Below are 72089 nucleotides of genomic sequence, written 5' to 3' on the forward strand. Positions count from 1 at the left end.
AGAATGTGGGTGAGCACTAGAGAGTGAATGGGATAGGGAAGTGGTGTGGGAGCTTTCTTTTTTTAAGGATCAGAGGCATTTGCTTTTGTGACATGCTTGTAACCATTTCTTTGCTTTTTTTATATATTTTTAAAGCCTCTTCTGTTTGGTTCCGCTGCTTATTGTTCTCATGGTGTGGCACATCGAATTGACCAAGAATGAATGTGTTTGGTAATGCCCTTGATCTCTGCATTTAAACCTTTTGGTGAAGTCTCTGGTATGATGCTATTAAACTGGCTCAGCTGATGGCTAGTGCCATATTATGTATTGGTGTGTGTGGCAAAAAATAAATACTTAAATAAATGAGGCATAACTCAACCGACAATATTAATTGCTTAAGATTGCGGAGAGACAACTAGCGCACTGCAGCTAACTCCTTTTTGAATTTTTTCCATGAGAATCATATGCAAGCTACGGAATATCTAATTTCAACCATCGCTGCTCAGTATCACCGATGACTCAAAATCAGAGTTTGGTGAAAACACATGCCACTTTTGATCCGATACTGCTTTCCTGCTTCGCTTTCCATTAAAAACTAGGGTAAAAGTAGGAATGTTTTCGGTGTGTTCCTCATCTTCTCTTCCTTTTTTCCAATGGACAATTCTTTATTCGGTTAAGCAGGCATGACAAAACCCCCCTCCGTGCCCATATATGTGTGAACATGCTTAGGAAAGAACAGCAGCAGCAGCATAAAGGCTAGCTACACAGTCAAGACCCTGCTGCACCCGCAAGGCAAATGGAATAATGTCTAGTCCTGTTGGAGTAATGTGCACACAAGCCTCCTTAAAAAGAGGGAGTGGGATGGGCATGAGAGAGGAAAACATCCCTTTCACCCACTTTTTGTAAGCCATAGAAAAATGGGTGGCGGGGATCTCTCTCATTCACATGCGATGACCCAAGGCCCCATTTGTACCATGTGGAGCAAATGGGGGACACAGTGTGTATCAAAACCTAGGAGGTCTAGCCTAAGAACAATAATTTCTAGGGTTTGGGAAGAACCTGACAAGCCAGAATTATTCAATGGATTAGAAGACGAGTTTATTATTGCGAGCTTTATGATGCTTATCCCACTTTGGTTCATTGATGATTACACAACCAAAAGCACATAGCCAGAATATCCATGATTATGTCTTTACATCATGCACCAACAAGGCGGCTTTTCATTAGTTTTATCAAGAGAAGGGATTGAACTATGATTCACAGCAGCTCGTGTGGTCTTTTAAAGGCAACCTGCTTTTTCATCCCAAGATTGGTACACTCAAGTTGGATGATAATTTCTCAGTATGCATAGTTGATGCATATGGTACTCTGTGTGTTATGTGCTGTGCTTAAGTTTTGAAATCTTGCTTCATTACTCTCATGCCCCCACCTTCAGCCTCTCGAGAAAGTGGAGAATCGAACTTTCTACCCTCCCCCTTTTCAAGTAGGAAGGGTGGCCACTAGGGTAACCCTCCGATAGTTGTATCTTGTTTGTAGTTTGATAGGTCAGAAAGCGGTAGCTTAAGTAACTGGGTCATCTTCTTTCGTGATTTTGATACTTAAACGTGCATATATGTGGTTATTGTGAGTGCTTATGTCCTCTCAGTTGAGTGTGCCCTAAAGAAGAAAGTTGAAGATGTTGAGAGAAAGATACAGAATTTGACGTCTCGTCTCAAGATTCTCACTCTCAGGAAGAGATGACAGGATGAACAAAATCTTGAGCGGAGGAGGTTGAGAAACGCCCAAAGCAAGCAAAGTCATTTGCAAAGGCTCAAAAACGTATATAACCAAAGTAGAAAGATGAGCTAAATTCTTTGAGAAACTACAAATAAAATGCCTCTACTTTTACAACTACAAGTTTGCTACCTCACATCAGTAAATCCTTTCATTTATCCGTTTGTTTCGCGAAAAATGAATAATTTAAAAAACATTTTCGAAAAGATGATCACTTATATCGCTTGAAATAATTAGTCGATAAAATAAATTTTCATTATCAGCAACAATTCACATCAGAAAATATTTGTGGATTACGAAAACTATTTTCGTTTATTCATTTTGATAAGCGATACAAGTGGTCTTTGCGAAACGAACCGGGCCTTATTTATGAATTGGTTATTACTCTTTCCAAAATGCTCATGCCGGATATTCTCCTACATCAAAACGCTAATCAACCAACCACAACAACAGCCCCCTCCCTCACCCATCACAAACAGTCATGTGCCACGACTTAACCGATCGATGTTGAAGTATTTAAATATTAAAACACATTTTCATCTAACGACTTAACTTTTTAGTATAATTGACAGTGATCCCACAAAATTTTTACTATAGATCAAAACATAAGGTCTTGAGTTCAAATTTTTGCAAACTCCTTATTTGCCTCCCCTACTATTTATATCCATGCTTAGTTTTAGGTCAAAGTCCAGCCTACACCCGTAGGGAGTATTAGCATATTAAAATATTAAATCAAACTTTAATTTAATAGCTTAAGTTTTAGAATACTTAGTATAGATCCCACAAAATTTTACACTCGTTGCTTCTTCCATTGCCGAGGCCAAGGTTTGTTGCTTGCGACATCGTGAAGGGCTGCGAAGTCCCACCACAAAGACCGCGATCGTCCTTGCCCCTACTAGACCTTCTCTCTCTAGTCATCCTCAACTCTCCTCTCACACACACGAAGGTGCACTGCCACGCCTAGGCAGTCTCGACTAAGGTCGTTCATGGTGTTGCGACCTCGAAAGAGGCCACAAAGGCCATCGGCCGACTCATAGAGGTCGCCATAGTTGTCCATGGGCACATCGACTTTGATTAAGGTCTCCCATGCTTGCGTGACCTTCGATCGAGGTCGCCCATGCTGTCGCAACAACGATTCGAGGCCGCGAAGGCCACGGTGACCCTCACCAAGGCCATCGTTGCCGTCCAACGAGAGAGATAGGGAGTGTGACCGAGGGAGCTCGAGATTGTTGAGCAACGAAAGCGAGGGTTCAACCTAGGGGGAAAGACGAGAATTTGGATGTGTGTACGGTGTGAGACTAGGGTTTATGGGGCCTTCACATACGGGAGATTGTTCTAGGCATTTTGATAGAGTTGGAAGTGGAGCGAACTTGTAATTTTGAAAATAAAGGTATGTTCTTAGCATAAAAAGTGAATACTTGGGCATGTTTTTTGGTACTCTATTAATTATCCAAGCTGGGGATACTATCGGAAGCTGAGTGCATAGCTCAGCCTTTTGTACAGTGAATTGCATATTTTCTGTCTTGATCGTTGTTCTACTGGCTAGACAAATGGAGAAAAGTATCGGAAAAGTCTCAAACATATTGCATCGATACCAATACGTTCTAAACATTTTCAATAGGATCAATTCAATTCCAAACTTTTTCACATCGGTACCGGTTCAGTCCATGCAATTTAGGCATGATATTACCGACATGGACATCGGCCGTCCAATGTGGCGCAACTAGAGCTGGCGTGGACATTATTTTGTAATTTTGATTTTCTTTTTTTCTTCTTTTCTTTTTGCTTGCGGGTTGGCCACACAAGTCATGACTAGTGAAAGCTGCCCTTGCTTGGGCAAGGGTCGGCCTCCCTGAGTGGCACCTGGGCAAGGGCAAATGTCGGCAAGGTCGATCCTCGTCGACATTCGCCCTTGTCTAGGCGAGCCAAGCCCTTACCATCCATAGTTTGTGGCTGGCAATCGGCCACCGGCCGAAATAGAAGGGAAAGAAAAAGATAGGAAATAGAAAATTCAAAAAATTCAAAAAAAATGTATAAAAAAATGTGTCCGTTAGCACTAGCATGCCATGTAAGACCGTCGACATTCATGTTGATAATTTTTGGCCTAAATTGATGCCAATATGATAATATTGATGATTAAATTTGTTCAATTAAAAGATTTAAAACTAAATTGATGGCAATGCAATTGAGTTACAACTTTTTTTATACCTTTTCCTTGGACATATGTGATATCTAGGTACGTAGATGAATATCCGTCTACCTTTTCAGTGCTCACAAAAGAAATCACCGGTGTAGGGATAAAGTTAGTGGTGGGACAACCTTTTCTCTTTTTCCTTTTTTTTTTCGTGCTATCAAATGTCTCATCGATGCCCTAATGCATCAAGATGAAAATTCCACACACTTCTATCTTATTTAACCATATCCAACCATATCGCTCGATAACGGATCAATATAAACTCTTCATATGATTCATCTCTACCAAACAACATAAGCTTTTGGATTGGATTTTTTGATGGAGAACTATACCTTTTCGACTATGTGTGTTCACCCCTATCGATCAAATTTCATGTCTTGCTCTTAATTCGGCTTGGACGTGAAAAAGGGATATTTTAGTATGGCCATGCATCGCTTGACAACGGATTATATATATTCTTTATACTTATTTTTGTAATCTCCCTTTATATGAGAGTTTAAGTTTTTGGGTTGGATTTTTTCGATGCGAAATTTCAATTCCCCTGGTTGCCAAGCATATCAATTCAATCTCTCGAATGCAAGAGGACATACGAACAATAATGAGGATCGGTTCGAACCCACGACCTCCGTCAGGACGCGAAGTCGGACGAATCATTCGCTCGAAAAAAAGTTCAGACGATCGACGATCCCCGACCATCGAATTCCTATGATCAATAACAAGGACATCATTCCGAAGGGCAATTTTGGGCGGCACGTGCTGCTTCGATAGGACCACGACCCCTCCCCGGTTCCACGTGATGTTCGAAATTGGGAGTGGGGACGTGGAGTGGGAGACAAAGGGCGTGCACAAAGGTACGAACTCGAAAGCCTATGCAGTATTTGCCGCATTAGATTACTGCGATTGAGGCGATGTCGTGGCGATGGTGGCTTTGGAAATCTCGTATTTTGGTAAAAACGTGCCGGACCTTAAAGGCCGATATGAGCTTCGGTGCACGTGCGCCGGTCATGCTCGAATCTGTACATTAGCATGGTCTCCCTTCCCTCTCGATCTTTTATGCGTATTGCAAACCCAAGAAAAGAGTCTTTTGCCTTTTTTGCCTACGAATCTCTAACGATCATGCCGGACGCTTGGAACCCAAGAAAAAGAGGTTTGGGTTTGTGCCTTCTTGTTTGCACTTTACGAATAGAATTATCGACCACGTGATGAATCGGCAAAAAGTGGAGTCGGCAATCTCAAATACAATCGTAAAAAAAAAAAAACAACCGTCAAAATAGTGGAGTCGAGAAAACCATCAAGGTAGTAGAGTGGAAGAGATCGTCGATAACCGTTTACAAAATTCGTTGATGAATTCTGTCTGTAACCTCCGTCGATTGTAGGCTTCAAATAGCCACATCTCATCACTCTTCGAAGGTCCCCCCCTCCCCGCATAAATCAAGCAAATTTATCTTTATCTCTGCTTTCATGCTGTGTACTTTATTTTCCTTAGCTATAGCTTTCAGATTCACACCGTCGATTAATTTCCGGTGTCCACCTCTATCCTCGGTGTTGCGTCGTTGATTAAGTTCCGGCGTAATATCATTACATGTCCAAGCCCGGTCGTCGATTACTTTCCGGCGGGGTCTATCTACGTTTGGTTCTTTCGCCAAAAAAAAAATTGTACTTTCCAACCTTACAGTCGATTGAATTCTAGCACGGTTTGTGTTTGTACAATACTATAGAAATTCAAGTTGTCGATTCTCATGCTTGTCTGGAAATTTCCAGCCCCAGAGTTTTCACATGACCTGCTCTACAATAATTAAAATCGAAGAACGACTTTCAATGAAAGATATCTTGTCACGGGAGAAATTCTAGCGAAGCACTTTTATTTTGAAGATCGTGTCGACAAGTGTCTCGGAGATACTCATTGAATGTACTTGAGAGGGGGGCTTTTATAACGTGGCTCGTGAGTGCGATCCCTTGGAGGGCCATCGCAGCCCTGAGCGGTCAAACCCGAGTACTCCTCGGAGCGTTTGGTCCTGCTCATCGGATTTGAACCGATGACTTCTCGTTGCATAACTCCGTCCTCGAGAAAACAAAAAAAAAAAATTTCCTGGGCTTTTAGATCACACGACATTCCCACAACGCCACGTGTATGGCCCACAACCCTCCGCAGCCGAAAAAAACTTTTTAACTTCTAGTGCCATTCGCCTAGACGCATGGGCATGACCGTAATTTCGCGCGCGAAGCATTAGACGGGCAGGAGGACAGTTTTCAGCGCAACTTCGGCTTTCCAAAAGGCGGTTGAAGCGAAAAGGGGAGGAATGGAATTGATTATAAGCATAATAAATTCTATTAGTTAAAATGGCCTGCATTATTAAAGAGTTAATACTATCGAAAATCTCTATGCCCCATTTAGGCTAAAATACACTGTAAGTGTTCAAAACTTGTGTACAACATTCACTTTAATGTCAAAACATTCAAAACGACTAATTAAGTAGCAATTTTAAAAAAAAAAAATACTCACTTCATTATCAACTCCAATTTGAGCTGACGTGGCTCGTCGAAAATTCGATGTGGGCTATTTTTTTTATTAATATTCGAGTTGATGTAGCTCATTGAAGTTGACACCGAAGTGAGCGTTTTTAAAAAATTTGGCACTTAAGTAATCGCTTTAAAAGTTTCATGTTGAAGTGATCGTTTTTCAAAAAATTGACACTTAAATGATCATTTTGAAAGTTTTAACATTAAAGTGAATGCCATATATGACCAAAAAAAGTGAGCGTTGTACACAAATTTTGATAATTATAATATACTTAAACCCCCCATTTATGATATATTATTTTTTAATAAAAAAATTAAGACCGGTACATCCCTGCCACATTTTTCCCAAATTAATTTTGGTGTCTTAAAAATCTCAAACAAGTACAATCATGCCACATTTACCCTAATTTTGCAATAAGATAATGGTGGATTTATCATAATTGTATTGATTTGGGATTTTTTGCGACGCGAAAATTAATTTAGGATAAATGTGAAACGGACATTACTAGCTTAGAATTGCTAGTAGTCTTATCCCTGTTTATAGCGGCGCCGGGTGCTACTTATTGATGAAAATCATATTTTCCCGCATCTCCGAGTAGACAGAACTCCCTCCAAACATATCAATCATCGATAGGTTACAGATATGAAAATCACCCCGTATTTACTTGCACAGTCAATTTAAATTGTACAACAGCGATACTTCATGTAAGGCGAGGCAACTTTTTTTTTTTCCAGATCGGATATGGAAAGAAATACAATCATTATTCAACGTATCTATCGGGTAATGAAGTTATGGAAGAAGATACAATCCTTATTCGACTGCCTACAGGGCAATGAAATTGCTGTTCATTAAGGGGAAAAGAATCATGTTACGGTGCTCATTAGATGGGATCATTTACAAAATTTGGTAAGTAATCTGATTAGACATTCTTTTATTTAACAGTGGGGGGGAAACAGGGGATCTATGACATAATCTAGACATGGCTTATGGTCTTGTTATGGGAATTTTTTTAAGAAGCATCATTTGGGCGGTAGCCTTTTGTTTCGAGGGAAGGGAAAGCCATCTCATCACCTTCTCGTCCTCTGCTGGCTCTCCCCGCTACTTCTGTCCTGAACTTTGAGGCGACACTGCTTAGGTTAAAGAGCAAGAAACGCATCGGAGAGAGAGAGAGAGCGGCAGAGCTGTGTCGTCCTCGTCCTCGTCCTGTTACTCGGGAAGACCGCTCGAGCTCGAGACATGGAATTACACGGGGTGCCGGTCTCGTGAAAAGCCCGGTCAAAGCGAAACCACCGGTCCATGAGCCCGGTCAAACTCCGCCCCACCGCCGCCGCTGCCTCCGGCCGTCTTCCCTAGGAGCGCCGCCGCTTCATGATGGCTCAGACCGGCGTCGTGCGGTTCCACGGCAACCTGGACCCGGCAGCCCAAGAGTTCCGTCCGGCCAGAAACCCTAATCCTCCCTTCTTCGCCCCGCTCCCGCTCCCGCCGCCGCCGCCGCCGCCGCAGCAGCAGCAGCTCTACTACCCGCCGCCGGCCTACGAGGTCCAGGTGGTGCCCTTTCAGTACCACCACCAACAGCACCACGCCGCGCCGCCGCCTCCCGCCGCTTCCGTGGCCCCGCCGCTGCCGCCGCCCTCCCCGACGGCGACGCGGGCGCTGGCGCTCGGCCCGGTGCCGGGGGACGCGAGCGAGTCGTGGGTGCGGCGGGAATTGGAGGTGTTCGGGGACGTGAGGGCGGTGCAGATGGAGCGGGCCCGGCGCGATGGGGTCGTGACCGTCCACTTCTACGACCTGCGGCACGCGAAGCGGGCGCTGAGAGCCATCCGGGAGCAGCATATGCAGCGGCAGTGCCGCCTACGGGACCACTACGGCGCCCTGCCCGCCCCGGCGGCCGAAGAGCCCTGCTGCCTCGGCGGCGCGCCGGCCGGCCTCGCCGCTGGTCCCCCCGCGGTGTGGGCCCAGTTCGTGATCCCGGCCGTCCACGCCATCCCGGAGGGGCAGAACCAAGGCACCATCGTGGTCTTCAATTTGGACCCGGAAGTGTCCGCGGCAATCTTGAGAGAGCTCTTCGACCCATTTGGTATCCACCAAAGCATGTCTTAATACGACTGCAAATTTCCTCTTTGGCTTCTTGTGGTTTAAGGTCAAATCCGTCGGGCTTTGCATGAAATCCTCCGCCATGAGCGAGTTATTGTTCTTGGTGGGGCTGGTTCAGACGGGTTTTCTTTCTTTATTCGTGGGGGTAAAAAGTGGGGGCTTAAAGCTGAGACTCGAGCGTTTTCCTCCTCCTCCTCCTTTTCAATCTCCATTTCCTTCCCACTGATGCGTCTCTTTCTTGTTCCTTTTTCGTGCTTCTCCTGTGATTTTCCTCTCTCTCTCTCTCTCTCTCTCTCTCTCTCTCTCGTTTGAATGCTCGCGACCTCTCCATGATTCCGTGCAGGTCCGGTGAAGGAGCTGAGAGAGACTCCGTTCAAGAAGCACCAGCGGTTCGTGGAATTCTACGATGTCCGCGACGCCGCCAAGGCGCTGGCCCAGATGAACGGCAAGGAAATCCGCGGCAAGAACGTCGTCATCGAATTCAGCCGCCCCGGCGGCTACAACCGCAAGTTCCTGCTCGACGCCGCCAGTCCGAACCCTTTCGCTCACGATTCGTCGTACCTGTATAACTCCCCGGCGGCCACCTACCATGCCAAAATTCCCAATAATTCGCCTCCGCCGCCGCCCCCTCCTCCGCCTCTGCCGTTGCCGCGCCGCGCGGCCTCTCCCCTCGGGCTGCGAATCCTGCAACCGAGCAAGGCCGACAAGAAGCAACTATCGGGTCTCGGCGAAGCGAGCCCTAACGTGGCGAAGAGCTCGGTAGTCGAGGCGTCGATGAGCCGCTTGAGCTTGAGCGGCGGCGATGCTCATCGAAGCGAGAGAGTGGATGGTGAGTATTGCAACAAAGGGAGCGTTGTCACCGCTAGGAAGAGTGCCAAGAAGAGGCAGGGCAATAGCGTCAAGCAGCAGCAATCGCAGTCGTGTAGGAGCAGCAGCGGCAGCAGTAGTGGGAGGCCATGGAAGAGCAACAAGCAAGGAAGGCACAAGCTCGATTCGCGGTTCGTCATAAGCGAGGAGGGCGACGCGGCGGTGGCCGAGGCGAGTTCCGGCGACTCCAGGACCACCGTGATGATCAAGAACATACCCAACAAGTACAGGTGAAAAAGGGGGTCGTTCTCGTTCTCGCTCTCGCTCTTCTTGAACATCAGACATGCTATTTTTGTGATTAAATTCGTCTTCTTCCTCTTTATTTTATTATTTAAAATCTGCAATTGTTTAATGTCGGGGCACAGTCAGAAGCTGCTGTTGAACATGCTGGACAACCACTGTATTCACTGCAACGAGCAGGTTGGGGAAGACCACTGCGAGGACGACGATCGCCAGCCGCTGTCCGCATACGATTTCGTCTATCTCCCCATTGATTTCAAGTGATCATCTGAACACCAGAGTCGCAAAACCCATTTGTTCTTTTTATTTTTATTATTTTTTGGTTCCTATTTTTGAATTTTATTTGGGGCTTGAATGGCTGATGTTGGGATTTGATCTTCGGCGCATTTGGACAGCAACAAGTGCAATGTGGGGTACGGGTTCGTGAACATGACGACGCCGCAGGCGGCGAGGCGGCTCTACAAGGCCTTCCATCTCCGCCACTGGGAGGTCTTCAACTCCAGGAAAATCTGCGAAGTCACCTATGCAAGAATCCAGGTATGGCAGAATAACTCAGGAAGAAAGCCTTTATTTTTTGCTGGTATTTCGATCGCAATTAGCATGGAAAAATGAGAATTTGGGTTTTCTGGGGTGAAGGGTTTGGAGGCGTTAAAGGAGCACTTCAAGAACTCCAAGTTCCCGAGCGAGGCGGAGCACTACCTGCCGGTGGTGTTCTCGCCGCCGCGGGACGGGAGGCGACTGACGGAGCCGCTCCCCGTGGTGGGGCAGCCGCCGCCGCAGCAGCAGCAGCAGCGGCAGCGGCGCGAGGGGGATAACGAGAACGAGATGGAGGGGGGAGACGAAAGGGCGGGGATTGATGGGAATGACGTCTGCTGCAGCGAGGAGGGAGACGGCGGGTGCAGAGGGAGCGGCAGTCAAAGCTCAAACGGCGGCGATAATGGTGATGATGATGGTGACAAAGAGAAGAATTGAATGCCGGGTCGCGTCGTTTCCCCTCCTTCGGTTCGGTTTTCGCGCGGAGAGAGAGAGAGAGAGAGAGGGAGAGAGAGGAATGCACAGAGCGTGGGTGCACCGCCCAATGTGGGGTGGCCGTCGAGCCCTGCGCCAGTAGCCCACCGTCGCACAGCTCCTCCCCCTATGCCTCTCCCTCCCTCCCGCCCTTCCCTCACGCTCTCTATCTCTCTCTCTCTCTCTCTCTAGTTTAGTATGTGCATGGCTATTTTGGTGTTTTTTTTTTTTTTGTTCTGTAGAATCTGTGGTGACGTTTTCTTTATTTCGCCAGAAAATAATCTGTTTTTCTTCTTTTTGTAGCGTTTCTTTTTGACATTTTGATGGGTGTGAATTTTCTTCATTTGTTTAGAAATGTGAGAAAAGTTTTGCATTTTGGGGAAAAGATTCAAACTTTCCTTTTCCCTCCTCCTTTTGGGTTGTTTAAGATTGGGGGGTTAAGTGCATAATTAAGGCATAATTAAGGATATGTGCAGAGAGGTGTTATTAAACTCGAAACTGCTCTTACTCGAGGTCTCGAACTTCGCGCGTACTCGGAGTCGAGCTTGAATATCTCGGATCGATCAAGTCCCCGGTCGGACCTCAAATTTGGAGATACTTCTGATAACGGGGACGATTAAGACGGGACAATGTTTCGATTTCGAAAGGTTTTGAACTTTTGGAATAACTTGTTGTACACTCAAAAACTTATGATGGAGTCGAAGAGATCGACGTGAGATTGAGCTTGAGCTTGAGCTCGATTCGGCAAATTGGTGGCTTATGGTTATAATCGCCGAGCTTTTCCTCCTCCTTTGTAAACTACGGCTTCAATCACGTGAGGTTCGCGTGCTCCGATCATTCGATCAACTATGATGCATCGAAGAGGTTTTTAGGTTGTATATAATCATTTGCAATGATGTTTAATGGCTTGGACTTTTAGAAAATCGATCAAAGCATGCGCTCAATTGAAAAAATAACGGAGAAATGACTGTGTTCGTGCCTTTTTTTGCCATAGTGTTAATTTCTATTCGCGCGTTAATTACAAAGTGTATAATGTAAAATTTACCTGGATATGATTGATTAATAGAGTACATTATAACCGAGTTAGCGCGGCATCAGCATCATAACGATTCTCAGTGAAAATATTGGGGTAAGCTCCATTAAAACAACTTTTTTGAAGAAATAAATATATATGGCAGATCAACTAGAAGCTTTCCCACACCCCGACAAAGGGCGGCTGGCCTCGAGTCGTGAGGGATAGCGGCTAGGGCTCGTGAACCCTATCGGGCGACGGTGAGGGCTCGCCACCGCCGCAGGACGAGGGCCTTACTTGGAGCATAATCCCTCCTCCCCTCTCTAACCCCGGCCCCTTAGTCAAACATAATCTTCGGTGAAATACATGAGATGCCACACCGGACCTTCATCGATCGAAAATTAATCAGGGTACATTAATCACAATGAAATAATATAAGTCCGGTGTATAATTCAGTGGCTCGAATGCAAAAACGTACTAAAAATTCATTATCCACCGGTCGAATGTACATGTTAAATGCGGGGTTTCATTAGTCATCTATCTATGAAGGCGCAGATCGCAAAACAATGGCCGAGATGGTGCGGAGTAGGGCACCTAGATCGGTACACGTACATCCTAGTCACCCGTCTCGATAAAAGCACTTGGAAAATCGACATCAACGTTTATGTGGTTATGAAAACATAATCATTAGTTTTTCTCAAATATAACGTCGTCGATAAAAAAAATAAAAAAAGAAATTAAGACCGCACTTATTTCTCAAAAAATAATTGATTTATAAAATATATATGTGTTTTTAAATAACCGCATGAATCACTCACAAAATGAACGAATGAAAAATATTTCGTGGTCCACGTATATATTTAGACAAAAATTATCGGTAATTACTCGTTAACTAACTATTTCAATCGATACAAGTGTACAAATCATTAATTTTTGCAAAAATAAGCGGAGCCTAGTTATGATGAGTTTCTGAAAAGGGGTAAGTTATTTTCACCTATTAACCGATCGAATCCACTCTATTCTCGCTAAAGAAACGAAATTGCTGTTAATCATTACGATCGACATTTAAAGTGGTGAGCCCCGTATTTATCTATCTTTGGTATTCAACTCGGTCAAGTTGCCATAAGTAGGTGTATGTAACGTTCTCTTTTTTAAGTTAAATAGGCATTACCATGCAAGAAATTTCCAAGAAACTTAGTTCTTTTCCATGTTGTTGAGCACACTTATGGATGGATTGTCAATTGAAAATCCAGAATGTAGCAACTTCTTAAGACTTGTGAAATTTAACTTTCGTTGTCCTTACCATTGCCAAACATTTTTGTTGTCAGTTAGTCTTTTAAAATGGCATAGTAGGTCATGGGATGACAAAATGAAACGCCCAAAAAAAAAAAAAAAAAAGGCTCTTGGTCTAGATTTGCCTAAATAAAATCACAATTACATTCTCCAATATAAAATTTTAAAATATGCAACTTAATTTAATCAAACCAGTGAAATACAGAGAGTGGAAATAGCCTCAACCTTTCAAAAAGATTATAATGAGTTTTACTTCAAACAATCTCGTGGCCGCTCATTCCGGTTTCAACTTGCACCCCCATCCGGGTCCGCAGGCCCGATTTCCACTCGAGACGAGCTTTCTCGTCATAGAAAAAATAGAGTTCTCTAGTGCTAATTAGATGTGAGCCGGTTTCGGGGATCGGTTCGAGTTCTACCTGGAACCCATCTTGTCGGAATCGGTTCATCAGTTTTTGAAATCTAGAACTTACCATGCATGGCTTGAAACCCCAAATCCGCCTAGTTAATCGGTTTCAGAGTCTACCCACGAACCTCCCGGGAGCAGTTATGTGCTTATGGCCAGAATGTGACCGACGACATTCTTTCTTTGGCATAGTTCATGGGATCTGTAAGTATAAGTAGTGTTCTATCTAAAACTACAGCAACATGCTTGCGTTTTGCACCATCAAGAGCATTAGGTCCTCCCATGTCATTGACCCCCAGCCGAACAAAAAACAGGGTGTTGAATGGAATTATTCCACCGATCTGTTAATGGAAAAAATGATGTTTCCTTTTCTGTTTCCGGTCTGATTCCCGATTCTCCATATATATATTTTTTAAACATACACTATTTCGATGCGGTTTTCAGCTTCCCGACCAAATTCTACAAGAACCGATCTGATTCTCCAATTTTCGGTAAACAAATCACATGATACACGCTTCGAAACATATGAAATCAGGAATCGGACCAAATTTCATTTGGGGGGATGGGGGCATTGATTTTCGATTTTATCCTGGAACCACCACGCTTATTTCCGGTGCTATCTCCCAATTCAAGATGGTGAGAGAGAGAGAGAGAGAGAGGGAAGCTTTGCAACTTAGGAGCGGTCCAATTACACCTGGAGTGGTCCTGCTCGCTTGCAAAATCTTTGTTTCTAGTAAAAGCAGAAGAGGGAAAGGGAGCAGGATTTTGTCTCGACTCTTTGATTGAATGTGTGTGTAGCAAGTAGGTCAAAGCAGGTCGTGTCAGAAAGTGAGACAAACAAAAAACAAAATAAAATTTAATGCCGTGTTAGAGAGAAAACAGAACAGTACATGGACTCGCTCGCTTTGGCGTTTCGAAGCCGTCGTCAGCGTCATCTTGACACCAACCATACGAGGTTTGACCCGAGGCCGTGGACGGACGGGTCGGGTGGCGGGGGGAGCGGGAGCGCCAACCCCCGACCCGTGGCCACGTGGCGGGCATCCGGAGGTCCACTTGTCGAGACCCCGGGGCATCAGGTAAAAGGAGGTTGAGGAGGAGGAGGGGAAGTGGAAAGGTCACTGGGGGCTCTGGGGCTGACAAGAAAGGACGTGGTGCGTGGGTGATGAGCATGCAAAAAGCTGTGGCGGACAACTGTGAGGTGAGGGACAGCCACGAGAGAGAGAGAGAGAGAGACTGTTTTTAGAGAGAGAATAATGACATTTTCGTAAAGAGACACAAATAATTTCTAAACTTTATCTTATCATGCAAAAACATCTTTAAAGTTTTAATTCATTTTATATAACTTTCCATCTTTGGCTCGGTTTCTCACGTGTCGTTCTTAAATTTTTAATTGACTTAAAATATTATTCAATGTTCAATAAAATCTCTGAAATTTTAAATACTTTGATATATTTTATGGGTTACATTGAAGATTAATCAATTGTTCAAGAAAATATAAAAATAAATAAATGAGATTGCTCATTGAACCAAAGCTCGGAAGCTATTGGTTTGCCATTATTCCAACACTAAATTATAAGTGTCCACATAGAAATCGTTAATGAGATTCTTCTATATTTTCTATTAATTTTTTAAATTCGCCCTCCGATTTTCTCTCGAACAGAGCATCCAATGTCAAAATGATGCTCAGCCCTCAAACAATTAATAAGAAATTTGATGCTAAAGGAAAAAAACAAAATCCAAAGAGGAAAAACAATCATTTTCTACAAGGTGAAAGAGTGAAATTCTCGCTAATCTTTTATCTAAACAACTTTCATTCTAAAGTTCGTCACAAAAATCAAAAAGTTACATCTAATTTACATTATCTTGATCTAGACAATAATATAACTAGAAAATAGAGCCGAACTCATTATCACAAATTTGTTTTTACTTCTTACCACGGAGTAAGGGCCCACATAAAAACACTTTAGAAATTTCTTTTCTTTGCCGGAAGCTCATCTAGCAGAGAAATACGTTTGATAAAAATTTGATCGAAGTAGAAATCCGTTTAGTAAAAAAATTAATTTATGGTATAATTTTTCATTTATGGTAAGATTTTTCGCTTCTGATAGGATTTTTGGCCAATTTTGAAAAGTAAAAAATTTTAACTTCTTGACTCCGTAATCATTTCTTGGATCACATCCGCCTCCGCTAACCATCGTTGTTGCTACCGCCGCCGCCGACCACGGCCGTTGTGGCCGATGGCCACCAACGCAAGCCGCCCACCACCGCCCACCCACCTCAATTGCCCACCGCGGCCACCGAGCACCGTCGCCGCCACCGCCGGCTAATCGCCGTAGCGGCCATCGTCGACCACCACCGCCGCCCCCGACCACCGCCATTGCCGTCGCCGCCGTCGAAGATTTTGTTAACAATGTTTCAAAAGTAGAAATTTTCAACTATTACCAAACAAATTTTTCTCATCAGAAGTTAATCTAGAGCAGAAGTAGAAAAATCAATTTCTACTTTTAAGAAGAAGTAGAGAAATCAACTTCTGATTAGAAGTCAATTTTTCGTAGAGAAGTGTTACCATGCGCGCCCTAAATCTCCACAAACACAACGCTCAAATAATTTCCCAATAAACACATCTTTTTGAAATTGAGATCCACACCATCTTTTAACAGATCTAAGTTGGAATTTAGAAATTACCTGCACGCATAATGATTTGCGGAGGCAGATGAGATGAGATAGAGGGGGAAGATTAGCTGTGGACAACAGAGTCTAGACAGAGACTTGGGGGGGGGCGTTAGGTGTCCTGCCTAGGCAAGAATAGGTTTGGTAGGCCTTTTCTTCTTATGTTGGACATTTAAAGTCCCCCCCGCCCCTGTTAACGATTCAGCTCGGGTTTCGTACGGGGACTGCTGCCGGGGTCAGGACAACCCCGATGCATGTTTTCCCCCGATCACGGTGGGTCCCAATCTCACAGTTCAGGTTGGGCCCCAGCGGTCAAGACCTTCGGGTCAAAACGTTCCCCCCTCCCCGACCCACCCACGGCGGCCGCAAGCAAGCAAGGGGGGCCGCCACGTCAGCAGTCCCGTCTGACCTGGCAACTCCCGGTTTCTCCTGTCTTCGGTGGATTTCTGTTCACTCGTCCCTATCCAGTTACAGAAATTAAAATCGCCGATATCTAATATTTTTACCGTGCCACGACAAATTTGCTATTCCGAAACATTCCTTTGTTACTTTCTTAATGAGAAATTACACTAAACACGACTCATACTTTTGAGTTAAGTTAATCTTGCCCACAAGAATAACGAGATAAAAGACATATTTTTAGGTGAAACGACATTTTTTTTCCCTATCCGTCGTGTTACGTTGTGTCGGGTTGGGATCAATCATAAGCATACCCAATAAGGGAGGCATTGCTCTCAGGTAGAACTTGAAGCTTGACAGGTAGGGAACGTGTCGGGTGGAGAATTTATACGGTTTCGGGTTTGGTTTCAAGTTCCAAAATTTGGATAACCTATTCCGACGTGCGGGTTTCGGATGGAACTTGAAACCTGTAACGAGTCTTTATATATTTGTTGATATATATTTTCACACGATCATACGGTATTCCAGCGTCCAATGATAATTGTGTAATATGGAACCATTATTCTAGGCTACCATTTCCAATAATATTTATGATTACGAACTTTTACTTTATTACTATCATATTTATTCGTGTTTCTATATATGAGTTGTGGTCAGTGGATTGTAGAAGCAAATAACGGTCATTAAAGGTGGTAATTTATTACAATAATTCAATAAAAAAATACAGATGGAATCCGAGAAGTCTCTATAATCGACCATAGAACTTGTGATATGGCAAGTTCTGTATCTTCATGGTAAGTTCTAGGTTCAAAAAAAAAAAAAATGAGGAACATGTTCTGATGGGTAGATTCCAGATGTTATGTGAAATCCGCATGGAACTTAAAATCGTTTGCCCTTACAATTTGGGAATTTCGAAAATAGCTGTGCTAACTAAATATGGTGGGAGATAGCTCAAGGAAATTTAGAACATAAGAGAAATGTTGCATCAAGTAAGCGTGATACTTTGTAAAATTTTGATGAAGTGAATACAGAGTTCATGTCCCTGGTATGGACTTTCGAGTGCACCTTTGGTCGTTGGGACTAGATTAAAATAAAGATGATATTGATTGAATCTTGACCATTCTTCGAGTTCCCGTGGACATCCAAACCGTCTAAACATCACCAATGTGCAAAATCACCCTTGAGCATACATGATTTTCGCGATGTCAATTGCGAATGGAGGCTCTTCAGCTATGTTGGAAGAGCTTCACCTCCAACTCCATGACCGCCTCTGGCACTTCCTCCATATACGTCACTGACCTGAAGATCACTGTACGCGAGCTCAAGCAGCAAAAACGCGTGCTTCTTGTTCGATTCAAACGCCATTCGCGAACAGCCTTCGCATGTCGAGGCTGAGGTGCAGCCTCAAATAAGCCTAGATTTGTAATCCTTTAACGTTGTCAATGTTGGAAATATGTGATAAATCGAAGGGTGAATGAATGAGAAATTGATGCTCAAAAAACATCTTTGAGTTGGAAGTGGGAAAATGGAAGACACTAATCCCACATTGAAAATAAAGAAGGCTTTAGAATGCTTTATAGACAGTTACTTTCTTTTGGAGTGGTAACTATCATAGCATAAGCACTATGCCTCGTGCGCAGGCACAAGGGGTGCAAATGCCAAGCTTAGACGAAAGCTCGACGAGCTGAAACTTGGGTGCGAGCGCGTGATAAGCTCAAGTCCGCCAACCGTTGTATAGTGCGAGCGCATGATAAGCCCAATGCCAACCCTCAAGTATGCCAACACAGGCTTGGCTTGTGTGCTCCAGTGTGATGGTTTGTTGATAGAGCCTGAGACAACGAAGTTTGTGTTGGCTTAGCACTAGAATGCCGATGCCTCACTTTTTTTTTTTGCTAAATAGAAGACATCCTATCCGGATATATCTCACCCTAGATGAGATTTTTTTTTATCTAATGTAAATCTTGATTATATTCAGACATATTACCTCAAATATCGAGTTTACCATAAGTTATCCGATTTAGAGTTATATTCGATCGAATCAAAGTAGCCTAAGATATTGAAAAGCTAGAACAAGAGACTATGTGGCAAATGACTAATAAGGCAATGAGATGCCAATGTGGTGGAGACACTCAGCCCTAATAACCCCAAATAACCTGCAAATTTTTGGGCTGTAGCTACATTCGAACTTCTCACAAAATGAATACTAATTTAACATAGAAAAATTGCGAAGCGACGGGTTCTCTATCCTGCGGGGATGGAGCGACACAAGTTTTGCCTTGTCCTATTTAATTTTGTTTTCCACCCTAGTAGGAGTAATTTGAAAGATTCCCGAGGATAAAAATAGAGATATCTCCTACGAACTTCTTATCTTCATGCATAAGGATACTGAATTATATCAAGATTTAGTCTTCGATTCATATCTCGTCGACCAGTCCTTCCCAATTCACATCGACCTAGAACCTTTCGCCGACTTTAATGCTATTGGATGCGTTTTAAAAGATTGCTTTTTTGTGCTAAGGAATATCTTCTTTTGAATAACTAATGTCCAATGTTCGAGCATTGTTATTCGTTATCACGTGTATTCGTTATCACGTGTATAAATATTAAACCACCCATCCGGGTGGCGCCGCTGGTTCGTGCACTTTTCCTCTCGCAAAAGGTCGAATGTTCAAACCTCAGGGGCGTTGCGGGGTGACTTAACCGGTGGCACGTGTGTGGTGGCTAGCACATGTTGCCCCTGGGGTTTACCTCCTCCTTGCCGGTCGTTTGGGGTTACTTGGGTCACAATATATATATATATATATATATATATATATATATATATTAAGAAGAACAGGATTATATAAGTGGATATATGACGTCACGTTAAAGGCTCAAGCGATAATTTCTTCCTCTTTTTTCTTGTTTCTGTATTATCTCCGTGACAAGGGGGATTCGTTGTCCTTTCCCCGTGCGCACCGGTTGCGTCAAGGTCAATGCTTTTTATTTTTTGGGGTCGTCGGTTGGCGCATTTTTATCGTATTTATCAAAAAACATGTTTTTTTTTTCTTTTTTTCTTTGACCGGGCGGTCAAAGATTGGGGCCCGCACAGTGGAAAACTCGTGTGCTCTTTTCGAGTGGATCAAGGCCACACGGTTGGCCACTTGGGACCATTTCCTATATATATGTATATCTCTCCCTTCAAAAATTAAAGGCGAAAATCAGCGTGACTCCGTTTCGGTTCGAGAATAGCTAACGATTTGAAAAATGTTTTTTCAACATATTTCTTAAAAAGACTTTGCCGAGAATCAATAATTATTCGTAGCTTTTACCTTAATACCAAATAAAAGTTTAAATATTTTCGTAACTTTTCATTTATAATGAAAGCATCTTTCGTGAGCTTATTTTTTCAAGCTTCGTTTGCTTCACGTGGAAATACCTTGTGATGAAAAAGACAATACTATTATGGAGGGCTATTAGGGACCTTAACCACTTAGCACGTTGCTATAGCCAGAATCTTCGAAAAAGGCTCGCAAACTCCCCCATAGGTAGGGTTATTAGGGAAACATGTAGGGAGGCGGGAGAATGAACGGAAAATGCTTTCATCATCCACAAAAATGTTTAGTGGTAATAAAAAGATCTTTCATCGACCGATTGTTTTAAGCGATACAGACGATTATTTTTAAGAATATTGTTTCTTGAATCATTATTTTTCCGTGAAGCACACAGGAAGTTTAAAGGACTAAAGTTTGAAGAATACTTTTCGCGAAATAAAACGGATTAATTCCTTCGTTTTTGTTGTACGCTGCTCTCCACTCTATGGATCACTGTCCCGAGTGTTGGCCCATTCTGTGTGCGTTGGTGGGCCTGCCAGAACTAGGGCTCGAGAGAGACGCAAGACGACGTCGCGTGAGCCGTGAAGGTGGTGAGCTTCACAAGGAAGACGAGGCAGAACATCTGAAGATCCATGAAATCTTGCAGTGGCTGAAGAAAACATGGGAGAACTGAAGCTGTTTATTCATAGGATTTGGTCCAAACAGCAGAGCTACCTAAGAGCGAGAACCATCAAAACACACGTTATTACTCAAGTCATGGAACAGGAAGTAGCAGGAAGCGCTGCGGATGACGATGATGGTATCAGGGCTAATCACTGAGCGCGGACTTGATGGGATAAGAGGCGTCCATGGCGATGCCGCACAAGCCCTCTTCCTCGTCGACCCCGCGCCGCATTCGGACGTAGCCTCCCTCGCCCCAATTGGTGCCCCACGAGTTCTTCACGGTCCAGTACTTCGTCCCGTCCCTGGAGCTTCCGTATCCCACCACCGCCACCCCGTGATTCAGCTCCGTTCCGCAGTTCCCGTCGAACACTCCCTGCACGCACACAGCACGCATGCATCAGTCTCCTCTCTTCTCCAGTGTCTCGATCTGTTTCCAAGTTTGGTTTGGGAGATTACCTGGGAATAGAATTGGAAATCTAGGCTGCCGGCGTCGATGGACACCGCTACCGGTTGGTTGGCCACCGCTTTCATCAGAGCCTCCTCATCATTTTTCGGCACCTTCTCATGCCCATCAATCTTGACTACAGGAGCATTCCTCTGTGATTTGAAGAACGAGAAGGCAGTGGTTAGTGTCGTTAGTCAATTCAAAATTCTGGTATCGACAGTTAGCCAGTTACCTTGGGGAGATTGCAATAGCCATCTTTGGCTGTGTAAGGATAGTTCATTTCCGTGGTTATGCCTCTGTTCCGCTTGATGAAGTCGAAGGCGTAGTCCATGAGTCCCCCCTCGCAACCGTGGTTTTTCTTGCTGCAGTCGACGAGCTCTTGCTCCGACAACGACACGAGCTCCTTCGTCTCGATCTGGTTAATACCTTCTACAGCCGCCACACTCGAGAATGCCCAGCAACTACCTGAAGATATTTTGGACAAACCTTAGCTCAGTCCATCTCAATGAACCTGTACGTAAGGTTTCTAGACGTAACGAAAGGATTTCCTATTCCATGCATACCGACATTGCGATTATATATAGACTATATCCAACATTATCGAGTCTCTTATCTGCTCATAGACTATATTTACTGATGCAGAAGTAGCTGCTGAAGACTTCCTGATGAGTTTACAGTTTACACCGTTCAATAGACAGGCCATAATTTGTGTTAATTTCCATGCTAAACCTAGTCAAATTAAGACCTTAATATATGATACTAACCACATCCTCCTTGATTCTTGACACCGGTAACAGCTCCCAGTGCCCTCCAATCAATCGAAAGGGGAACGTTCCTGGTCTTCTCGTGCATGAACCGGCTGGCCCTTGGCGGTTCCTCGTGGTGGAACATGCTGTCGTTAACCACCTTCGAGCCACCGTACGAGCTGATGAACTCTTGGTTGGTCATATCGGCGAACTCATTCAGCTTCATCTTGTAAGGCCTGTCCATTTGGTTGGCCTCGTGGACGTACTTCGCGTTGTCTTTGAACGTGTCGAAGCGCTTCCGTCGGTCCTCGAGGTCACGGGAGCCAGTGTGGTGGCTCCTCCACCTCTGGTACAAGTCCCAGAGGCTCTGCTGAGAGGCCAAGTCCTTCTCGCTGAACTCGAAGCTCTCGACCAGCCCGACGAGCACAAGAGCTATGGCTAGAGGCACCATGACAAATTTGGTGACACCCATTTTTTCTTCAAACCGTGACACACTTTCGAAGTGTGGCACGTGATGAGTTTGAGAAGATGCCCGAGCATGTCCATTTATAATGTTTTGGTGCCTAGCATATCCCAAAGTTCAAATTACATGTATGAGTATCATATATGTAAGTCTTAAAATTTATCACAAAGATGCAATTGCACTCTAAAAATTGTAAAAAGTGCAATCAAGTCATTTCGTTGATTCCGTCCAACTTAGCCGACAGAAATTGCCGACGTTGCTATTTTTTAATATTCTCTATTCTACGTAGCGATGTCGTGGCTAAAACATTAAACATAAGGACAAAACAACATTGTTTTTGTCTAAATCTGATATTGGAATAAAGATATCAAAAGTGTCATAACTTTCATATGATGCTCACTTAAGTGCTATAACTTTTTTTTTTTTCCGATTACTTAAGTATCTTAACTTTTAACAAACATTCACTTGAGTGCCATAACTCTCAATCGATCACTTAAGTGCCATATTTTTTCTTTACATGTTCACCCAAGAGTAGAAAATTTGACGTGACATAGCACTTGTGGCGTACGTTTTAAAAAGTTATGGCATTTAAGTGATCAATTGAAAACTTCCCATGGGCACTTAAATGATTAGAAAAAAGGTTACAACATTCAAGTGAGCGTTGTACATAAGTTATAACATTAAAATGATCGAAAAAAAAGTTGTGGCACTCAAGTGAACACCATATGAAAATTATGGCACTTGTGGTGTTCTTATCCCTATGATGTTTTATACACATTTTATTTAAATTAAATAAAAAAAGCTAAATTGAAAAAAGAAGAAGAAGAGAGAGTTGGAATCGGTGAGAGCCGATTCCAACTCTCTTCGACAGTACACGAGGGTTGCTGGCCTCACCTAGTTATGGCTGTGGACCACCATTGGCGGTCAACCCTCTCAAGTAGCATCTCTTGCCTTTGGTCGACGAGGGTTGTTGGCCCTTGGTTGGGGACCGGCGACCCCCCGACCATTCCTCCACCATCATTGGCCCTTCACATCAATGGTGGGGCGGCGGTGGCGACAACGAGGGTTTTGGAGCCCTCCTGCTTAGTTTCAAATTTAACTTTTATGTATTTATTTTTTGGTTTAATCATTTTTATTTAATTAAAATAAAATTTGTATAAAAAATCAGATTTGAACCAAAACAACATTGTTTTGGCCACATTATCCCTGCATAGGAGAGAGAAAATATTAAAAAAAGCGACGTTAGTATTTCTCATGACCGCACCGATTTAATTAGTTTTCGGACCTGATTTCACTTTTTACAAGTTTTAGGACTCAATTATATTTTTGGGACAAGCTTTAGGATTTCCGGTGCACATATCCCTACATGCATTAGACATAATATTTTCGTTTATGCATAGCTTGTATGTATTTCTACTTACCTGGGCAGTCTTGAAATAAGCAAATTTGGAGGCTACTTTTGAGAGCAGCTGCTTTGATCACATTCATTTCTGTTAAAGAACTGTTAGCTTTTTCAGACATCATATGTCACTCCCTACTATATCTGGGCTGGTGTTTGAACTTACTTGCCGCAGCTCTGCATGCTTTCGCATATGCCCACGTTATCTTCTTTAACTAACTGATCATGTATGGACACGATTTAGTTTCCTTTGAGGAAACGCCTTTTCGGCTTTGACGTGCGAAAGTGTTCGATGAAATGCTAAGAATTTTTTGTCTTTCATGATAACTGAAAACTTTTCTCCAGAGGTTGTTTGCTTTGGGTGGTCAGGTTTGGATGTTTCTTTAACGAGAAAACTAATCTTTGGCGCATTCAACTCGGCCAAACATTTCTACAGGCGCGTTTGGCGTAGTGTTTTTGAAAGGGTTTTGGGCCTCCAAAGGTTATTGAACCATTACATGCTTAGCATGTAGGAGCTTCTTAAGAAGGTAAAAAAGAAAGAAAAAGAAACGCACTTTGATGATTCTAAAACAACTCCATGTACTATGCATATCTAAATAGAGCCTCCTTCAATAAATTTTGGATGGTTTTATGCCCCCATTCAATGGGGCGGGAATATTCCAAGTTTGTTATATGGTGGTCAATTCAGTTTTAAACCCTTTAATTGTGTTAATTTACGCTTCAATCCTTTGACAATTTGCTAATAGAGTCCTTACAGCCTAAGAAAAATCAATAAAAAGTTCACAATATTAAAAAAACATTATCCACATCAGAGTTGACCATGCTACATAGGACGACCGGTGTTCATATTGGCGATTTTCAGCCAAAATTGACTAGAATGACTATATAATCAAATTATGAAAAGATTTAGGATTAAATCAGCACGATCGAAAGGCTTAGAATTGAATTAACCATCGTACAATAGGTTTAGAACTTTTTACTTGATTTTGTTCGATGTGGTGTGAACGAAACGTCCTCCTCCTCCCCACCGCCCTTCTCACAGTGCACCCTCAATAATTATTTTCATCATCGCGAGAAAAAAACATGAAAAAATCTTGAATTCTTCGTGCATGAGCTCAATCTGGATAACATCACAAGTTACAACCTGATCATTCTTCTAAATTATTGTTTATTTGTTTTCCAAAATTTGTTTCTATTACTGTTTGCAAACAACTTGTAGTTTTTTTTATAAATATAATGCTCTAATATCATTTCATTGTCAAATTACAAACTATTGTGTTATATATAGTTCTTTTAATGATTGTCTAATATCATCCATTTCGGAATAAGGACATTGAGTGTGTGTATTTATAATAGGTTATATCACTAATTACCGTTAGTTATTTTTTGTTCGTGAAATATGCATATCATGAAATTGTTCTAGAGATAGGTTCTTCCATTAATTAATAATAATTAATTTATCGATTTTTCATTCATTTATCTGCAAGAGATAAGCCATTATTCCTTTAGTGATGATTTCCTATTGATTACATAATCACATTTAATTATCAAATATATGTGCCCGTGTTATATAAAAGTTAATGATTCTCTAACATTATATATTGATGCAATATGCGTTTTCAGTCATAGAGATGCCTTTTAACTGATTAATTTTTTCAATAAATCATTTGTGTTAATTGGTAAATAATAATCGAACTTCTACGTGGATTTTTCAAAATGAAAATTATGGACACAACCGATATATGCATAAGAATTAGAGATGTAAAATTGGGTATCCAATAAAATATGCATAATTATCTATCTATGAATTATTCGCTAAATAATGAGTAATATAAAATTTGAACATTTAATTTTTCACTTTAATTTAATATGTAGTTTTTCTTTTTAACTTATATCTTTCTTTTTATAGCTCGGATGCATGAAATCCATTAACATATACAAAAACAATTATCTTAGAATATTTATTAGCAAAATACGAGTGATTGTGATATATTTTATCATGTCTATGATTTTTTTTATCCTACTATATATGGATATCACATAATAGAACAAATATGTTGTGACATCCCCGATTTTAACGGTTAGTAAATCGTATAGACTTTTGACTAACCATTTAAAATTTAGAAAACATGACAAGTAAGCAAGAATGAGACAAGCTGGGGCGAGGACCGCCGACCCCTGCCGGGCCTAGCCGGCGGTGCTAGGGCACACGCCTAGCCAGGGTGAGCGCGCCGGACCGGCGTGGTGGTGGGCGGTTCGGTATGGACCGCCCACGGCCGTCCACTTGGTCGGCGTCGACCGTCCGATTGCCTCACCGAGGTTCCGTCTCCGTCCCGATACTTAGTAGTAAAAAATCATTAGTTAAAAAGTAAGTCAATGCACAAGTCAACCCATAGGTCAATTGATAAGTCAATATTTAAGTTAATGCAAAGTCAATTAGATAAGGACAAGATTAGTATCACTTTCATGTAGACATGGCCACGAGCCGTAAACCGCCGATTCCGGTTCATGAATCGGCGATTCCGGTCCGTGGCCATCCTCACCCTTGAAGGGCGGTCCATTCTAGTTCGAAATCCTCCGTTCCCGGCCAGTTCTGGTTCCAAATTTTAAATTATAATTAAATTGTATATTGTAATCAAATTTGGGGGGAAAAAGGGAGAGAGGGAAGGGGCTTGAACTTAATGAATTATCATTAATCGTCTGCATATCTTCTTGGGGATAGAATAATCAAAACCCATGTAGTTCTTTTATCTTTGATAACCTCGACTTACCTCATCATCAATCGTCTCTACCCGTTGTGGTACCCGTGGCAATGGTATCTCCACTATTATCATTAAAGAATTGATCCTCTCGATCCAGCTCTTGTTGTCGAAATTTAGCTTTTATCCAATCATCGACACAATCTTGAGCCTCCACAATAGATTTAGTCTTAACAGTTAATAATTATTTAGCACTAAATCCTTTTCGTGAAGAAGGAGTTGCTAATATCTGTCTTGCGATGAAAGCGATAATTGAGAATTGGGTTGAATGAGTCTTTAACCACTCCAGAATTTTGAAATCTGCGCTATGTTCGGAATCATGGAACTCAAAAGCAATGGTTAAATAGTTTGCTAATTCGAAAATATTACTTGTTGCTCTCTTTTATCTTTTTTACCTACTAATGAGCAAATTATACCATCTACTAAGTCTACCACTCCCCTCCCTTTGTGAGGTACTAGTTTGAGAAGATCCACTATCACCTAAAACATATATACTACAAAATTTATTATATAATGCTACTATAGCGTCTTTAACCTCTACTTGTATAGTTTTAATATTTACCGTTTCATTCAAATATAAACAATAATAATAATAATAATCTTTTAGATAATCATACAAACCATCTAATTTAGTACGTGGATCGAAAATAATAGCAACCAAATAAATAATAGGAATGCGGGCATAATAATGCGGCCGTTTTGCTTTCATTGCTATAAGAGTCGGAGCTAAATGAATATCTTTTTCATATTCATAAAAAACACCAGCAATATTAACACACTTTATTAAAAATAAATGTTTAGTAGGATAATAAACACCAGATAAAGTATAAGTTGTATCATTAAAAAATTTCAAAAAATCTAAATTTTTTTTGCAAACAACCAAATCTTGTGGGAGTAAACTAATTTCGGAAGTATTATTCGAAATAAAAGCATATAATAAATCTTTATAAGCAAAAGATTGATGAAGCAACTCGTAGATAGAAGTTTAACGAGTCGGAACATTTTTTGGAAATCTTTTTGGTTTTTGTCCATGTGATTTACAAAATCTGCCCAATTCTTTCATAATTTAGAGACGACTCCATAAAAATTTAATTGTTCTTTATTGGGGTGAGAAAAGTCTCAAGAGTTCGTAAACCATCTTATACACATAAATTTAAAACGTGGCAAACACATCTAATGTGAAAAAATTATCAGCCAAAAGAAGGTTTATAAATATTTTCTAACTCGGAATGGGAGCGGTATTTTACGCCGCATTGTCAAAACCAACTGAAAGAACTTTATTAATCAAATTATATTCTTCTAAACCTTGCCTAATTATTCTATAAATATTATTGGCGGTATGCCTTTCATCAAACACTTGAAATGCAAGTACTCTTTTTGAATGTTTCAAATCGTCACCTATCCAATGATATGTGATATCCATAAAAGAATGAATTTGTTAAGGATCATTCCAAATATCGCTACTTATATGCACACGTTCATTGAAATCCGTAAAAAGGCTTTACAAAGCCTTTTTTTTTTATTTATAAATCCTAAAAAGTTTGTGTTTAAGAGTTGTTGTCGGAACAGGTTTTGCTTGCGGAGTGCATGCAGTATTTGTCAAAAAAATTCAAACCAAAAATTTCACTAGTAGTAAATGGTAAATGTTCAATGGCAACATATTGAGCTAATGTTTCTTTATAAAGTTCATCACCGTAATGAAATAAAAGAGAAGTGTTAGGATTGGCGTATTCGAAAATTTGTTGTTGCCCGGTGTCGATCCTCGCTTGAATTGCATATTTTTATGTTAAATGCCGATGATATGTTCCATAGCTGTCTCCTTTATTAAAATTGTATGATTTCGTACAATATTTACCGTTTATCTTGTACTTGTCTTTGCCTACATGTACCTTGTCGAAGTGTTACAATAAGTTGGATATACTATCCCAGGCCTGCGGTTTCGAATCCTTTACTATCGATGCTTCTTCGATGCCGGTAGGAGAATGAAGAGTTTCTTGCGTTGGGATGTGCTCGGCGTTAGGAATATAATTGATATTATCATCAATGTCTACCCAACATGTAAACTTACGATGATCATATTGATTATGAGGGTGAGAAAAATCGGATTCCCTCCATCCCCATCGGCATCAGGCTCTTTCCCCTATCACTAGCTCCACTTACACTTGCTATTTTTGTTAGAGAATTGAGAGCAAAACCGATTCGGAAAATTGACGGAATTGAACCGGGATTGAGAGAATTTGAGAAAATTCAGAGAATTGAGAGAATTTAAGAGAATTGAGAGAAAAAATGAAAAAGAGTGAATGGTATTTATAGAAAATTTAAGAAGGAAAAAAAAAGGAGTCAATGCACAATTTTGGTCAACTGAGGGGTAAGTCAATCCGAATTTTTTTAAGTCAATGTAAAGTCAATTAGATTATTCCATGGACAAGATTCCCAATCCGCCCGTGCCATGTCTACTTTTATGCATTAAATGAGGTTCATTAACTAAGCATTCAAATGGACCAATTGAGTAATGTTAAGTGGCTATTCTAGGGACCTAGAATAATTAGCCTCAATAAATGGACTCATAAGAGGCAAGCACATTAATGAAACTTGGGAAATAAGTTAGAAAATCAAATGTCATGAATGTTCTAAAGGATAAGATTAATGTCATTTTCAAGCATTAAATGTAGAGATAATGATCAATCATAACCATACAAGTGGACCAATTGAGTTAGAATAAGTAGCTACCCTAAAACCTAAGATAACTAGCTTAAATAAGTGGACCAATGAGGAGTAGGCTCATTAATGAAACTTGAGAAAGAAGTTAGGAAAAAGTCAAGATGAATTAAATGCATTTCACATTAGCAAACTTGGAGAGCAAGCTAGAAAATTACTATAAATAGAGGTGGGTTCTCTTCAATTTTTTCACAAGCCATTCCCTTTTTCCTTTTCTCTTCCTCTCTAGCTCTCACATCTCTCTCTCTCTCTCTCTCTCTCTCCCTCTCTCTCTCTCTCTCTCTGTCGTCGCCCATCTGTCCTTTCCTCACGTGTTCTTACTTATTTGGCTACGATCTTACTCGTCTTTGTGTGTTCTCGGATAGTTTCTACATCACTAAGGTAGGGGAATTACTAGTTTTGGCATAGGGATGTTAGTTTAATGTTTGATTAAAGTGGATGAATAGTTATTCTTTATGAATGAAATGAAATGCATGCCGGAATTGATGTATAAAACTTACTAAAGATAAATTAAGAAATCACATCATTTTCGTGTGTATATTTATTGCATGCGGTATAGGAATTTTTTAGAATGTGTGGATGGTGTGATAATCCTAATAAAAGATAATGATGAGATCATGCTAGTGCAATTATGTGATTGCCATTAAAAGACATCCACGTGCTTCCGTTAGCTCAAGAAGCTACGGGGTAGGGGCTCGAGGGCAAACAACGTATTTTTCAAGAGGCCATTGCTAGCGACAATAGAAAAGCAAGTGCCGTCATCTGCCAAAATTTTACTTGAGGTGATGGCGTGGACGCCATTTATCATTATCAAGTGATTAACCTCATGTACCGTTGGACACGTAAAGTACCGACGTTGCCCAGTACTGGAAGTTTCGATATAACCTCGAGAAAAAGGATGCCTATGAAAGTGAAAAGAAAAGAATGCATTTTGCATGTATTATCTAGTGTCTTGCGTGATGATTGATGTTAAGCAAGATTGCTATAAGGATTGAAAGGGTCGAGGAAATTACAACCCGAAAGTGAAGAAAAAAAAAGCATATGGTATATACTAAGTGCGTGCTTAATATTATGACTGATGTTGTGCTTAATGAATTTGAGTAATGGGTCACATGATAACTTTATGGTTCACGACATCGGGTGTTATAACTTCTACTCTATCTTGAAACTAGCGCTTTTCCTACTAGGTTGTGTGCTCATCCCTTCATTTTTTAGGGAATTAAGCATGGCTCGGTTGGTTTCGCGCATCGGCATGGTTATCAGGGTGGACATTCAAGAGAGGGATCTAGAGTGCGTAGGTTCTAATGTTGTATTTACTAGAATAAAGTCTATTGTATGGCTTAACGTGGGTAGAGTAGAATGAGTCTTGGTCCAGTTGGTAGCTTGGTTTCTGAATGACAATGACATGCTAGTTGGACTCATCTAGGATTTTGACGGACCTCCGGGGTTTCCAAGGAGGATAGTCGCTTGCACATGAGTGAGTTACCATAGAGTTCCAGCTCGAATAATGTAATAGTTAGTGTGTCGTGAAGTTTTTGGGTCAAGTTGTTTAGTCAGAAGTTTAACTATGTGTGTTTATTGGTGGAAGGAGTTGTGAGTCGACCTTTTGTCCTTTTCCCCATAATCTCGACTAGGTGAGATCATGTGGGGGAAGTATGTAACATTTTAATAGATGTTATCTAGTAAATAAAGAGGGTTGTTAGACTCTAATGAAGAAGTTCATATCCCGATGTTTTGGTTATTCCTTATCCGCACGCACAAGATTGGTAGGGAAAGTTTCATCACGTAGGACATCGAAATAAATAAATTGCATTGGACAAGTTTAAAGAGGATGATCATGGGTTGTCACATATTTACACCCAAACAAAGTACAAAGACATAAAAATTAGAGATTTGCCAAAGTGATCAATGACAAACAAATCGTGGGGTAAAGTTCACGTGCGAACGTGTCACATGGTTCAACCTCTTGCGGGCTTTATCCAATTTTATAGATTATGTAGGTTAGGAGTAAGAATTTCATTTGACGAGGTTCTTGTGTTTTTGTTGCAATCATAGAAATACTCTGAATTTAATCATAGATGTATAGCAAAATCAATTAAGGGGGTGTTTGTTTCATAAAAAATTTATGCTGAAGGAAGTGATTTATTTGAAATTCATTTTCGAAGCAAGTGATCGATTTTACCCTATTTGGGTGTGAGCATAAAAATGAGAGGGACGCAATTTTTCAATGTTCGGATTTTACTTCTGAACTTATTTTCTTTGGTGTTAGATTATGTAATGCTATGAATTCACAAGTGTGGGCACAAAGAACATCGGGTGAACGGTAAAAGATTGATGGGTTTCAAAGGAAAGTATAGAAAAAGCTGTAAAGATAGTAATCATAAACATGAACATAAATGAAAATATTCCATTTCTTCATTCTCTTTCTCTGGTTTCGTATTCATTGTTGGAAAGAAGTGAAGTAAGTAGAATCTACTGTGACATTTTAACACGTACTCTTCATGTCTCTACTTCATAGCCATTAAATAGTTTTAAGGGGGAAAATCATAGATTGAAAGAACAGATTTGCTCATTAATAGATGAGAAACAGAGAAAAAGAATTATGAGAGAGAGAGAGAGAGAGAGAGAGAGAGAGAGAGAGAGAGAGAGGGGTTGACGTTTCCCTTGTTAAAGAAGAAGTTGACCATGTAACGGTTTTTCTTGGTGGCCGTGAAATCACCCATGTTCTCTGTTGGTTTGGGTGCGTGGTAACACTTCAGTTGATTTCCTCAGATGTTTTCCTTCTTCATTAACTTTGATCAAAATTGTTTGTTATGGTTGAAATTCTACTTTCTATTAACAAAATTTTTGAAAACCGGTGGGGGGGGCGGGCGAAAGGGGGGGGGGGGGGGGGGGGGGGGGGGGGGGGGGGGGGGGGGGGGGGGGGGGGGGGAGAAAAAAAAAAAGGATTTTAGGTGGAGAAGTAAATTTGCAAAAATTGGGGAAAAAAAATAAAAAAAAAAAAAGTTAAAGATCTTGAGAAGCTCTAAGCTTGTTGTTTTTTTGAACGCTTTCCTCTTTTTAGTCGAGATAATTTTTTCCTAGTTGTAGGAAGTTCTTGTTTGGTGCTATTTTTCCAGTTTAACATTTTTCCCTGGTTGTTTGGTGGTTTTTGTCAATTTTACTAAGGAGGGGGGGGGGGGGAGAGAGAGAGAGAGAGAGAGAGAGAGAGAGAGAGAGAGAGAGAGAGAGAGAGAGAGAGAAATGAAGTGTTGAAGAGTTTTTCGAATTTTAGTGCAAATGTTTTTTTTTTTTTAATTGGGAATGCTCACACATTTGTATGCTTACGCAAAATTGGGAAAGATTTCAAGTTTTCCTTTTTTGTGAACAAGAGGAGCTTATTTGAGAAAGGGATAATGACTCAAATGGTTTCCGAACTTATGGTTTATGTGCAATGTGATTTTTGAACTTTTGAATAATTTAATGTGGTTCCTACACTTTAGCCTAATGTACAATATCATCCCATAACTTTTAATATGTTTAATGTGGTACTTGAACTTTTGATAAATATTCAAACTAGTCCCTATACTAAATGAAAATAACCAATGTTATTTTTTCATTAATTTAAGTTCAAGGACACCGTGGAACATGTTAATATAGTCCATGGATTGGTTTGAACATGAGCAATAAGTTCGGGGACTACATTCAATAAATTAAAAGTTCAAAAACGGCATTGCCCATTAGACTTGATTTTAGAGCCACATTGAATAATTAAAATTTTAGGAATCACATTGCATATCGGATCATAGTTCAAGGACCATTTATGTCATTTTTCCTTCCAAATCGATGAAATTTAATTTGATGGAGGGACACTTTGTCTAGTAATCAAGCATATCTATTTGACGGAGATGCTAAATGTGTTGGGGGTATTATATGAAATAAATATCCTGTTTTTTTTTTTGGTCGAAAAATATATATCATGTTGATTATTAGCGGATGAAATGAATCCTTCAAATATAATGAAAATGAATCCACATGCCCTAATCTTTAACATTGATCCGAACGTGCCGCATGTGATAAGTTTTTGTACAATATATGTTTAGGAGATCCATTAGGATCCGTGTGCTTCAAATTCATTCTATGCTCCAAATACTCCAATTTGGATAGTTGTCGAACTCCATTTGCTCTTTTCGCTGGATGGATCTTCAATTTGCATACGAACAAAACTACTAAAAACCAAACCAAATCATCGGGTGTTAACCTTGTCTTCTTGTCATATTTTAATGAAACAGTCGTCTTGTCGTCTTATGTGCACTTTCACATAGATTCTTATTCCTCAAGCAAGTGCCGAAACAAGAAATGAGTGTTCAGGTTGATATCTTGTATTTTGTTATCCAAGAGATTATGATGGGTTAAGCCCCGGGGGGGGAGGGGGGGCGGGGGGGGGGGGGGGGGGGGGGGGGGGGGGGGGGGGGGGGGGGGGGGGGGGGGGTGTTTTAAAAGAAATTAAAGAAAAATTAAAAATAAAAATAAAAATTTTTTTTTTTTTAATTTTTTTATTTTTTTTTAAAAAATTTTTAAAAAAAAAAAAAATTTTAAAAAAAAAAAAAAAAAAAAAAAAAAAAAAAAAAAAAAAAAAATAAAAATTTTTAAAAAAAATAAAAAAAAAATTTAATTTACGAGGGGGAAGAGGGGTGGGGAAAAAAACCAAACAAAAAAAAAAAAATATTTAATTTTTTTTTAATTTTTTTTAAATTTTTTAAAAAAAAAAAAAAAAAAAAAAAAAAAAAAAAAAAAAAAAAAAAAAAAAAAGCTCGAAAGGATTTGCAATGACAAGGAAAACATACAGATTCTTATTGTTAGTCGATGGATTCGAGCAAAACCACCATATGCAAGAACCGAAGAAACAACCGGATGCAGCCACCTTAAATCAATAATACAATGTCCGATTCAAACCAGCTCACGAGAGAAGTATGTTCACCGTGAGACAAATGCACAATGGCTGTTTTCCTAGTAAGTTCCATAAGTTAGTAATATAAATTCAGTGGACATACGGAATCCTAATGCAGTATCGGACGGAAGCCGGCTTGCAATAATTGTTGAAAGGCGTGAACACAACACATGAGCCCGAGGATTTTACTAGGGTTTTAGTTGATGGGACGGGAAACGGCCTTCCCCCCATGGGCCGATAATTTTGACAAGTTGTTGGTTTTGCTTGGAGTAGGAGGTAGCATAGGAGATGAGTTGATGACACCGCCGACGATCCTCGTTCTAATCAGTGTCATCAATCAGTATGGAGGTGCTGGGGTTAACGATGCATTCAAGAATGCGACGGTGGATGAGGTATGTTTGATCGAGTAAACAAGCTCGATACACTTCTCCAATCTGCTAACGTAGCTGTTTTGTGACAGCATTTATCGTGTAAAGCATATTCTTTGGTTCAAGCAAAGTTCGCAAAATGTCAATTTGTTACCGAGAGCAATTGGCTTATTGCAGTAGCAGTTGTATCCTTGACATTTTAGTGCGAGATTAGCGATCGGATGTACAATTCAGCTACTTATTAGATGTAAAATTCAAGCTTTTACCGACAACTCGGTTGCTTATTACATGGATAGCACGCGCTTTGCTTTCTATGTCGCAATGGGAGTGGGTGCATCGGCTTTTATCGGTATGTGACTTACCTAAAATGTAAATCCCCAGTGAGGGATCTTCAAATCGGTTTTTCCAAATACGTAATGTCTAGAAATAGTAAAGTGTATGCATAGTGAAGTCATGGCAATGTACGGATAACTCAAATTTGATTCGTCACCGAGAGGATGTCTCAATGCACATGTTTCCTTCTCTTTGGTAGAGGGAATATGTTGGACAAGGACCGCGGAGAGACAAACTTCTCGCATCCGAGTCGAGTACCCGAAATCAATCCTAAGATAGGAAGTCGGTTTTTTCGACGGGAAAGACGCCTCTTCCGGGTCATTTCGAGCATTGTCAACCATATCTTCCGATGCACATGTTAAGATGTCATAGCCCAGAAAGTAATTCCGACTTCTATTTTGTATGCATATTCTCCGACTCTTCTCCTTATAGCATGAATCTCACTCTCCCTTCCAAACTCTTCGGCTGATCCCAAACTCCCCGGTCCAATTCTCGACGTTTGTTTTCACGATTTTGGTTGCCTTCAAACTTTCATGGCGACTAGCCCTCATGGCTCTCCCATTTTCTCCGATGTTCGTAATGCCCGGTATCGGATTCAGGAAGCAACTAATGAACCTGGGGATGGAAATGAAAGAGTCCTATGCCGTTGCCGGCAGCATTGCCGGACAAGCGATCTCGTCCATCCGGACAATATATTCTTATGCCGGGAGCATCAGACGCTAGTTTGGTTCAGCCGTCCGCTGCAGATTACTCGGGAGCTTGGTATATAGCAAGGGTTTGTGAAGGGCTTGATGTTTGGGAGCATGGGAGTAATTTTCGTAGCTTGGGCACTCCAGGCTTGGGTCGGTAGTTAGCTTGTCACCGAGAGAGGAGAAAGGGCGGCCCCATTTTCGTCACCGGAATTTGCATCATCATGGGAGGATTGTGAGTTTCTTCTCATCCGATAGTGTATTTGCTCATGCTATGATGAGTTTAGCATTCTCTTTGCGTTGCCATTCAATGAAGCTCGGTTTTTTTAATCTCACAAGTCACAACTCGTCGCTTGTAAAACTCGAGTCATTCATGAACATTCTCCCTAACCTCTCTTCTATCGCCGATGCGTTGGGGTCAAATCTTCAAAATGATAAATCGGGTTCCGCATATCAACTCCGAGGAGAAGAAGGGAAGAGCAATAGCCAATTTTAGAGGAGACATAGAATTTAAAGGTTTCAGCTACCCGTCCAGGCCGATAGTTTAGTCCTAGACGGATTTCATCTAAGAATACGAGCCGGCATGACGGTAGGCTTGGTTGGGGCAGCGGTTCGGGCAAGTCCACTGTGATCTCTTTGCTTGAGAGAGTTCTATGATTTGATTAGAGGAGACCTTCCCCTTGATGGATGCAACATAAAGAATCTTCAGCTCAAGTGGTTGAGGTCCCAAATTGGTTTGGTTAATAAAGAGCCCGTTCTCTTTTCGCTACATCGATCGGTGAAAACATTATTTTCGGCAAAGAAGGGGCGGCAATGGAAGCAATCACAGAGGTGGCTAAGGCTGCTAATGCTCATGATTTCATTTTGAAATTGCCGGATGGGTATGATACTCAGGTGCTACAAAACTATTGCCTTCTAAATTTCCTCTCAATTTTTGTCTTGATGAATCGCAGATACTCTGGGAATGTTAAGGACTCACCGAGGTTTTTCTTTGTGCTTTCGGGTTGGACAATTTAGAGTGTTGTTGTCCGGCGGACAAAAGCAACGGAGTGCAATCGCAATAGCTCTCATTAGAGACCCGAAAATCCTTCTACTTAACGAAGCCTCGAGTGCATCGGATACGCAATCGAAAAGCATAGTACAGGAAGCCATGGACCAAACTTTGGTCGGGAGGATGACGATCATAGTCTCTCATCACCTCTCGACCATCTTGTAGGGCTGATCCGATAGCGGTCGTTCAGTCGGGAAAGGTCGTAGAGTCGGGTTCTCATGATGACCCGATCAATATGAATAATGGCGAAGGGGGGGCCCTACAGCAGAAGATGGTGCAGCTACAAGAAGTGGCAACTGAAAATGAAGCGCCTTCTAGTCCATTCTTTCAGACGGAGAATGCATATAGCCCTAAAAAAGGCGGGCCGAGCCGGGAAATAGCTGCCCCCTCCTTCCAAATGGATTCATGGGAGGATTTCAATGGTAGGGACTCGGCGAACATCCTCATCTTCGGTCTTCTCACCGGCGTTTGCTCGAGAGGAACGCGCCTGAGTGGTGACAAGCAATACAAGGATGTCAGGGGCCGACGTTGGAGGTTATCCATGCTTTTTGTTTGGGAAGCGTTGTCTCCATTTACTTCTTGGGAGAAAATGAAACCGGATCTATTGCTTCTCTTTTGGCCTGTTCTAATAGCCCGTTCTTCAACATCACAACTTTGCTATCGTGGGTGAGCGCTTAACTAGGGGTGCGCAATGCTCGAAAGTCCCCACATTTGTTATCGGTTGGTTCGATAGAACAAGGATTGGTGATTCCGAGATTGTGTGTTTGATGCAGCCTCTTATCATGGGTTCCTTATAATCGAGGAGCGTGTTGATGAAGAGATTGTAAAAGGAAAGTGGACAAGACGACTATTATTGCCTTCTCCTCTCGTGGCCGCATCCTCCATTTTTGTCGGGACATGCTCAAAGGTCCAAGAAAAGAAAGCATCGAGGTTTGGTCACCTCGAAGCACCTGTACAGCTGCCAATTCCTGATGATCGCCTCCATAACTTTGACGTATTGGTATGGAAGCTAATGATCCAAGGTTTGGTCACCTCGAAGCACCCGTTCCAAGTTTTCTTCACATTAATGAGCATCGGCCATAAAATCGCAAACGCAGGTAGCATGACTTCCGATTTGGCAAAAGGCGGGGATGCCGTCAGATCGGTCTTTGGATCCGAGATCGGGAAAGCAAGATCGAGCTGGAAAACCCCGAAGGAATCGGGATGAGCAAGCTGATCAGAGGGCATATAGAATTGAAGAACATATGCTTCTCTTATCCAACTAAGCCCCGGGCGACCATTTTCAAGGGTCTATGCCTCGAAATCGAAGCCGGGAAAAGAGTGGCACTCGTTGGGGGGAGGGGGGGGGGAAAACCCAAAAAAAAAAATTAAAAAAAATATGCTTGGGGAAAATGTATTAATAGATGGGGAAGAGCTATAAGTTTAGAGAACCGAGGTCTCACATAGCTCTGGTAAGTCAAGATCCGATTTTTTTGAAGTATTCATGAGAATATCATCTTTGGCAACGAGGATGCCACCGAGGTTGATGTCAAGAAGGCGGCTGCTCTTGCCAATGCTCATGAATTCATAAGGTAAATATAAAAGTCATAAATAGTATGGCTCAAAAGCCGATTGTTTTAAAATTGTTGTTTCTTGTTTGGCGAGTACAACACCTTCTGTGGGGCTAGGGGAGTTCGGCTATCCAGGGGGCAGAAGCAGAGGACCACGCTCGCTCGAGTGATACTAAAGAACCCAGCAATCCTCCCGTTGGATGAGGCGATCGACCCCTGCTTGAGATCTAGTCCAGGAATCATTGGAGAAGATGATGGTCGGTTGGGTGCTACCAACGCCACGATAGGCTCGGACTTGATAGCCATGATCAAGGATGGGAGGGTTGCGGAATGAGGCTCGCATGGGGATTTAGTTGCCGGGGCGCGTGGAGGGGCTTATTACTCTCTGATAGAAGCTCAGGGGCGTCAATCAACATAATGCAAGGAAAAAAAGCATTTTGCAATAAGATGCTGCAAAATTGTATATCCTATAGTCATACATGACCTCTCGAATGTGGTCGGTGAAACAGCTTTCGGCGTTAGTATATTGAGCTAAATTCTACAAACAAAAAGATCTTGTTTTTTAAAAAAATTTTTTTTTATAGATTTTCTCCGAGAAAACCCGAAAAAACATTCATGTTTCTTTTTCGAATTCACAATCTAGACAGTTAGTATGGCTTACTATGTTAGGATTCTGTAAGTATAGTCTATAGCTCCTCTTTAAAAGGACCGAACAAGCTACATGTTTCTTACACATGATATGAACCTTGTCTAGAAGCTATTTTCTGAGATTTACTGCGTGATCTCTTACAAAATTATATAGATTCATGTCCGGATGACAAAATTAGAAGGACGCTAAAAAACAGCCGTGAGTTTTACAATTTCCTTCCTAGTTTTCTGTCCGGAACCTTTTCTCAAACATGTTGTTCTGCATCATGATGAACTTGCTCTTGTGAAACCGATGTGATCTTCCAATGGTAAGAATGCTTGTCGCCATGAAACAGCAAGCAATGGCCACGGTCGTCATGGACTCCACAACAAAAGTTCTACGCGAACAGGCAAGATAATCACAATTTGCATCCATGCATAAAAGGGTCATCTTGGACTGATTCGGCGTAATATATAATGTTTCAAGATTGGGCGATTGGATGCGTCTGGAGAGATCCACACAGGCATTGTCAATTAGCGTTGATTCCATTGCCATTCACGAAAGCGTTGTGCGTGAAATATTATATTGCACCAAACCACAAATGGTAAGAACTGTTCGGCCGTTCCTTGTGACTTCAACCTCTAGGAGGGATGCGATCGGGTAACTCCAAACTTTTGGCCTCTACTTTGTTTTGAAATTCTATTTTCACAAATCGCGAACATGATCAAGCAACCATAAAGTTGAGGCCGACATATAAAGCGGCCATAAATTAGTCAACCACGAAGGGATCTTGAAAGAGATGAGTGCCGAGTTAGATAGACTAAATTCAAGAACATCGCTTACAATACAATATAGATCATAATCCTTACATTACGTTCTTCCTTTCTTCCATCAAATGAATATCTGCAACAAAAGATTTTGATTAGAAATTAATTTTTTCGCTCAATTTGTTTTATGATTGGCAGTCACTTTGGGTCCACATACTATTCCTGTGTATGGCACGGGTACTCAAAAGCTGAAAATTGGTAAAGAAAGGGGACATCACTGACCGCTCATTGGTTGGATCGGTTCCTTAAGAAGGAACCTTAAAGACCAAGGCAGTTGAAGTCTTAACCGAGGTTATTCATCAAGTACTCAGCTAAGAGAACTGATCGGCCCTTGTTTGAAATCTATGATCGTCTTGGCCAAAGTCAATGTAGAACTTGAGTGGGGAAAACCGCTCAAATTTGAAGTTTACAAGAAAAGGGAAATAATTCACAACAGTGCAATTCGTACCAAACTCTGAATCTTCACCTCTATTTGATATCTCAAATTGAGTAGGCACAGGATGTTTAATTGCTTGATTGCCATGTTGCTCAATGTATTTGGATAAGATTAAGCTTCGCAAGCATCTATAAAATGAAAACCATACATTAGTGATAAGATATACATTCCTCAAACAAGCTACTAAGATTAATGTCTCTAATGTAAATGTGATTTATCAATACTAAAATCTAGTCGGAACTTGTTTTATAATTAATGGATTGCCCATAACTCGTTTTATATGGCCTACACCAAGCTTGAATCGTTTTATAATTTGTGGATGGGGGTTTCCACTACCTTTGCTTATCCAAACTCGTTGGGGTTCGTTCGGCGGGCGTGCTCCTACTAACTCGACACCGATCTTAAGCCTCCTTTCATAGCAATAATATAAGGAGAAAATGCTAAAATGTCTCGAGATGGGTTAGGCATGGTAGAATTTAAATCTTGAATAAATGGGTTAGGGGTTAATTGGTCATTTGGTTGGCCATTAACCCAACTCACCACCTTTTTGCGGTGACATAAGTTTTCGGGGGGTTTGGTGTGTATGTCCCCACCATGATTATTATGGAGAAAGAAATCAGGATGAAGGTGGATTTGGAAATTATTAAGATGTCCGATGCTAGGTCTTAATTAAGTAGAAGAAGACCTAAAAATGAGGGGAAGATTGTTGAATGCGTGTGGTTGTGTTGAAATTCTCCATAAAAATTAATGTAATGTGTGTTTATATCTTGATGACCCGCCTCTTGGTTTGTTTTAGTGAAAGTTAGCCCAATTGAATATGTTTGCTGACTTGTCCTGCGTTCTCCGGTGAATGTTCGGGGCCGTTTACATAATTTTGACACCACATATCCTATAATATGATTGTATTTATGGTTATTAAGTCCAGTAGGACAAATTAATTAGTAATGTTATAAGTTATAATTGTTGGAAACTATAATTATGATTGCTGGATTCTTTGTGGTTATTGTTAATTACTTAATTGCTCTATTATGATTATACTTTGTAATTTTTATTAGTGCTACTCTTCTTTTTTAAGTGGCCTTCTCCAACATTCTTCCCAATCATTTCGATGACATTAGCTCTTAGTCTCATTAACATCTCATCATTTGTCTCTAGTTTTGTAGTTGTCAATGTTATAATGACTCCCTTACTTGGCCAATGGAGAGTGCATCCACAATACCTTTCTTGGCTATGTTATACCCATTTGCCTTCTAATTATTACCATACGGTACCAATGCATTTAGACTTTTGATAATTTGACTCTAATTTAGTATTAGGTTCGTGCACGCAACGAATAAGTGTAAACGAGAGAATCGGCTGGTTTTTCTTGGTTCTCCTTAAACTAGGTGATAATTTCACTATATTGAGACTTTAGTTTTATTGCGTGAGAGTTTTACGTATTATTCGGATCCACGTTCTTCTTGGTCATTTGGTTCGGCTTACCACTCCCCCCATTTTATGCCACGTCCATAAATTTTGTGGGCGTTATGGTGTAGTAATGCGATCCCCACCATGATTACGTATGGAGAAAGAAATCAAGGATGAAGGTTGACATTGGACATTCAAATTAAGATGTCCTAATGCAGAAAGATACTTAAATTAAGTAGAAGAAGACCTAAAAATGAGTTTGCGTGAGGGGAAGATTGTTGAAATGCATGTGTGAGTTGTGTTAGAAAGTCTCACATCAAAAAATTAATGTAATGTGTAGCAGTTAATATATCTTGAATGACCCGTACCTCATTGGATTTAGCTTTTAAGTGAAAGTTAGCCCAATTGAATATGTTGACAGGCTCGGACTTGGACTCCCTCTTGGCGATATCCCCGAGTGAATGTATCGGGTTTCTGCTACCCGTTTCCAACAATAATTTTGAACACCAACAAATATCCTATATTATGATTGATATTTATGGTTAATTAAAGTCACAAGTAGAGAACAAATTAATTAGTAATGTTATAAGTTATAATATGTTGAGAAACTATAATTATGAATTGCATGAAGCATTACAATATTCGTGGTATATTGTTAACTACTTAATTGAACTCTATATATGATTATACTTTGCTAATTTTTTATTGGTGCATACTCTTCTTAATTTTCTAAGTGGCCAATTCCTCACCCAACATTCTTCACCAATCATTTCGATGACATTAGCTCTTAAGTCATACATTAACATCATCATACATTATGTCCCTCTAGTTATTGCTAGTTGTCAAATGTTATAATGACTCACACCCTTACTTGGCCAATGGAGAAGTGCATCCCCAAAATACCCATTCTCTTGGCCTATGTTATCAACTCATTTGCCTTCTAATTATTACCATACGACCACACAATGCAATTTAGACTTTATGATAATTAATGACTCTAATTCTAGTATTAGGATTCGGTGCACAACCGCAACGAAGTAAAGTGTAAAAACGAGAAAGAGAAATCGAGACATGAGATTTTATCTTGGTTCATCCTTAAACTAGGGCTACGTCTAGCAGATAATTTCACTATAATTGGGACATCGTACTTCTCATTACGTTACTTAATTGCAAGTGAAAAAGAGTATATATAACAGTAATTATTCGTAGGATCCACGTTCTTTCTTATCGTTAGGGAGTATGAACCACACCCTAATATTTAGCTACTAATAGAGAGGCCATATGAAGCAAGTTCATTGAAACACTTGCTCCTTCATATATTAAATCATTTAATGGTCCAATCATGGAAGAAGGGCATATGAAAGGACCCCAACCCCATTTCATTAACATTCACCCACAACTTTTCTTTCAACTTTCATTTTCAAAAAGACCCCACACTTGTGTTATTAACATTTATATCTCGATCTTTCGAGTTGGACGAGGAGATTTAAAGACTTTGCTTTATCGAACCGTTTCGCGATAAGTGAAACTCTACGTGCTAAGCTATAATAACCTACTTAGTACATTGACTTGGTTGTTTAGTGATTGTTAATTTTTAGTTTGAACCTTGATGTCAAGTGTGAGAAAGATATAATGATTCTGTGATGAATCGTTGTGCTTGACACATGAATCAATGAATTTCTATATGTTGAAGTCGTGATTAATCAACTTGATTGAAATTGGGTAGTATAAAAGTAAAAATGGTGAGAACAAATTAAAAAGTGATAGTTTTGAAATTCAACTAAAAAATCATTACTAGCTAAGTGTTGTTGATTAATAGAGTTGCCCATTAGTTGAGGTGTTGGTGATTATGTTGTCAAAATTCATGTTGTCGATTGTTTGATTGTCAATGTTCATGTGATTTTCATATTGTCTATTGTTTGGTTGTCGATGTTTGCGTTGTCGATTCTTGATTGTTACTATTGTTTGTATGGAAATCGAAAGGGTAAGTATATTATTAATCATGATACCATGCAATTATCATGTCTCATGTGCAAAACTTATATAATTTGAATATAATAAGTAAATTTCGTCATCCGTATGTAATTTGCGATGATGCAACGGGAGATTCGGGATTCCCCCGTTGTGTGATCTAGAGATGTCTCGGGGAGTGTTTCAGGATGTCTTAGAGTGGAGATGCCCCATGTATTGGGATGACTTGGCAGGAGGTGCCTTGGGAGTTTCGGGATGCCCATACTATGTGATCTTGGATGCCCCAAGAGTTTCGGAAAGAGAAATAATAAAGAAATAATGTATGTTCATGTGTTTATGTGACACTAGGCCTAGGTTATACTAGTGCATCATGATGTGTGTGATGTGTGATGGCATCCACCGACCGACGATGAGGTAAACATGTGATATTATTGTCGGTACATATTTCTATGGTAGATTTTGTAAATTATGCATGCACCAACATACTTGACTATAATGTGATACTTTGTTTGCATACCAAGTTGAGTGGTGACCGGGTTTCCTAACTTAAACTTAGAGGCTTTTATTTATCGAGCTTCGACTCACCCCTTATTTTTTTAGATTTGTAGGATGGATCACTTTGAGTTTCCATGTACTTGGAATGAGAATGCCAAGATGAGCTTGTACCCGAATTGGCTATAGTGCATACTAGGTGCAATTCCACCGTGAGGGTCGACAGGGAATTGTTGAACCACTTAGGGGTATCAATGGTATCCATGGTTCCCCTGATTTCGATTTTCGATGAGTGGGGTTATCGATTTATAGTGAGTAATGGTGATATGTTACCCTAACCCTTTCCCAGGTGTTATATATTATGTGCTAGGAGGCACCGACATTCTTCGGAGGTTTTTCTGTTATGTCGTGTCGTGTCCGACACTCCAACACTCTCCAACACTTTTCAACATGCAACCGATAAGTGATCGGCGCTCTAGACAAGCTAGTGACACACGAGTCCAATATCCCGACACGTAATTTCGACACTCATGGGGTTAATTTTAAGTATTTTTAATAAATTAGGGGTCAAAAATATATACACTTGAGTCATATATACCCGGTCACCCCAAACTTAATATACCAAGCCATCTCAAGAAAAAACCTAATCATGAATTCCTAACAGATTTATCATGTATACAACGTATCCCAACGTGTCATAATTCTCTATTTTTTGAGAAATAACGTGTCGGTATGTAGTGTTGTGTCGCATGTCGGTGTCGGTGCTACTTAGATTGTGTGTTTTATTTGAAATCTATGTTGTGAAACATATATTTAATATTGTAAAGCTGGATATGCATATTAGTAAACTTGTGCATTATTTACCGGGGATGTTTGAAAAATTTACATGCGTAAGCATAATTATAAATGTAAACGGAAAAGACACGTGTGGCGCGTGACATTCTTGGGCGTTACAGTAACTCTCGTTATTGCTACTTAGTTTCCTTGTTTTAATTTATTCATATAGAATTGGACAGTTTCGATGGTATGAATCTATTAAATCAATATTCCTATGTTGATATTGTAATCACTAATTTATTGCTATGTTTATTTGATTACATAAACCGTACTATGTAATACCTATATCAACTCTACATTACAGAAGTAATAACTATTTCAATACAGCTTATACTAAATGAGCGGCAAAAGGGAAAAATAGACAAAGATCCGATCTTCGAAAATCCTTATTTATCTCGCAAATATATGCGAAATTTTCATATCGTTAAGAGCTTGTCATTTCACTTTGTGCATTAATCTCATGAATTGATTTTGCAGCACGATTTTGTTTGAAGTGAGACTTCCCACGTCTCTTACGTTAGAGATTTCAATAGATTCCACATACTTGCAAGTTCTCTTCGCCCAATCATTTTAATTTATTGAGTCGGACTTTTTATCATGTCGGCATCTAAAATGGAAAAAAGGTCGCATCGTAATTGCCAGCTAAAGATAATATGGACCCATTTTCAGGATAACTCGAACTGGACCGGTCGATGGGGATGGGGTTCGTCGTCTTTAACTCCGAGGGAATAATGATGTATCGATATTTTGCTAGAACGAAAGCACATTAGTCTTCATCCGGCATGTTCCCATCTTAGCGCATATGCTTTTGGATCCGATGAACACGATCGATCTCAACGTCAAATGATGTGAAAATCGCGAATTCTACGCTACCGAACGACCTAGATCGAGTGGGCTCACATGTACGGAACACATGTAAACCTTTTTTTTCCTCCAAAATATCATGACTTATCATTGTCCTTTTCTTTTTTCTTTTTTCCTTCCTTCCTTTTTGTGGCATTTATCCCTTTTTTTCCGTCTTGATAGTTGCTATAGTATACACGGTTTCAGCATCTTCCTCTCCGCCCCCACCTTGGTGGACTGGCACCAACTGGAGTGGGCGCTACATTTTGTCCAAGAGTTGGAAAAAAGTGCATCTCTTTCTCTTTCTCTTGTTCTCGACATCACCGCGTGTCCTTATTATCCTTTTCTAAATTGGGCTGACCGGCTACTCGGCCCGCCGTCCGTCACCATGGCCACAAGCCCCCTCACCCTCTTTCTCCGCACGGTGCCTTTGAACAAAAGGTAGGTCGCCGGCAAGTCAGTTCAAATACACTACGTGAAGCATAAGTTTACGATGTAGGAGCCGAAATTTCGACGATTTATCCTAGGCACGGGATGCTATCATACGATCATATCCGACGATAGCTATCCCTAGATGACGTGGAGTTTGCCTTCCTCACCATTTCCTCCCTAAGTTGAAAGAAAGTATTTTTCTTCCTTTCATCTCTAGGAATACCCCCAACTTTTACGTCTCGGAGTTCGGACAAAACAGTTTAAGAACTTTACTCAGGTCCACCTCAGCTTCTTTCTCCGTTGCATTTTCTTATCATTTTCTCAGTCTTGTCATTGTTGAAATTGTCAAAATGCCAGGACTTAAAAAAAAAAAAAATGAACAGAACCTCTTCATCCTTGTAGGCCCCTTTGGTAGATAGTTAACTTAGTTTGCTCCCTGAGACAATCGTTTACTACGTAACGTTAGATGATCGACAATTGATCTTTATACAGTGCTATTTTCACCTTCATGTTAGTTTTTTTTTTTCTCTCTCTCTTCAATTTGGTCTGTCTTTTTTTTTTTTTTTTTGTGAACAAAATATAGAGAGTTGAGCTCGAAGAAATTATACATTACTGCAACATCAAGAAAAAATTGTTAACTTACCAATTTATCATCCATGTGTGTGCGACTTCATGGGTTTTCCTAAGTACATCGATTGTCAAGCTTGATTTTTGGACTTTAGCTCAATATTCAGTGTGATTCTTCAACTTTTAATTTATTCAACGTGATACATGAACTTTAGCTCATTATGCAATGTGGTCGTTGAACTTTTAGTACATATTTAATTTAGACACTAAATTATAAGAAAATGTTTCAATATTGTGATAGCATTGAAATATTTTTATATAATTCAAAGATTACATTGAACATGTACCAAAAGTTCAGGAATCGCATTGAACAAATTAAAAATTGAAGAACCAAATTGTTCATTGAGTTAAAATTCAGAAACTATTTATGACAGTATGATAGTTCGACTGGAATTGCTAAAGTCCTCGTCGACCTATTCTGCTAAATCCACGTCTAGCCCAATTTTTTGACGACCATGTTCATACATATAAAACAATTAAGGAGTATGACTTGATCTATAGGACGGACCCCAAATTCAACATCATCTTCCTAAATTCAACGCCTTATCATCCGGAGCGCACCCGGCAGGGCAGCCCAACCCAGATGACCCGCTCAGTCCTTTTGACAACCTCGGACGTATCGTACCAACCACCATGTCCCCCTGCTATTCCTTCTGTCATCTTCCGAAGCGTCAATTTCATGTGTCCTCCACCCCAATGATAATTACTAATGATATATTTTTCTTATTTCTCTTGGTTTGACAATCTTAGGGTATTTTTGGTCTAATTTCGACATACTAAATTAATTAGTTGGGTACTCATCAAGAAAAAAAAAATCTCAAATATCCTATTGGTCGCAAGTAGGGGCGATCGTTTCTCGATTTGGCCTGGTCCCATTGAAGAACCGATATTAGTAGGGTTGAACAACACGGACTTTAAAATTAATGTGTTAATTAAAATTAAGTTTACAGTTACAAATAAAAAAAAAAAAACGATAGATTACTAGGTTTTCATCTAAAACTAAAATAAATAAATACAAAATAATAGGTCCGATCAAGGCGATTCAATTTTCCCATGAAATCGGGAACCGTATCGAAAATCACAAGTTCCAATGTTAAAGAATCGAGAAATGGACCAACGCTTTCGGAATGAGACCGAATCGGTCAATTCAAACGATTTTAGATTTGACCTATCCATCTTCCTCACTCTTATAGGTGAGCGAGTTTAGGATGTTTTGCGGTGCGCGAGTTAGGATGTTTCGTGTCTACAATCACTCTTTCCACGAAATGTTCACAGTAGATAAAGAAATACAAGTTGCAAAAGTATTGTTTCCTCTGTCACCCCTCACATGCTTTTCTATTTAAGCGCTACCCTTGACTCCTCCTCTCTCGGCCTTCCCCACCCTCTTCTCTCTCTCTCTCTCTCTCTCTCTCTCCTCTCAACAAGGACGACGGCCATGGAGGTCCGGTCATGGCTCGCCACCTGCTCTTCCTCCTCCTGCACTGCCACTGCTGCCGACGCGACTGTCCCATTATATCGATCGTCTAACTGCGGCACCAGCCGCTCCTCCGACTCTCCAAGCGGCACCTCCACCTCCTCCTCCTCCTCCTCAAACTCGAGCTCGAGCTCTCGCGAGACGAGCAGCAGCAGCATCGAATCCAACCTTTCCCTCCAAACTCTACCGTCTGTCCCTTCCCTCCAAACCCTAACCACCGACTCCCTCCACCTCTCCGTCTCTCACCACGTCCTCTACACTCTCTCTCCTCCCTGCCTCCTCCCCATCACCTGCCTCGCCCCCCACGGCAAGCTCCTCTACGCCGCCTGCGGCCACGAGATCCATGTCTACGACGCCTCCAATGCCTCCGCCGGCGGCGAGATCTTCCACATCGATGCTTTCAACATCCGCGCCTCGTCCACGGGCTCCGTCAAGTCCGTCGCCTTCTGCGGTGGCCGGGTGTTCACCGCGCACCAGGACGCAAAGATCCGCGTCTGGGAAGCGGCGCCAGACGGGCGGCAGCATGGGCTGGCCGCGACCCTCCCCACCGTAGGCGACCGCCTCCGCCGCTTCATGCTTCCGAAGAACTACGTCACAGTACGCCGCCACCGGAAGCAGCTCTGGATCGAACACGCCGACGCTATCTCCGCCCTCGCGTCAAATGATGGCCTTGTCTACTCCGTCTCCTGGGACAAGACCCTCAAGACATGGCGTGGCGGCAGCGACAGTGGCTCCGATCTCCGGTGCCTGGAGTCCGTGCGGGCCCACCACGACGCCGTCAACGCTGTGGTGGTGGCCACCGACGGGACGGTCTACACCGGGTCAGCAGACCGGAGGATCCGGGTCTGGGCGAGGCAGACAGGGGAGAAGCGGCACTCGCTGGTGGCGACGCTGGAGAAGCACAGGTCAGCGGTCAACGCGCTGGCATTGAGCGGGGACGGGTCGGTGCTGTTCTCCGGGGCGTGCGACCGCTCGATACTGGTGTGGGAGCGAGAGGACAGCGCCAACCACATGGTGGTGACGGGAGCTCTGAGAGGGCACGCGAAGGCCATCCTGTGCCTGATCAACATCTCCGATCTGCTGCTGAGCGGGTCGGCGGACCGGACTGTAAGGATCTGGCGGCGGGGAGCGGAGGGCAGGTACTGTTGCTTGGCCGTGCTGCAGGGCCACCGGAAGCCCGTGAAGTCGCTGGCCGCCGTTTCTGGAGGAGATGGCCTCGTAACGGTGTTCAGCGGAAGCCTGGACGGGGAGATTCAAGTGCGGCGCGTCTTGGTCTCGAGCGTCGACAAGGGCCGGTTCGGATCGTGCTGAAATTGGAATTCGTGAGGCCAAATAAAAAAGCAAATAAATTTCTTTTTGGGTCAAAATAAAGAGAATAAATTTACTAGGATGAAAAACAACTGAGAAATTATAGTATAAGTTATTTTTTAGGCTCTTTTGTGGCACCATCTTGTGAATATCTTGTTTTATTTTTTTCTATTTGAAGAATTTGATATGTACCACACGGAGTTTGTACTCTATCAAATTCATGATTATATCCAATGAAATAGTTGGTTTACCAAACTCGTGTTTTCACAACACAAGAGTCCGTTCATTTTTTTCTTATTTTTCCTTATAAGTAAAACTTCACACAAAGGGCAAATTGACATTGACTAATCTTCATAAGCAGGTATCAACAAATTTCAAACCCAGTATAGTATATTCATATCGAGCCATATATGTTACATCACCGCCCATGAAATGAGCGTCTATCGTAGCCATAGGCGAGGCCATCAATCCTACTGCGACCAAGTTTTTGTCGCAACATTTGTCCATTATCTTGTAGCATGAGATGCTACCGCCCCTCTATCTGATTGGTACGCCGTAGCTTTACTTTACTTCGAACTTGCGACATCGTTTATGTGTGAGAACATTGTCTTGTCCATCGGCGGAGGTGGTGAAAATGAAAGTTTGTACACACTTTGGACAGCATGGTCTCTCTTTTAGGGAAAAATCAAGGCAAGTCCTCTTTTTTTAATTAAGGGCCCAAAGTTAACTATGTTTAAAAAGGGCCCAAAGTGCATAGAATGTTTATAATAAGGGTTTAAAAAGTGTCTCAAGGGCCTTTCCGTCATTTCCATTTTAATTTTTTATTCATTTTCTTCTTTTTCTGAATAAAGTGGAGGGGCCCCTCCCGCCCGTGGCGCGCCCACCGTGGTGGGGGTCGGGCGGGGTCGCCGGCGACCCGGCCGGTCGGGGGCGAGGCCTCGCCTCGCTAGCCGGGAGGGCGGCCTCTCTCGTCGCGTGGGGTCGCCTTGACGGCGACCCGCCCGGTCCGGCGGCCGGCGGTCCCCAATTGGGGGGGGACCGCCGCCTCACCTAGATCCGGAGAGGGCCGACCCTCCCGGTTTTGGGAGGGCCGAGGCCCTCGCCCGCCGGCGGGTCGCCGGGTGGCGGCTACCCCGCCGGCCTCCGCCCCCCTGACCCTGGTGGCCCGGGGGAGGGGGCCCTCCCGCTTGTGAATGTCCAATTTTTCTTTTTTTTTTTTTTTGGGTGAGAAAACGAAAACAAAATGAATAATAAAAAAGAAAAATTAAATAAGTGAAAGACTAAATACCCTTAAATCGGGCCTTTTTTGAAATTTTATGATCATTTGCCTTTATTTGAAAATTCACTGAGGTATTTGAAAAAAATTATTTGAAAAAAATACTTCCTTTTTGATTTTCCTCTTTTTATGCTTTGGGTGGGTGTTGAAAACTAGGGTTAGTGTTGTATATACGTTCTTTTTTACTTGTACGTGATGTTTCCTCGTCATTCTTCTTTCGAGGTGACTTCCCCTTACTGTATTTTCGACGTCTATGCCTTTCCTCAAAGGCCCCTAAGAATTTTCCCATTTTTTTAAAGTTGGCCAAAGTTGAAAAGTGAATTTATCTTTTGGGCCCAAAAGGTCGGAGAGTGATGGGAAGTTTGATGGATGATCATGAAACAAATGCAATAGGTGGACCACCAGTGAAGTTTATTTTCAATAATATCTTTCTCCACTCAATTACGTCCTTTCGAATAGAAAGCTTGTCTTCCTAATGCACTCTGACGAGAAGATATTTTAGAGTTATTGTTGGGCTGAGCATAATAGACCGATCGAATTGAGAATCACTAAGATCAAACTGAATCGGTCAGCATGGTCCAGTTCCCAAGATTTCGGTCTGGGACCATCGGTCCGATTCTCAGTCCATGAAATTGGAAATCGGTCCTTTTGATCCGATTCCAGGATAGGACCAGACCGGACCGGATCGAGAACCGATCACCTCCGGTTATTGCAATTCATCCGATCTCTTTTATTAAAGTAATTTCACCGACTCTTGATATATGAAATAATTAAAAATCTCACTTAATGACTTATCTTAAAATATCCCACATTAATACAAACATATCCACCTCAAGATTCTTGCTAGGATTGTCAATAATCATGACATCATGCCAAAGAAAAGAATCTATTCCTTCGGATGATCAAGACATACCCAAATATAATTGATCTAGGTTACACTAGACCGACCGCACGTCTACTCTCTCTAGAAAGATCTCAAGTATAATAATATCCAGGCATTGTCTCTAAATCCCATCTATTTTATGTAAAATAATCAAACATTAGCATTAAATGAATTGCGGGCATATGAACATTTTGTTGTAGCGACGCTACTAGACACAGAGTAAATCATGGACTTTCTGCAAGCTCATTTTTGCCTGGAAAAAATCTCATAAAAAACCCTAATTTTTTTTTTCCGCGGTTCGTACTTTTTCTCATCTCATCAAACTCTAAACTTGTATTAGCAACTCAAAAATACATTTCGTCACAGATCCTTCCATAATGATCATTAAATATCTAAAGCGATGGCATGCTTGGAGAATGCCACGTGAGATTCTTAACGGCCATTATGAGCGGAAGTCTAATGGAAGGCATTTTTGGGTTATTACTACAAGCTTGAAGTATTGATGAGACGAAAAAAAGTTTAGGTTGTTAATATCCACGTACAAAAGGTTATGATTTTTGGTGGGATTATCTAATTTTGTTCATACTTTGATGATAAAAGCACCAGGCGAGTTAAAAATGTAATTGTCCTAAACTCGACCATGGCGACAAAATATTATTCTATTCTATGAATATAGCTGGACAATGTGGTTATCTTTTTTAACTGTAGTCAGGCTTTTTCCATGCTTAGTCTTTTCACAGAATTCGTCATTCATAATTTGTACTCAATCAGCAGTAGCAGAACATAGTTCGAACCTGAACTCTATTTACAATTCATTATTTTCATCTCATTGTCCCCTATTTTTTCTTTTTTCAGCAGAGCCTTCTATACCAAGTCTTTTTTATTTATTTATTATTATTATACCTATACCCTTTCTTTTTTCATGGATAAGAATTCCTCTTATTTTCACATAATTGGCCCTAACCCGAGATCCTTGCCCTGAGAAATGAATCAATACTTTCTACTCGAGCTACATCACATACTGTTTACACTGCAACCCAAGAAAAAATGAGGGTTCTAGTGGAACAGAACAAAAGTTGTTTTAAAAAATAACAGGATTTATTGCGAGCCTTAGAAGATTTTATTATGTGCACATTCATGTGATCTATTTATATATATCATTCTAGCATTACAGATGTTAATATAAATTTGGCTTTGTCGATATACACATATATAATTCAAAAAAATTTGTGGGGGCAAAAATTCCAAAAAAGACAAAGAAGAGAGAAATCTAGCATAGTGAATGGCTAAGCAGTCAAAGTTTGTGCACCGATAGAGATCCAATTGTAGATTCGCATAGGTGCGGGGGGTGGTGGACGAATTATTGTATTATTGAACAAATAGATCCCTATTTGAATATTCTTTAAATTATTAGAATATGGTTATATCTTTATCTTGGATGTAACGAGGCGAAAATAACGAGACGTTGCAGACAAATGCTGGCTTTTTATAAGCTTGTTGCTTTGCTGGATAACTTCTTCTTCTTCTTCTTTTTTGGGAGTTAATTAACCGGTATAATCGCCATTTGAATATCTTAACTATCTAGATATTAAGCCTCGGAATAATTAGTTTATTCTTGGTTGATGGATGATGATGTGTGCATGGATAATTTCGCCGTGCGCAGCCTTGACCATTTTCAACCGTGGATGCATGTAAGTGTTGCCATGCATCTATGGTTAAGATAGGTTGCGACACCCATGCAAATATCGTACGAAATAAGGGATCCACATCTATGAATCACCAAACATGTAGTCGTAATTGATGAACTTTGCTATTGCAAGTGTAATTTTCGCTTGATAAAAGTCGGTTATAATTGTTTGCGGCTTCTCATTTCAAAATGCTTGATGATTGTAGTTTCAACTAGACCCTTCAAATGGGTGAGTCGGGTCATAAATGATCTAACTCAAAAAGATCCATTTATGGCTAATTTGTTGTAATGCAAATCTAATAACCTATACCCAATCCATATCCGACGGGTTTCATATTTCTAGAATACTTTCTTAATTTAATCAAATCTAGGAAAACTCGTACTCAAATTGAGATGAGAATGCGGAATGAAGGCAAGAAAGAATGAAGAGAGAATCAATATGAGTTGGATCTAATTAAGTTGTAAACTTATTTATGACCAATTTATGACTCATTTAACACTCATATTATGGTTGAAACCCATTATATGACTTATTGATTGAATATAACTAACACATAGAGCAACTTAGCAGGGTTAAGAAATGAGTTTTTAACCCATTTTGACTAGTCTAATTTCAACTCAACTAGTTTCCATAGAAGCTTGTAAACCCTCCCATCCACATGTGTTCAATAAAACGCCATTAGTAGGATAACCATAACTCTTAAAATTGCTATGAGCAGAAGACGCGCATGTATCTTTATTATATATTTTAAACTTTTAAAGAAAAGAGACGATCTTTTATGATATCTTCTTAGATCTTTATTAACTTGAGGGCTTATTATTCCAGTGCTCAAAAAGGAAGGAAACAGGTCCATAAGAATGTTATGTTCACATCCTTTGGAAAAATTACCAAAAAAGTTTTAAACTTATTATAATTATGATAATTTAATTTTAATATTTTTTATCAGTAAGCCCTAAAAATTTTGCATTTGTGCCAATTCCGTCCATTTGATCTGCCGGCACCGATGTGGACAAATTTTAATATATTTTAATATATTTTAATATATTTTCCATTTATTTATTTTTTAATTGTCTTTTTTTTTTCTGCCAACCGTGGTTGACACCCGGTGAGCCAGCAAGCTCCGGCGACCCTCGCCGGCCATAGTGGGAAGAAAATAAATAAGAAAGATAAGAAAAGAAATAAAAGGGAACATGAAAGAAAAATAAAAGTATATTAAATATTAAAAAAATTATCCATATCAATACCGGCAATGTTACGTCAACACTAGTAGATCAAATAGTTTGAATTGACACAAATGAAAAAGATTTAGGACTCAATTGGAAAAAAAAAAAGGGGGGGTTATGATTGAATTTACACAATTGCGATAGGTCTAGGGTTTTTTTGTAATTTTCCCCATATCCTTTCACACTTGCAATCATGATTTCATACTTAAAATAACACAAAAATTCCTAAATGATTTGAAATTCATAATTGCAAGGATTGACGTTATAAGGCTGGAACAAAATCAATGAAAGTGTCACTGGGAATTCAAGATTAAACCAACAGAAGTGTTGCATTTTTTTTCAATTTCCATTTTACAAAACACAAAGTGAATAGGAAGCTTACGTAAAATTCTTTGCAAATAGAAAAGCAGAATAGTAGATAAATCTCAATTTCTAATAAATGGAGTTGGTATTAGAATCATGTCAAATGGCTCAATGTTCACAACATAGAAATAATCACCAATGCTAATTCATTTGAATGTAAGCCACTGTTAACAATGGGAAAGAGAAAATAAAAGTTGAGAGGGAGGGAAAAGGAAAATAATTAGTTACCTAGCAACCGTGGGCCACATCAGATATATAGACATTTCAAATAAAAAAGACGTCATTTTTTTTTGTCACAAAATCCCATATATGTGTCCTCGAACTTTCAAGGAAAATGATATAAATGATTCATTTAACTTTGGCCCGTTGTGCAACATAATCCATAAACTTTAATTTGTTCAATATGGTCCCTAAACTTTAGCATAATATGTAATATTATCCCCGAATTTTAAATTGTTCAGTGTGGTCCTTGGACTTTTGTTACTTGTTCGATTTAGTCACCGAATTATATAAAATGTTCAATGTTGTTCCTGTACTTGAATTAATGAATGGACAATATTGAACGCTTTCATATCGTTCAAGGACTAAATTAAATAGGTAACAAAATTTTAGGTGTTACATTGAACAAAGTAAAGTTTAGAGATCATATTGCATAATGGGGTAAAGTTCATGGACCATATTGAACAAATAAAAAATTTAAGAATCACATTACACATTAAGCTAAACTTAATGAACCATTTATGTCATTATCTCAACTTTCAAGCACTACACAGTAACTCATTGAAATTGTTACAACTGTTGACACTCTTGTAAATATTTTGCTACATGGGTATTTTTATTTTACTTTTGAAAGGAAATCTCTTCTTTACTCTAATCGTGCTGTAAAAATATATATAAAAAACAGTAGATAGCTAAATTTACTAAAATACTTACAATATGTAATAGTGAAAATTTGTTGAAATTCAACGAAGTTAGCGACTTTAGTAAAACTACATAATCTACTATAAGAAAAACAATACGAATTGGTTAGTCATTATGTACTTTTATAATTTACTATATATTAAGCCAAAACGTTCAATTGATTCACTTTTTATTCTTTCAAATTTTATAAGCAAAATTAACAATTAAGTTCTACTTACAACTTAAGCACCGACTTTCTTTGCGTTTGGTTGTCTAAATTTTATTCACTATTTGGTGGATGGCAGTAATAAAGTCAGATACTTTCATATTTTATCATGTCTATTTTTTTTCATATAAATAATTCCTTGTAAATGAACCAGTTCCTATAAGATGACTTTTTGTTATTGAGACATTTGGGCTTCTTACTTAACAAGTTTTTTAATATCTTTATGAATGTTTATTTTATGTTATTAATATCTTAGTTTACTTTTCTCCTTTTCTAAATTTTTCATTTTACAACAAATTAAGGGTAGAAAGTATGGGATCCATTAACAATTTTTCATTATCAATCTACCCTCCATTAGCAATATGGGATCTGAAGTGGAAGGAATATTTGAATAAGCAGTATCGATTTGAGATTTTTCATGAAATAAAAATTAATTTAGAGTGAATGTGTCATGAGGGACTAGATTGCGATTTTATGTGAATTGATTGGGTTAAATGGGTTGTGGGGCTAAGAGTTGTTGATCAGTGCAGGCAGGTACATGTCAAAATCAAAGTAAAGGAAGTGTCACTTGCAAATTGAACTAAAATATCTGCACCTTTACAAATTATTTAGGGGCCCCTTTTTTTTATCTTTTTATCCTTTTCCTTCTTTTCTACAATTAGACAGCTCAAAAATTGGACCTGGAAAAGCCGAGTTGCAGTGATCTTTTTTCAAATCTCCAACCCCACAATTCTGAAGAAATCGTGTGAAGAGAGCAAGTGATCAAAGCCGGCCCCGCCACATGCTTTAGTCAGCATTTACATCAGCGATTTTCTATCAAAATTAACTAGATAAATTTAATTAGTAAAATATGAAAATGTTTAGTACTCAATTACCATAATTAAAAGGTATATGACCGAATTAAGAAAAATACAATAGGTTTAAAACTTTTTGAAATTTTCTCAAGCATGCAGAATCAATGTTAATTTCAATTGACATTACATAAAATTAAAATACAACGGTGTTTGAATGGACTTGGACAATCTAAGAAAACTGAGTGCTTGGAGTTAGAACCTCAAAATGGATGCTGATCAACGCAATGCCCTAAAGTATCTGATCCAATTTTGTTAATTATATGTCAACGAGTGCCAGCCTTACTGAAGGTATTTTCAGAATAAAATCTTTTCATTTGAAGTAAGTACGATTCTTAAGATGCTTTGCAGCTCGTTTGCCGTCCTCAGAGCGTAGAGGTGGACTGCCGGCGTTGACGGTGGCGAGCGAAGACGGCGGCTAGGGCATGGCAAAGAGGATAGAGGGAGGGAGGAGAGCGAGAGAGAGAAGGGGAAAGTGTGCTTTTAAATGAAAACTTTGTGACATAGAAAAACATTAAAAATCTTTTTCAAGGAAAATATCAGTTATCAATTGTTTAGTGGTTCAGAAAAATTGATTTCCTTCTTATCGTAAGAAGTCAATTTCTCCTAAGCTCGTTATTTTCGATCCACGAGATCGATTAATTTTCAGTCATCCAAACAGTGGAAAGTCAAAAAATAATTTTCGAAAAGCAATTTTCCTTCAAACAAACGAATCCTTGTTAAGCATTGGATCTCCACTGCATGGCACAAATTCAGCGGCGAATGAGATGACGATGAGGATAGGATACAACACATGCCAAGTGGGATCCACCTTACCGCATGGCGATCATTGTATGGAGTGTCTTATGGCTGACGTGAAAAATTAGTCTTACCTGATATTTTCTCGCGTGCACGGTTATGGTATCAATTTCTCCCATCCTCACCGGAAACCTCTTTTGTTTTCCTTTTGTTTCTAAACAAATGTTGTTGCTATCAGACGTTACAATCTGCTGATTGAGATTGCACATCATTTTTTTTTTTTGGTCAAAAGATTGCACAACATTGAACAGGTCAAATTTGACACAAGACAGCGTATGACACTTTAAAACTGAATCTGTTTTATTTTTCCTCTTGCATGTCGAGGTTTCGGTATTCTTTGCACGAAGACCAATCGACAGCAGACATATACCGACATGGTGTCCCGTAACCAATTCTCTCTCTCTCTCTCTCTCTCTCTCTCTCTCTCTTCCTGTAAAATTGTTCCGTATTTCATGACAGATGATGGAGACAGAAGAAGACGATCAAGGATAGACAAACCTTTCGGCGCTGTCTTTCGTATTTTAGATCGCAAGGCAACTTGCATGGCTGATTCAGCGTTAAGATATATAATTCGTTTTATTCATAAGAAAGGCACAATCCGTCCATATATACATATGGATGCTTTGGACTCAAACTTGGCAACAACAACAAGCGATAAACTATATATATATAGTTTATCGCTTGTTGTTGTTGCCAAGTTTGAGTCCAAAGCATCCATATGTATATATGGACGGATTATATATATATATATAAGCATAAAAAAAGTATCGAGGTTTGAATGCAGATCATCTATGCCGGGCACACAGTGCCCTCTTTAGCATCTCCATGACTATCAACCTTAGATGTATCGGAGTGATGAATTTTGGAGTCTCTTTTCATTGGCCAAATATGTAATGTGCTCCATGAACTTTTAATTTATTCAATGTAGTTTCTGAACTTTAATTTAATATTCAATGTGGTAATTGAACATTTTATTTGTTCAATGTGGTCTATGGACTTTTGGTGCACGTTCAATATAGTTCATGAACTATATGAAAATGTTTAATGTAGTCCTTCTAATAATTTAATATCAGGGAGAATATTTAACATTTTCATATAGTTTAGTGAATAAATTGAACATGTATCAAAAGTTCAGGGGCCTCATTGAAGAATTTAAAAGTTTGGGGACCACTTTGCACATTCAGTTAAAGTTGAAGGACCATTCGTGTCATTTTTCCGTAAGTCAAATGGCTAACTCTCGACCAAAAAAATAAAAAAAAATGGCTAACTCAAATTTTTTGGTACAAATGAACGATGTCATGATCTCGACGTTAAGATCCGAAAGTCAAATTCCTTTTGGGCCGACACGTTGGGCCTCCAGAGTTGCTTTGGCCCACTTAAGCTTGGGCTACGCCCAGTCCCATCTATACCGCATATTTCATGCTTTTTCGTTGACGAAAAGGGCGCAGAGGACCGACTAGTGCTACTAGCAACTCTTTGAGTACTAACATAGGATCCCAATCCCCTGTAGAAAAGTTCGGATTGAGTCATAACTACTTTATACCACTTATCAATAAAATATTCAAAGTTTGGGGGCATGTTATTGCAGTACTACCAAGATGCTAGCCGTTACAAAATGTGTTTACATGAAGGGTTGCGTTTTTTTAGTAGAAAATGAGTGATTTGAAGAATATATTCTTAAAAAGGATTGTTTCTATCGGTTACAAAAGTGATACAATGGATCATTTTTAAGAAATATTATATAAATCATTTATTTTTCGTGAAACAGAAAGGGCTAAAGCATAACTAGGCAACGTAACATGTGCGACTCAAAAGCTTGCTCATGACTGAATCGAACTTGTGAAAGATAGGCTATCCCTTTACCGCTAGGTCAAAGTGGAAGTCTGCCTCACTTATTAGCTTTTTCCTGATAACCTCTATATTAAGTTATCGGATACCGAACATCCTTAAAACTACCTAGAACCTCCACTTTAGAGATAACTACTGATTTCTTTACCATTCAGCGTCTGCACACTTGTAGCACACGCCTTTTTGCATAAATAAGAAATACGTAAACTCTAGCAAAATTAAACTTATTTACCTTTGCAAAATATGTGAAATTTTGTGGGACCATTGCCAACTGTGCTTTGATGAATGAGTAGTTTAATATTTAATTACTCTAACACTCCTTCTCAAGCTTAGTCTTTTTGATCAAGATCGAGCGTGAAAATAGGTTTGATACCATGTGAAATTTTATGGAATCACTACCAATTGTTCTAAAAGTTTAAGCCATTATATGAAGACGTAGTTTAATATTTAATTATTCTAACAAAATCTGTAATTGTTTATCATATTCTATCTAGATACTTTTACAATTTTTTTTAAAATTACTTAATTAAGGTGGAGCTGAAAAATGAAAAAAAAATATACATTTATGCGGGCCGTGGTTTGTAAGCTTGGCCCACCCCAGCTAATATAGCTAGATCTATTGGAATTTGGAAGGGCTTAGGCACAGAACTAGCTTCGCAAGTTTTGGCTGGATAGATCTAGTTGCAATAGAAAAGGACCTAAGTTGAGAGAGAGAGAGAGAGAGAGAGAGAGAGGGAGATATCTTACAAATCACGAGTATGAGGTGGTGAGATGTAAAAAGGGATCAGCACGCGGTAGGAACGACCTTGACCCGTTCCTTTGCTATCATGTAAGGGTGTCAGAACTAAACCGGAAAACAGAATCGAATCCCAAATTCGTGCATGTTCGGTTCAATCCGATAAATAAAAAAAAAATCATTAATTTTTCCGTTCGGGTTATTTCAGTTTGGTTCGATTAATCGAACAATAGCTGAAATTCTCGATAAAAACTAAAAGCGCAACCCAAAATCTCTCTTCTTTCTCACATCTCTCGAAATCACCTTGACCCCTAATCATCATCTCTCTTCTCCATTCCGAAAATCGGAATCGATTTGTATTCGGCTCGGATCGCAATTCGGTTCGATTCGGTTGTTCACCCTGTCGAAACCGAACCAAACAGTTAACAACCCTACTAGTATGTGCTGATCTAACAATAATTTATTTTCATAACAAAATCGAGCGATCGGGACGGCCATGGCTTGTTCCACTACTAACATGTGCTAATCTAATTATCTCTTTTGCCAAAGAGCGATTTCAAGGTTCAAAGGTGAAGTTAAGCTTTCTCGCATTATTGTCGATTTCAGCAATCATGATTCATGATGAATAAACTTTGTTGATCAAGAGATTTTATGCCGGCGGGACATGTAGCCCTACTCACATAGGCTATGGATTCTCTCTGCATGTGAACTAAATTGGCCAAACACTAGGGGTAGCCCTAGTGGCCAATTCCCCACCTTCTCGGGGGATTGGGGATTATGGATACGTGAATAAGGGAGTAGGGTTTATCAGGTTAGCGTATACAACGTGGTTTGTAAAATAAAATAGGATAAGATAAAAATATAAAACTAGTTAAATTGGGCGAGAAGTGAAAAAAAGAGAGGGAGTCTGTATTTCAGAATTCTAATCCTGCATAAGATCATGCAGGCATGTCACGTACAGCTCAGAAGTGACAGATGAGAGTGGCCATTTGCCGGTTCTCAATATATTTCTGTGGACCTTTGTCACTCAAATTTTGCAGCAGCTTTTACGACGGTTGTTGGGCTTTTTGCTTGTCATGGCTTTTTAGGGGGGAATTACAAAAATAAAAAATAAAATCTTAAACCTATTATAATTCTGCTAATTCATTCTTAAATTTTATTCTTTTTAACATTTTAATTTTAAATCTTTTGTGTTTGTGCCAATTTATCCATCTGAACAATTTTAATAAAAAATTGTAACGTGGATATCGATCGTTTTATGTGACATGATCGGTATTAAAATAGAGATTTTTTTTATCAATAGTTTAATATTTTTGAATTATTTGTCATTTATTCTGTACTGTTTATATTTTCTGCACTTCCGGCCACAAGCAAGGGCGGGATGCCCTTGCCGAGTCTGGGCCCTTAAGTCTCGAAAATAAAAAAATTATAAAAACTTCAAAAATTATTAAATATAAGTAAAAAATATCCACGTTAGTGCCGATTGTGTCTTGTAGGACATCGGCCGTTAACGATTTTCTCTGGCTTTAAGACATGAGGTAGGGTTTTCGCCTTTTGACCACGTCCTTTTCAAGAAGATGAACACCAACCAAGGCCAACCACCGCTTTCCATTTCCAGGAGTAACCAAATCCATCACCAACGATTCGTATTCAAATACTCTCATCCATTCCCCGACGAGTTGGTCATTCAATTCTGGCATTTCAGGGATCAAAGCGGGGTCCTTCGACGCCTCCAATTGCTGGCCAAGTGATTTGACTCAGGGTCCAAAGTCAACATTTATGATTGGGATGACAATTCATTACAAAAGGTCAAGTTGCCCACAAGACCAAGACTAGAAACTCACACACGTAGACGAGAGGGGAATTTAAACCCTGAGTGAATAAAAAGTTAGAATTTCGCAAAAGGGCTAAAAGAAAATCTCATATAAAACTCAACACATCCAGCTTTGATATTGAGTCGAAGAACTAGAAATCTTTAGTTCTTGAATAAGTTTGTAGTGACCTGATGATTTTTCGCATGGCATCGGAGCATGATAAATCTCTCATCACTCATTGTTTACCCGCCCTTAGTGTGTAGTTAGGGAACTCTGTGTAATTGATGGCTCCTTCAAACCGTGATTAAAGTAGCTGCTGAAATAGAATTCTGGCGGTGTGTACATTGAAAGAATGTGATTAAATACGTTGTAATGAAGGCGATTTATAATATGGCGATGCCAAAAAAAGTTCAGCTTTGGTCTGAGTGTTGCTTAGTAGTAGCAATCATGTGCTTGGTTATCACATGCTGACATCTGCGTATAGATGTAACTATACAAAATTTCGAGCTTTTAAGTAGAAGGAGACCACAAAATAGTGAGTCAAGATGAACTCGTAAATAAGTCATGTGAAGTTCTAGAAAGGAAACCAAGACGAAAAGACACATTCCAAGTGAGTAATCATATGGGGATGGACTGAAACTTGGCTCTCCTTTCTCTTTATTTATTTTTATGAATAAGTACAGATTTTATTTAACAATAAACATGGTTAGCGATATTGCGCCAGATGTAAGTATGAATTGACACGCACGACTAGATAATTCTTTTTGTTTGTTTTGTTTTTGTTTTAGTGGTCATGTGGTGTTTGGATTAAGTGTTGCATCAGTTTGATCCACCTTTTATGGTGATCTTAAGCTGCAAAGAAAATTGTCCAAAATTTTTTAAATCTATTTCACTTTTATCAATTAGTCCTAAACATTTTGATTTTGCCAATTGAATCCTACACTTTTTCATGCTTTGCCGGTTAAATCCACTTAGCCAATTTTGGCTAGAAATCACCGACGTGCACGCCGATCATCTTACATGGCATGGGCGGCTCTAATGTGTTTTTTTATTGATTTATTTATTAATTTCATTTCTTTCTATTTTTTTTATTTTTCTATTTAAAGGGCCGGTGGGGTCGCAGCCCCTCGCCCACCCTTGCTGTGGCCGACGAAGGCCAAGGCGAGGGCCGCCATGCCCTCTTCTTGCAAAGCCCTAGCTGTGGTTCGTGAGCTCACGACCTCCCGCCTACGGTCAATGAGGGTTTCGCGGCCCTCACCCAGAGGCCGTCGGGGATCGCCGGCCCTCGGCCGGTGCCCGACCGCCCTTTGAAATAGAAAGGAAAAAAAAGGAAGTAAAGAAAATAAAAATAAATAAAATAACTGAAAATTTTAAAAAATATTAAAATATTATCAAAAGTTATCCATGTCAGCATTGGACGTGCTACGCAGGATGACTAACGCCCACGTTAGTGATTTTCGGCCAAAATTGGCCGGATGGACTCAATTGACAAATGTCAAAAGGTATAGGACTCAAATGGCGAAACTAAAAGATTTATTGCTGAATTGACAATAGTACAATAGGTTTATGATTTTTTGGACAATTTTTCCTAAGGTGCAGTGGCTACCCCCATATTAACTTTGTCTAGAGTGCTTCGATACTACAAAGAAAGGAAAAATCTTTTTGGCCACCGTTGGCACCTAAATTTTGATTTTCTAGGAATTTATTTATTTACTTCATAAAATGAGAGTTAGTCATAATTCTCACAAAATAATAATAATAATTTTTCATGCATTGCATATATATTTTTTTTGTCAGTCATTGCATTTAAGGTCCGAGGTGAGTCAACCGAGCTTAATTTTGACAGCGGTTGAATCGAACTTGGTTTGAAAAATTGCGACCAAGGCATGGGGAGTGTGTCGAATTTTAATAAGCTAAATGGACCTATTTTCAGTTTTAGTCTATGTAGGCTTAATTATTTAATTAAGGCTTTCAGTTAAATGTCCATTACTTAGAAAAGCCTTAGTTGAGTTTAAGAATGCAGGACAAGCCTATAGTTTAATTAGAAAATCTGATGGGGCTAGTCCATGAAAGAGCCGAAAGTTGCATGTGGGTTTAGATATTGATTTAGCTTATTTTGTAGGGCCTTTATTGGATTAGTTCAAATCTAATCATGCCTAATTGCATCTCAAAGCCCACGGACATGTTTGTTCAGCTGAATCCATCCATCACATGCCTTGGCCGAAGATTTAATGAGGTAGAGCTAGGATTCTTCAAACTTTCAAAAATTAGTCGAGGATCTTAATGAGTTCCCAAAAAGTTAAAACTCTATCTCTACTTAGCTGAAAATAACAGAGAGTTTTGATAGATGCGGGAACTCATGGTCCAATGGCTCATACTTCGACTAGCATTACAAATCGAACGGTTTTAAGGGAGTCCTATTCCAAATAGGACTAGTAGTTCGAAGTCCATATAAGGAACCCCTAGCTCACGTCAATGGGGGTTGGCCATTATTGATTTGCAGCGGAAATTGGAGAATTGCTTGGAGAGATTGAAGGTTCGATTGTCTCCCTCGTGGTCAAAGTGATCCCCTAGCCGTAGTTCTGTCACACACGAGGCGCCCTTGCTCCGTCGCTGTCCACCGCCATCCCAATATCCCCGTGACTGCTTTGGTTCGCTGATCCGCCATCGCTCAGCCGTTACAATCCGGTGCTTCGCCCCTTAGCGGTCCCAACGTTCGTCGTAGTTCAAGACGTCGAAAACCAGATCGCCCCAGCTGCTGTCCAATTCTGTTCAACACAAAAATCAGCTCTGTCCAGGCAATAATTTGACTTTACTTTGATCCGTATTCATTGTCTAACGAAGCTGCATTCCTGTGCTAGCTTATTTGGCTATTCAGAGCACGAATCTGGTGTAGAGGAGGCCGTTTTGGGTGAAAATCACAGCTCAAGTGCTTGCTGGAAAATCTGTCTGGAAAAGGTAACTAATCTTAAGCTTTGAGTGCTTATCCATGCTAGTTTACGTGATAATGTGCATGTTGTCTTTAGGCTCCTTCGAACATTCACGATTTTGCAATTAAAGGAATTCAAGTTCTTCTATGCTAGAACCGCAAATTGATTTGTCATGTTGTCAGATTCTTGTTTTTTTTTTAGTAAAGTCAACTTGATCATGAGATTGGACGAATCTAGTTTTTTTTTTTTTTTTTTAGAGAATAGATGACATTAAATGAAAATATCTTTCCTAAAAAAATTGTCCGATGAATTTTCTAAGATGAGATAAGTATGCTGGAGTTTCTTGACATACATTCACATCATGGCTGAACCTATTCTGGGTTTGAAACATCATTATGATAGAGTTTTGATGTAATGTGGACGACCTCTTCGATCTTGAGGACGAATGTGTTGGGGGAGGAAACGTATCCATGGGTGATTGGACTTATTTTTTGATCTTATGATGATATTGGATTGTTAGCAATAATATTTGAGGTCATTGGATAATATTTACATTTGTTACAAATAAGCTTTTGACCTTGATCGTTATCTCTAGCACATGCAAGACGATTTGGATATTATTTGAATGCTATCTTATTCTATCTTTGGCAATTTTCCCGAGTGTTATGTGACTAGAGATAAGGTTCGATTTAATTGGGTGATATCCATATCTTTTGAGAAATATCTGAAATAATTTTTCCTATCTTAAAGATAATTCTTTCAAATTAAAATTGGATCAAACGTTTAGATGAGGAAAGGTGGATCCTCAATCTCATAATTTCGGCCACCCCTCTAGTTTTCAAAATTTCAAGCTCAATTGGTTTTCATTTTTTTATTTTATTTTTGTCATGCTGTTTGTTTGCTTTTGATTGTTATAAAATTTGCACAATTTTAAACAAACATGTCCATAATATATGCTCCCCTTTGTGCCTAGACCCGTCGGAAAAATAAATCACACGCCTTAGCCACGATCTTGTGGAATGGGATGGTGATTTAGTATAGAAATTTGTGTTACGCCCTTTGGCAAAAGGGATGTTGTTTTCCTATATGCGTATCCGTATACTGGCTCGAATCCTCGAGGATGTAGCAGATAAAATCTCGCTCTAGCCTAGATCTTTGGGAATGAGAGGATTTTCGGAAAAAATCGGAAATTAAAGGTATATTATGGGCATTTTTGTTTAATTTTGTTCAGATTTTTGATTGCTTTTAAATGTTTTCTTTTATTATCGAAAATATAAAAAAAAATCATCCTTTGGGCGCATAATATACGGTCTTCATGTCACATTTTTCCAATTAATTAATCATCAAATTCACATCAATTGGAAAGGCTTTTTCATGAAATTGGTACCGAAAGGGCGTTAATTTTTAATTAACGTAACCAAGTCCCCGAACCCAATCTCTCTGGTTCGTAGAGATAAAATAGTTCTCCCACTATTTTATATAGGTTTCTAATCAACCTACTTTAAATGATTAGTGGCGGCTCCAATTGAATTTTTTTTCATGAATAAACCTAAGTTGCGATTCGGTAGGACTTGGGAGGGTCCGAATTAGGTTAGTTGATTTAATTGACCCGATAATCCGTTAGCCTGATTTTAGGTCGCGACAACCACTTCGTTGGTAGATAACATTTTGAGTCTTCACTCCACTTCGATACTACAAAGAAAGGAGCTACTCTATTCCGATCTAGATCCGAGAGTTAAATAAGTATGCTTTCGGGGATTCGATACCCCCATGCTTTGTCCATGAACAAGTCCTTTGTGTCCAGCTTCAATGATGATCATAGGAACTCTGGCGTATCATGAATACTAAAGCTTTATTCTTTCAAATGTTACCTCTATGTTTATTCAACCTATTTTGGTTATCTCCGAACCTAGGCACGCACTATCAATTGTCAATGTCATATTTACAAGAGAATGAATTTTCGGTGTGCGCTCATTATTGACCATGATACAAGATTCAGTGATCGATTGTCGATTATTTTGCTTAACAGATTTGTTCTTGTAGAACCAGTGTTCGCTTAACCTTGCTGGTGCTTTGTTGATCCTTCTTATTTTATGGATTGGGCTTTACTATGCTTCGATGAGCTTTGGCATGAAGTTTATGCACTTCTCATGTATCCCTTTGAGCAATGAATATAACTTTCTTTCAACAAAAAATAAAATAAAAATCTCGCACCGAACCCCTAAATACTCATGAACTCTAATTAAATCGTTCTTGTCTCAACGGGCAAATTCGGCAATAGGGACCAAATGTATTCAAAAGCTGCACCACACTCGTTATCGTTTTTGATCATCTGCTTCTCTGTGAAGCTTCTCTAATTGAATGCACAATAGGTTTATTGTCTAATGTCCTACTATTATGGAGAGTATTGATTAGATAAAAGGCTTTAGTATAGTTGAAAATTCAAATCTGCGGCAGTGGTTGGAGGACGAGTACAATGAATAGGAATTTGACGGCTTGAACCCCTCTCATCCACGCTCTCAAACTACAGGAACAACCAGTCTACTGGGAACGGATACCAAATTATGTCCCATCAAAATTGAATCATAGAATTGAGCCTGAGGTGCCATTACAACATGGATCAAAATGCTGTGGACCCATAAGATTTATCTCCTAAACGACACAACTACCTCTGTTTATCGAGAAATTAAAGAAAAACAAAGATCTGAAACTCCTGAAACGCTAAAGAGTGAATGATACAAATGAGAGAGCAGGGTTTCATAACCTACGCACACACATAGCACACATGGTGGCTTGTAAAATAGACAATAATAGGACTAGACCAAAAAAAAAAAAATGATACAAATAATGCTTAAACTTTGGTCCAATATGTGATGTGAAACTTAAACTCTTAATTTATTAAAGTAGTTCATGAACATGTTCAATGTAGTCTTATCATTTTGATCAAATAACAAAGCAGACATTATTTGATGACATGAATTAACATATGCTAAGATTAAAAATGATGAGTCAACATGTCCCGTTGCGTCCTTGTGCCACCCGCCATCTCTACCCTGGTCTTTTTCTTCGAGCCACATTGGCTGCAAACTCATATGATCACTTGCGATTGCTCAGAGGTCCTTGCTCAGCACCACTTGCGATTCACTGGTTGAACGTTAGTTAAGCCCTATCATCATATTCCCACCGAGGTGCGAGAAAATCTGGTTCCGCGGCCCTAATATGAAATTCTGAAGAAATCGAAAATGTACATGCTTTTCCTCGAAAACAAACGATTAACACAGTGTAGCAGACAGTAAATAGAATCATAGCACAGGAAATAAACGAGGACAAGGTCCAATTACGGTCTTACTATTTTTTCCCTTAGGTATTGATTGATAAGGCAATGAAAATTCATTGATGTTTTATACGGATATTACAGCCAATCCTTCTTGTCGTCTCTTTTGTGTCGGTGTACATCTTTGTCCATACGATGTTTACATGTTCGATCGTGACAACAGAGGACAGCCTTTTCCAACGAAAAGTGATAGATTCTTAAGCTCCATTTGTTTCGCCAAAAAATGAATGATTTAAAAAAATATTTTCCTAAAATATTACTTGTATCGCTTGAAATAATTTGTCAATGGAAAATATTTTCATTATCGACAACAATTTATGCCTAAATATTTTCGTGAGTCGGGAAAAATATTTTTCGTTTATTTATTTTAGTAAGCGAAACAAACGATCTTTTTTAAAAAAATATCATAAAAATTTTCGTGGGAAATGAAAATATTTTTGTTTATTCATTTTTGTAAGCAATGCGAGTGATTATTTTTTAAAAATATTTTTAAATTACTCATTTTACGCGAAATAAACAGAGCATTATTAAATGATGCACATATTTATAATTTGAAATGACAAGGTACTTTTAAATGGCTTATCTAGGCTTGCAAATCATGACGGAGGCTGCAAACAATCCTTTTTTTGCTGTCCCTACAATTTTGTGTTTCGAAAATTGAATATAGTTTCCATGAGAACCTCTACGTCTGTCAACGGAATTCTTCTTTTTTTGGATTATATGTTCCAAACCATTCATTTTTCTCAAAATAAATAGAATATTAAACTAAAAGTGTTCACAAGGCATAGGGTCTTGTGTTGCACATTTGTATTAGAAGCCAAATCCAACTATGATTTCGATTTAGCTTTCGTTCGATTCCTTAGACCTTTTGGGAACGTCCAACAGAAATATGATATCTTCGGACGAGGAGATCGCCAAGATGGAGTCCAAATTCAAATCCGTCAACATATCTAGTTGGACTCATATTTACTCAAACACTTAAACCATTGAGTTAAAGATATATTAACTGATCAATACTGTACAAATTCTTCGATTTGCAACTTCTTTAACATAATTTATATGTGCATCTCAATAAGGCCAAGCCTATTTAGGGCAAGTCAATTTAATTAGGGTGTTGATAGTGTAGTTAATGATCATTTTTGGTACTCGTCAATACTATCTGTAATAACTAATCACAACCACCGAGTCGAATCTGCCATGAACATACGCCAGTGTGTGTCACAGTTTGTAGATGGGGCCATAACTTCGCAAAAATGGCAAGCAGACCAACTTCGGAGCTGTCCAGCCTATGAGCAATTATGGTACGATGGGACAGCGTGAAGAATAGTTGCTCTCCTCGTTACGCACGGGAAAGGACGTTTTAGATTTCAAAACTCGTGTACGGAGATCGTTTTATTGTTAAAAATTTCAATCAGATCATTTAAGTGCTAAGTTAAAGGCAAAAAGATTATTTTGGTATTCTCGACGAAAAATTCCGATCATTCTCAATACATGTCATTTTTAATTAATTTTTGAATTTTAAGTGGTATTTAAAAAAAAATGAAGTCCACATGGACTTCAAAATTTAGAACAAAAATTAAAAATAAAATTAGATTTAAAAAAAATCAAAATAACAGAAAATTTTTAAAATAAAAACTTTATTTAAAAAAAATTGAAATAAGCTAAAAAAAATTAACAAAAAAAGCTAAAAAAAAAATTACAACAAGCCCTCGCCGCCTGATCTGCAATCCCCCTTTGTTTTTTTTTTTAAGCTTTTTTTTTTTTTAATTTTTAGCTTATTTTTCAAATTGTTTTAAATAAAAAATTTAAATTAAAAAAAATGAAATGGTGGACCTTTGCGCGAGCCACGTCAACGTTATATATTAATAAAAAAGTGCCATATCGGATTTCCGGCAAAGCATATCAGAGTTGGCACTTAGGTAATCCATTTTCAAATAATTTTGTACTAAAGTGATCTAAAGGAAACTTTTGGCACCAAAGTGATTTATGTACATAACTTTTGACATCAAAAGTGTCTTTTTCGCTTGTTACGCACGAACATTCCAATGAATCCTTGTTCATGTTCTTGTTTCAAGAAAGTACCGCAATCGTAAAAACTCAACCATGTTGGCTCAATCCACGACGAAACAATCTCGTCCTCGTCTAGACGTGTCCTACCCAATTCGCTCTTCACTTCACGTCAAAATATCCACAATAATTTTCGATGATCAAATCAGATATTATTTTCGCTCTCCCGTTCACCATCGAATTAAAGGCGAATAAAACCTTTAATACAGAGGTTTTAATTTTGCTTCAATAATTAATGGATTTTGCTAGCATAATAATTTTTGGGTGACTGCGAAATAATAATATGTTGTATGCCATAAGTTCTTGAAAGAGTGAAACCCACTACAATTTTTAATTAATTGTCATTGTTTTTTTTTTCCCCAAAACAAATGTTAATCTTACATTCACCCAAAAACTATGACATAATCAATTCTCCGGATTAATTTATTGATTTTGTAACATTTGAGATCACTCAAGTGTTTAGATCTGTGTTCTTTCAACATATTGATATTAGTGTCTCTACGGGGCCATGGTGATGGGGACGTCGAACCTAGACGCGCACCACAAGTTGTTGCAAATGGAGTGAGAGATCTCAATGTGTGCTCATCATTAGTGATTGGCCGCCGAAGATTTACAGTGAGTGATCCGTTCGGGAGGGATGAATATATATTTTTAGTTGTAGATTATACTTTGTTATTTGCTTTTTGATTTTTGTCAGAAGTTTTTTGGAATTTGCTAAACTTAAAAGATGTAACTCTCGAACTGTTACTATGTTATGAATGACATCGTTATTTTGAGAAAAAAAATATCACTCAAGTGTTCATAGCAAAGAAAATCCCCACTTGACAAGAAACAAAAACCAAGAAATTAGGAAAAGTATTTTTCTTGCCACGTCGGTTTCTCCAACCATGCTTAAACCAATGTTCCTCCATTTCCGGTAGTGAATTAAGCGCCTTGAATCATGACGCATCTTGTCACAACTCCTCTAGTCCCACATTGTCTAGGAGGAGGTCTTGGGAAGCCTTTATAAGGCTTGGGTGCCCTTAGACTTGCAAGACGCGTTTTCCGGGCGTTGTATGGGCGACGCTCGGAGGAACAAAACCGTGAGGACTGTGTGTCCAAAGCGGACAATATCTTGCAAAGTGGCGCAGCGGAAGCGCGTGGGGCCCAAGGCCGTTATAGTTGGTATCAGAGCCGACCTCCGACCGCATGTGGAGCCGCAGCGGGCTCTCGCGGGTGCTAGAGGGCACGGCGGGGACGCTGTGGGACGCCGTGCCTTTGAGGGGGGGAGTTTGTCACAACTCCTCTAGTCCCACATTGCCTAGGAGGAGGTCTTGGGAAGCCTTTATAAGGCTTGGGTGCCTTTAGACTTGCAAGACGCGTTTTCCGGGCGTTGTATGGGCGATGCTAGGAGGAACAAAACCGTGATGACTGTGTGTCCAAAGCGGACAATATCTTGCAAAGTGGCGCAGCGGAAGCGCGTGGAGCCCAAGGCCGTTACACACCTACCAAAGCTTAACCCTAATTAATCCGTCTACTCGCCTTCTTAATTCTTCCATTCTCGTCTTCTAAATTTAGTTTCGGGGTCCTACGCCAACCTCTCCATTAATTTCGAATCCGCAGTTCAATTGTATAAATAATCGCTGATTACAAAGTCCCAGCAAAAAGGTGTATCAGACAACATCCGACGATGACCGCAAGTCCTCTCATTTACTCCGCAATGGAGTGGCTCCAATCCCATGCACATCACGTATCGCTTTGGGATGTGACCATCGCCTTCTTGGGTTACATCATCTCCTCATGCATCGTTGAGAGGCTGACAAACAAGAACGGCCCGATGCTGTGGCCCGTCCTCGGGATCATCCCTTCCATTCCGTTCAGTCAGGACGAGATCTACGACTGGGTGACGCGGGCCCTGGCGAAGGCCGGGGGAACGTTCTGGTACCGCGGCGTGGCCTTTGGCGGAGCCCGAGGGATCATCACGGTGGACCCCGCCAACGTCGAGCACGT

General features: G+C 39.9%; 4 protein-coding genes and 1 pseudogene across 4 annotated transcripts in view; 4 read left to right on the top strand and 1 right to left on the bottom strand.

Moving 5' to 3' along the window:
• Positions 1 to 7530: 7530 nt before the first annotated feature.
• LOC115753806 (protein terminal ear1) lies at positions 7531 to 10990 on the top strand. Its single transcript, XM_030692622.2, has 5 exons — positions 7531 to 8544; positions 8905 to 9658; positions 9794 to 9928; positions 10064 to 10205; positions 10305 to 10990. The coding sequence occupies exons 1-5, from the start codon at positions 7836 to 7838 to the stop codon at positions 10638 to 10640; spliced, it is 2076 nt and encodes a 691-aa protein (XP_030548482.2). The 5' UTR covers positions 7531 to 7835; the 3' UTR covers positions 10641 to 10990.
• Positions 10991 to 11180: 190 nt separating this feature from the next.
• Positions 11181 to 22093, bottom strand: LOC115730923 (vignain-like). The gene is made up of 5 exons (XM_048276971.1): positions 21640 to 22093; positions 21108 to 21340; positions 20887 to 21027; positions 20589 to 20803; positions 11181 to 11220 (listed from the first exon to the last, which is right to left on the bottom strand). The coding sequence occupies exons 1-5, from the start codon at positions 22091 to 22093 to the stop codon at positions 11181 to 11183; spliced, it is 1083 nt and encodes a 360-aa protein (XP_048132928.1).
• A 12000-nt stretch (positions 22094 to 34093) lies between these two features.
• LOC115731788 lies at positions 34094 to 38299 on the top strand (annotated as a pseudogene).
• A 9387-nt stretch (positions 38300 to 47686) lies between these two features.
• Positions 47687 to 49405, top strand: LOC115753832 (protein JINGUBANG). Its single transcript, XM_048272397.1, has 3 exons — positions 47687 to 47753; positions 47793 to 49197; positions 49229 to 49405. The coding sequence occupies exons 1-2, from the start codon at positions 47709 to 47711 to the stop codon at positions 49164 to 49166; spliced, it is 1419 nt and encodes a 472-aa protein (XP_048128354.1). The 5' UTR covers positions 47687 to 47708; the 3' UTR covers positions 49167 to 49197; positions 49229 to 49405.
• A 22352-nt stretch (positions 49406 to 71757) lies between these two features.
• The window catches only part of LOC115751297 (cytochrome P450 86B1), a gene marked incomplete at its 5' end in the record, with an annotated part of 1725 nt that continues 1393 nt past the window's right edge, over positions 71758 to 72089 (top strand). The window contains one exon of the mRNA XM_030689140.2: positions 71758 to 72089. This exon is cut by the window's right edge and continues 399 nt beyond it. Coding sequence (XP_030545000.1) covers positions 71758 to 72089 — 332 coding nt within the window.

Source organism: Rhodamnia argentea, chromosome 1 (genome assembly GCF_020921035.1).
Source record: "Rhodamnia argentea isolate NSW1041297 chromosome 1, ASM2092103v1, whole genome shotgun sequence".
Classification (NCBI taxonomy): domain Eukaryota; kingdom Viridiplantae; phylum Streptophyta; class Magnoliopsida; order Myrtales; family Myrtaceae; genus Rhodamnia; species Rhodamnia argentea.

Bases quoted from the DNA above. Each gene is read 5' to 3' on its own strand.
- LOC115753806 (XM_030692622.2), top strand. From the start codon at position 7,836: ATGATGGCTCAGACCGGCGTCGTGCGGTTCCACGGCAACCTGGACCCG. The intron at 9,659-9,793 runs GTGAAAAAGGGG...GTCGGGGCACAG, and splicing joins AACATACCCAACAAGTACAG to TCAGAAGCTGCTGTTGAACA. The intron at 10,206-10,304 runs GTATGGCAGAAT...TCTGGGGTGAAG, and splicing joins TCACCTATGCAAGAATCCAG to GGTTTGGAGGCGTTAAAGGA.
- LOC115753832 (XM_048272397.1), top strand. From the start codon at position 47,709: ATGCTTTTCTATTTAAGCGCTACCCTTGACTCCTCCTCTCTCGGC. The intron at 47,754-47,792 runs CTTCCCCACCCT...CTCTCTCTCTCT, and splicing joins TTGACTCCTCCTCTCTCGGC to CTCCTCTCAACAAGGACGAC.
- LOC115730923 (XM_048276971.1), bottom strand. From the start codon at position 22,093: ATGGGTGTCACCAAATTTGTCATGGTGCCTCTAGCCATAGCTCTTGTG. The intron at 21,028-21,107 runs GTAACTGGCTAA...TTCAAATCACAG, and splicing joins GCTATTGCAATCTCCCCAAG to AGGAATGCTCCTGTAGTCAA. The intron at 20,804-20,886 runs GTAATCTCCCAA...GTGTGCGTGCAG, and splicing joins ATTTCCAATTCTATTCCCAG to GGAGTGTTCGACGGGAACTG.